Consider the following 72,089-nt stretch of genomic DNA (forward strand, 5'->3'; position numbering starts at 1 on the left):
TTCCACCACTCCGGGGCTAGGTTGCGTTTCTTTTGTCTAACGGGTCTAACTACAGGATCGATATTTAGCTTGTGAGTTATAAGGCCGGGGTCTATACCGGGCATCTCTGTTGCAGACCATGCAAAAATATCTAAATTTTGAAGTAAGAAGTTTACCAATTCGGATCGTAGTGGTTCCTGAACGGAAGCACCGATCTGAAGTGTCCGAACTGGGTCTATGGTTGAGGTCGGAACAATGACCATTTCTTCCGTGGGTGTAGCTCGTTCTTCGCCTTGCTCTGTAGGCCGCTCCAGTTCGAGGTCATTGGCCACCTTGGTCTTTCCCTTTAGGGTGGCAACATAGCACTTGTGGGACTCGAGCTGGTCACCCCGCGCTAGCCCCACACCGAAGTCTGTAGGGAACTTCATTGCCAAATGATAAGTGGAGACCACTGCCCGTAGGACATGGGTGATCGGCCGACCTATTATGGCATTGTATGGGGAGGGAGTCACGACCACTAGGAAGTCATGGTTGAGTTTGACTATGCAGGGCTATGTGCCGACTTCCACAGGTACTGTCACTTTCCCAAGGGGCCTGACTTCTTCTCCGCTGAAGCCCACCAAAGGAGTGTTCCCAGGCCTCAAGTCACTTCCCTACAATTGAAGCTGGTTGAACGCGACTTTGAAGAGAATATTTGCCGAGCTGCCCGAGCCAATGAGTACGCGCCTGACCTCAAAGTCGTTGATCCTCAGCTTTATCACAAGTGCATCGTCGTGAGGGTAGTGGACCCCTCGCGCATCGTCTTCTGTGAAGAAAAAATTGGCTCTTCTATCTTTGGCTGCTTCAGAGGATTCTGTTCTTCCCAAGCAACTTCACGAACCAACGTCCGAGCTTCTGCTGAAGTACAACCCGCGACAATTGAGCCTCCCACTATCACTTGGATGGTGCCCCAAACCGGCCTCTCTTTCGGAGGCTGCCTCTACGATTGTTCGGCCGGCCTACTGTTGGACTCGGGAGCATCCTTACCGTGCTTCCCTTTTCGACTTGCTTTATTATTATTATTATTATTATTATTATTATTTTGTACAAAGTTCCTTAAATATCCGCGATGGATGAGCTCCTCAATCTCGTCGTGGAGGTTTTTACAATTCTCGGTACTGTGGTCATGATCTCTGTGAAAACTGTAATGCAGATTCTTATTTATCTCATTGGGATTCCCCCTCAGACGGGGTGGCCACTTCACATACGGGGCGTCTTTGATCGCCATCAGGATTTCGGCCCGTTTCGCATTCAGTGGGGTGTAATCAGTTCGGTCCGCTACAGGGGCACGGAATGACTGGCCTGGCTTTGCCCCCCGAGCTACATCTTTTTTCTTTCGGCTGTCCCCTTGGCTGGAAGGCTCTCCTTCCCTTTTTCTCTTCTCGGGCGTGCCCTCGCCCTTCTGGTTGATCTCTTCCTCCGTGGCTATAAACCTGTCAGCGAGCTTGAGATACTCGGTTATGGTAGCCGGTTAGTTGACGACCATGTGCCATTTGAACTCTTTATGCGTCACGCCTTTCTTGGCAGCTGCGAGGTGCACGGCGGGGTCCAGGCGTGGTATCTGCATGCACACATCATTGAACCACTTGATATAGCCTCGGATGGACTCTCCCTCTCTCTGCACTATGCTGAGGAGGTTTTCTTCAGTTCGTGGGCACCGCTTGCTAGTAATGAAGTGGGATGTGAAGGCTTGCGCGAATTGCGCCCAACTTCTTATCGATCCAAGCGCCAGGTTCCAGTACCACGTATGGGCTACTCCTCTGAAAGTGGTAGAGAAGGCCACGCACATGCATGACTCACTGGCTCTTGCCAGGTGCATCTATGACTGAAAGGCATCTACATGATCATTTGGGTCAAACGACCCATCATACTTGTCAAGAGAGGGGAGCTTGAAGTCTTTAGGCATTGGGACTGCCAGTAGTTCGGAAGACAGGGGGGACAGAACTGAAAGGAGGGGAGCCTTGACTTCGCCCGAGCTTACCTCTTCTATGCCTTCGAGCTCAGGTAGGTTGTGGTGGCAGATTGGTGAGCTCGGCAGCGACGTCTCTGCTTCTTGGTGGGTTTGGCGTTTGTGTTGCTCACCTCCGTGCTGTTAGGAATGGTGTGTGCAGGAAGTAGCTTAGGCCGTTAGTGATGGCTGCGGACAGAGGGATCCTGCTTGGAGCCTGCAGCTAGGATCTCGAACCGGTTCTCTAGGAATGGGGTATCAGGCTTTGAGAGTTGAGGCGACGTAGACCTGGCGAGATGAGGTCCTCCCAACCTAACTACCCGCGATGAGATCGGAGTGGCCGGTCTTTCTTGTTTGCCGCGGGAGGAGGCCTGGCTCTTAGGAGGGTTCTGGGGGGCCTCCCCTTGGTGAGAAAGGTGCTCCTCCTAGCGGCGAAACCTTGCCCGTGGTGAGACTGGTGCCGAGGAGGAAGTTGCGGCTACTAAAGCTGAGGTCGAGGCAACTGAGGGACTTGCTGCTGATAGTGGTACTGGGAGACGTGGTGCAACACTTGCTGCTGGTAAATCTGGTATTGCTGGAGCTGCTGCACTTGGGCTTGCATGGCTCACATGCACTGCATTAGATCATCGAGTTGGCTCTGGCTGGTCGCCAGAGGAATGACACTTGGTTTAGCAAAGGTCATTTCGATTGAGGAAGGTAGGGGAACACCCACAGGCGCCGTTGCTCGCGGCATGCTCAGGCTGGGAACTCCGTCCACCGAGAGAGGAATGGTGAAATGGCCAATGCAGACCGTGGGAAGCTGGGGCTGCTCCCTAGAGTTATCCATCTCCATGCTTTGTCAAACATTGCTAGAAGAAGCCATGAGTGCTGAGTTTTCAGAGAAGAAAGAATTGTGAAAGTTTAGAGGAAGGCTTTTAGAAGCAATTTCCCATAGACGACGCCAAATGATGGTGCGCGATCCGGTCACTCCTAGCTGGCACTTACGTGGCTCCTGGAAGGTACCAGAGATGGAGAAGAAGAAGAATCCCCGGGGGCTTTCCTGACGGGAACACTTCGATGCTTAAGTTAGTATTCTGTAGGAGAAGCAAGGAGAAGATGAAAGCTAAGAGTGTAGATAGCGCGAGAGTAGAAGATGATACCTCTACCCCTTGATATTAGCTCCTTATAACAGAAATCTGTTGTCTTTGGTCCACCGGCCTTTGATAGGGCAGGTATAACCACCACTGTCAGTCTGTCGCAACCGTTACTGGCTGGGCTGAGGTGGCACATGTGGGGCCGTCACTGCAAGGTACATGCCTGTCAGGTGTAAGGCACCCTCTAAAGGTGGCAGGCATGACGCTGTCTGACGAGGGATATGGCTGCTGCCCCCATATTTGTCAGGTACGGTGGTCGAACAGGAGATCTTCCTGCGATATGTCGAGCTACCCTTCTGCGAGTTACCCTGTGCCAGGATATCTTGTAAGCGACGAGCTGCCTGTGGCAAGCTAAACTGAGCTGTTTAGCCCGAGGTGTCTTCACCTCGGGGTGTCTATAGGTGGATTGGTGTGTTCTTGTCTGGGAGAAGCTTTCTGAGGAGTGCCCATGCGGCCCATTCCCGACTTACTTTGTAGCGAGCTCAGAATACTTCAGGATTACTTTTAACAGAATTGGTCCTTGGGGTGACTTGTTTGCTTGGGAGCTTGGGCAAGCTAGTTCCCTTAGCTCGCGAGCTAAAGTTACCTCGGAGTATCCCTTCAAAGGTAGCTCGGGGAACCCGGAGCTCGCGTTGTGGCGAGCTTCTCCTTTTGTAGGCTACGTTGTAACGAGCTGCTTTATGGGCCCGTCACCCAGTTGCACTAGACTACAATGCTGAGCTGTTGTTCATGCTGAATCATTGTCCGCGTGTCACCGTTCCATAGATCGGGTCAAATCGTCCTACTAGCTAATGATAACATTTTTTTTTCAATTTTCACCCTGTTGCCATTCCTATGATTTATAGTTGAATGAACATGTATAAAAATTACATTGCAACATATTAGAGAAATTTAAATATTTTAATTTGAAAAAAATCTTTTGCTCAAAAAAAAAAAATAAACTGAAAAAATCCTCAAAGAAAATTATTGCTTCCTTGTGGCAAGAGTTTTAGCTAAAATTTTCTTTCCCAATAAATGGTTATAAGAACACTGGAACCCTGGTCCCGAACGATATCACCTTGTAAAAGATTCCAATTGCACATGTGAGATCTACATGCACACACCATGATTATGATTTTGACACAAGTCTACTTAAGCTAGAGTTTGGGTTGGGCTGGCAAGTTCATGCGGTATTATAATGGTTATAGCCTGTAAGACTTACCTTCAAGATATTCCTCTCTTCCCCCACAAGACCCTAGGGGTGTTCACGGGTCGGGTTGGGTTGGTTTGAGTTTTTTATTTCAACCGATTTGACCTAGTCGGCTTATTCATTCACTAAATGGAATCCAATTGATCCTGAAGTAAAACCGACCCAAACATGAAAGGTCGGTTTATCGGTTTAGTCAGCTTTCATATATATTTTAAACTAAAATATCTATTTATATTTAAGTTTATTTCTTTTTAGTTTTTATAAAAAACCAAAATATATATTTAAATCAATTAATTTTTTATGCAAAACTGAATTTTTTTGTCAATATATTTAAATTTATACAAAACTGAATTAAATATTGTACCATTGTATTATATTTGTATTGGTTTTATGATTTTAGTTTTTATCATAAATAACCAATTTTTTTAAAGTTCAAACAAAACACAAATAAAATATATCAACATTTAACATATAGGGTAGGGACTAATTAATAATTACTTAAAAATATAGGATCGGTTATTTTTTCATACAAACCAAAACTGACTAGTGATTTTGAAAAATTGACCAACTCGGGTTGGGTTGGGCCGGTTTGGTCGGTTTAGTTGGTTTGACATTTAATGTGAATACCCCTACAAGACCCAACTTCTGATAAGGAATGGAACTGTATCATTGATAGGCTGGGTTCATGCCATGTCGGAGCTGCAAGACTCAACTTTATGTTTTATTTGAGCATAAAACTTAGGTTTAAACTAGAAATTTTTAGGCTGCACCAGACTACATTATGATCTTAGTTCGGCTCTCACCTCGCGCATTAACGCTTGGATGACGAGGTCTTGTCCTTGTGATAGCCACATTCATGACCTTAATCTTCAGGACCATTACTTCGTCAATGTTTTAAAAACCAATACGAAGCCTAAACCATTTATGCCTCCAAGTCGCAGGTTACTGGTTCGACCAGCCAAGTTGAATGGTTTAGACCATGCCACATTAGCGCAACTATGTATTATATATCTATCTATCTATCTATCTATCTATCCATATATATATATATAGATATTTTAGATATGTTATATGAAATATAAATGTTTCTAAATACAATTTTTAATCTTTTATTTATAAAAAATTGTAATTTAAGGCAAAAAATGGGGCTTTTTCACGAAAGTAGCAGGGCAAGGCACCTACGTCACCTTGGGATGCATAGATCTCGAAAAGTTACCCAAAATCAAAAAAAGAAAATCACCCTAATCCGACATTGAAGTGAAAAGTTATGGCTTCCGAGAGTTTGCATTAATTGAGTATGCAACCCGCGACCTAGTCCCTAGGTTGAATGGGTCAATGGACAAATCAGTCAGGTCAAACGGTTCTTGACCAAGTCAACGGTTTTTGACCATCTGACAGGTCTCGACTGAACCGGACCCAGAATCTTGGTCGGGTGACAGCTCAAATGGTTTGACCAGTCAGGTAAATGGCAAGTTGAAAACATTGATCTTCGTCCATTATTTGACTCTTGGGCAACTCAGGCTATAAAAACTAACCATAGCCAAAAATACACTTAAGTTCTCTCTTTGTTCTCTTGTTGTGACCTCTAACATCTTTTCACTCCTTGCAGGTGGGATCCTCAGTCACTTGACCTCGAAAGTTACCAAACTGCCCTTGGCCGCAGATTTGATAGCGACAACTGGTGCTATTTGTGGGAATGATTTGCTACACAAGTCTTTCCTTTAATACTCTACTTTCCATACTTCCAACAATGGTTGATCATTTGGAAAATGTCTTAGTTATTGCTCGGAACTTGGTCACCCTTGAGCAATTCAACGATCAGACTATTTGGCTAATCAGCTTGACAACTTGCAACACTCAATAGGAGGTCTTCCACAGAGCGGCTGACCCACTGACACACAGGGTCACCACGATGGGAGATCTTCCCACCATTCCATCAGCCAGTAGTTAGGAGGACATGTTAGAGATGAGCCCTCAGAGTCAGAATGTTGCAGTCGTCGAGCAAGTTGGCATTGCTCCAACTCCTCCTAGCGCCCCCAAAGTCGAGGCATTGACTGCCCGACCTCCCATCGTCGTGGTGTCCCAGATGACCCCCAAGAGTGCCTTGCAAATCGAGCCACCTCCAACCGCAATAAGGACAACGGTGAGTTTGCAAGCCACAATAGTCCTCAACAACTTGGTGTTGGCCGATGTCGTGCCTCTCCCCCTAAAGTTTCTGAGCTTCGTGATCATCTGAACGATCACTGCGTGTGTAGAGCTCAAGACCCAACTAATTCAAAATACTCTCGAAGCCATCAAGATCTCTCTCGGGTAAGGGAGGCACCTAATCAAGCTGAGGTCCCACTACCTCATGTCGATCCTCGTCTCATGGATCTTCAGGCACAGATTGGTGTCATCCAGGCTGAGATCAATCAGGTGAAGGAGGGCAAAGGTGATGACTTCATTATCCACCACACCTCAACCAACAAAATGGAGGCCTTTACTGATTCCATCACCTTGGAGTCACTTCCATGAAGCTTTAAGGTACCAACCTTGGAAACTTATGATGACACGACAGATCCAAAGGACCATTTTTAAAGTTTTTGAGATATCATGATCCTCCATGGATACTCTAATAACCTAAGCATTCTAGGCCATGTTTAAGGGTACTTCCCGTAGGTGGTTTTCAAGTCTCACCCCACGGTCCATTAGTTCTAGGGACCAATTTATAGAGCTCTTCCTAGCACACTTCATGAACAGTCGACGGTGTCAAAAAGACTGTGATAGCCCTCATTGCTATTAAGCAAAAACTCAGAGGATCCCTTCGTAATTATATGAAACTCTTTAACCAAGAGGAGCTTGAAGTCAAAGACCTCGACCCATTAGTGTTCATGGTTGCTGCCATCAACGGTCTTCACCCGGGTCCTCTCAGCTAGTCTATCTCTAAGAAACCGCTTCACAACAAGGCTGAGTTTTTGTAGAGAGTGCAAAAGGACATTAACACTGAGTAGATTGAGGCCAGTAAATGTCTGCCTAACTTAGAGGCTATCAATCACCTGTAAACTCAATTTTTTTTTTTTTGATAATTATTAAAATATTAAAAGCTCCTCAGGGAGATTCTACCCATCTGCTAATTGCTAAATAGACGTAAGCTAGCTAGGCTGTTACATCTAAATTCCTGTGAGGTTATGGTGAGCGAGTGAACCTTCTTAACCAATCTACAACATAATTTGCTTCTCTAAGGATATGTCTGTATTCGATATTTCGATCTTCACTTTGTTCCTTTGACAGACTTCATAGCAATCCTCGATGAGAATGCTGATGTTTGATAGAGGGTCCATTATTCTTCCTCATAGGCTATCAATCACCAACTGCGAGTCTCCCTACACTTATAGTTCCTAAACTTTATGGCCTTGATATGGGCTTTGCAAGCTGCATATCATCTCTTATTATAACACCCAATGCATTGTTATCGTCTCCACTCCTTGAGTTTTCTCATCCTTGGCGGCTTCTAATTGATAATGGACAAGTGAGCTGCAAACTTGTTTGGTTCTCTGGCTTGAGGTTTGCTCGTGCGAATGACGTGAAGCAAGAAGAAGCAATCTATAGGATCAACTCAAGAGTAATAGATTTTTACTTAAATATTTATGTCTTACGGTTTTTCCATTTGTGCCACGGTATTAGAATTGTCCAAAAGATTAAATTGATGGGGTCATGGCATGCAAATTGACATGAAAAAAGCCTATCATAGACTTGAATTGAAATTCATTAAGAAAACCCTACAAAAAAGTTTGGGTTCCATGATATTGGATCCAATGGATAATGCAACACCTAACAATGATATCTTACCAAATATTAAGTAATGGATCCCCTACTTAGATTTTCAAACCTACTAGGGGATCGGGAGACCCACTTTCCCCATATGTTTTTGTATTGTGTAGTGAAGCCCTCAAAACTCTTATCAATGGGGAGAAAGAGAGCAAGAAAGATTGTTTGTGGTTTAGAGCCTCAAGAAATGGGCTAAGAATTCCTTGGCTCCAATTTGTTGAGGATTGTCTTATCTTTGCCAAGACAAACCTTAAAAACGCCAACAAAATAAAGGATTTAATGGAGTTATTTGTAAGGGCATTAGGTCAAAAGCCTAATGTTAACAAATCCTCAATCTATTTCTCTAACAATATTCACAACATATTCAAAACAATGGTATCTAATATCCTTAAAATCACAATTGAGGTAAAAAAGGATTATTACTTAGGGGATCCTATCATCATGGGTAGAGCAAATAGAGAAACATTTCAAGAAGATAAAGCTTGAGCGTTAGCAAATGGCTCACTTGGGTTGAATTGGAATTGCTACCCATCATTTGAAGGAAATGGAGGTGATAGTACCTCTGAGAACGGCAACAAAAATCATTTTTGTTTGTAGTGACTCCAAGACCAAAGCACTAACTACACTAGTCTAGGTAAGGCTTGGATGGGAGAGGGAAGGGGTTAAGCACCCCTCTCCTGGGTCCAATAGGTAGGGCCCACATGGGATTCCCAAACAAACACTTAAACAAAGTAATAATAATAGCAACAAACCACAAGAGCCAGCTAATACAAAAGAAAATGATTCCTAAATATTTTTATTTTCTTAATTATATTTCTTTTTGCTTTATTTATCATAATTTTATTATTATTATTATTTGTCCTCTTTTTAATAATGTATTATTTATTTATTTACTTATCTTTCATCATCATTATTATTGTTATTTATTTTTATTACTTTTTAATTTTTATTATTTAATATTTTGTATTCTTTATTTTCTTTTTTTATTTTATCAATTATTTACTTATTTTTGTTATTTTATCATGGAATCCTAACTTTTTGTTATTTTATCAATTATTTGTCCTAGATTATTATTATTATTATTATTATTATTGTTATTATTATTATTATTATTTAATGTAATCATTTATTGTTTATTATATATTTTTTTTGTTTCAAAATTATGCTACTCCCTATAACTGGCATGCCTATCCTTTTCTTTCTATTCTACAAAAATATTGAATCACCTTTGATCTATATCTCTCTCCTCATCAACCCCTTTTTCCCCATTTTTCTTTCATTATTTATTATTTATCATTATTTCTTTTAGGGAAATTCCACTTTAGTACTCTGAACTTTGGGGGTAGTGTCAAGTTAGTACTTGAACTATTAAATGTGTCACTACAGTACCTAAACTTTCAAAAAGTGTCAAGTTGGTCCCTACCGTTAACTGTTGAAAAAACATGAAATATGATATAGGGAAACAATAATTGAAAGCAAAGAAATAACTAGACAAGAATGTGTTTCAGATCTAAAGGTAGAAGACAATGACTTCATTAATTTTGAATCTCAAACACCTCAACCGGTTCAGTCTCAAGATAGTGAACAATGTCTTCTTTTGAAGGGTAGTTTTGACATTTTCAATAGATAACTAATGATCAGTTAACGTCAGGGACCAACTTGACACTTTTTGAAAGTTTAGGTACTACAATGACACATTTGGAAGTTCGAGTACTAACTTGACACTACCCCAAAAGTTTAGAGTACTAAAGTGGAATTTTCCCTTTCTTTTATTGATTTCAATTGTCTATATGTATCATATTCATGATAGAATTACCTCAGGTGATCAAGAATCTCGCATGGACGATCACAGTTCTTTGTCTCCCAACAATCAGATAACCTAGTATTTCTTATTTCGGTCTTAAAAGATTAGACCAATCGATTATTTAACCTGATTCACAAAGCCAACACAAACACAATAACTAAGAAATAGAGTAAATGGGATGCTAATATAAGTATTAATCATGATGAATATTACGACTAACAAATCAATCCAACGACTAGGAGAAGAGGAACAATATACAAAGGATTCAAAGGGGATTTCAGTCGGACTTTTGCTTGTGCTTGATTAATAGAACAAAGGGGATTTCAGTTGGTTCCGATCATGATTTACCTATCTTCGAACAACCACAAAACTTGGGGATGGACCTGGAGCTTGATAGGATGGAAATGATGCTTTAGGTAAGGATCAATCTCGGATGCAAGAAGCAGATAACACAACTGAGTCTTCTTTTCCGTGACGATTCTAAAGGCAATGAACAACTGATTGGAAGGTGGTGCTTCTTTGCTACTATGTCAAGAGGGAGACGATGAACAATATATTTTGGGTCCTTTTCGGGTAATCAAAGAGAATGATAGTCTCCTTCCCCTTCAAAAACACGATAACTTTTTTTTTGAAAAATATCACATAAGGACACTAACACTATTCATCTCCTTCCCCTTCTAGAAGTACCAAACAGCGGGTCAAACCTCCTCCACCTCTAGTCTCAGATCTTGCCACCAAGTTCTAAATAAGCTAAATGAATGTAAAGGTTCACTCTACCAGTAGATAATTTCTGCAAATCGATCAAACTTTTGCTCCAAGACATACACCTTATGTTGTCAACAAAAGTGTAAGCTATACAACAGTAGTTGTTTAAACACTACCCTTTACACTACTTCCCATGATCATCGACAAACCAAGAATCCATCTGCTCTCTTTTTCACTATTGCTACTATTTCTCTCACATTGTAATTGAGTCCTCTCATACCCACTGAACCAAGTTCCCATACTCTACTCCTCTATAGACTTGGGTGTGAATCCATTCAAACAAGTACAAATTGGTGAATCTACTATATTACAACTTCCGAACATCACACTTTTGCACTTACTTGTCTGGGTAGACCAATGAATAAACCAATCATTTTTGGTTTTATTCCAATGATATTCTACCATTGAGAATTTGCATCTAAATTGAATCCATCAAGGTATATTAGTGTATATCCGACACCCCTATAAAGACAAACCACTCCCTCCCTCTCTTTCTCTCTCTCAATTCTTGTCGCCACACCACCACCACCACACCACCCTCCTCTCTTTCTCTTTGTGCCACTTAGATCTTCCATTTGCAGGTCTTTGTCGTATAATCTACGGGTTTAAGGAGGGGACTATATTACAGTGCCCTTATTTGATATTTTTTTTCATAAAAGTTATCCTGCTTTAGTTATTATATTAAAAGTATTATTTTTATTGATATTAGGGGTGAAAAGTTGCCCTTATCTGCTAGGACCCCTTAAGATTTTGGGTCAAAGATCAGAGGGTGGAGATAGGTCTAAGGGTCTATGGAGGTCTTGTGTGTATAGGGTAAGTAAAATTGACTGAAAAGGAATATTTTTAATTGAATGGGCAAACAGGGGTATTTTTAGCTGAAATTTGGAAGGGTAGTGGTTTTAGGCACTTTGGACTAGTTGGTAGGGCCAGATTGGCTTAATTGAGGCCAAATCAGATAGATCTGGATGAAGGGGGTGCGATTTGGCTAATTTAAATCTTTGAAATGAAATCTTTGTGTAAAGGAAGGGTAAACAAGGATGGTTTTGGGTGAAATTTGGTAGGAAGGGATTTTCAAGCATTCTGCCTTGATTGGTAGTGTTAGATTGGCCCTAATGGGCCCAAATCAGGCATATTTGGAAGGAACTTGATTTAGTCAATCCAAAGCCTCAAAATTGAATCTTTATGCGATGGAGGGGCAAACAAATGTATTTTGGGCTGAAATTTTGTGGGTAAGTTTTTTACAGTGTCTAGGATTCAATCATATGGTCTGATTAGTTGAAAGGAATTAGGATCAAGGAGATCTGGATTGTGGGTGCTTTAGGTAACAAGGGAACTTGAAAGGGAATCTTGGTTTAATGGAAAGGTAAACGGAGGAATCCTGGGTTGAAATTTCATGGATGGGTGTTTTAGTATGTTTAAGGTTTGATGGCGGTGTCTAATCTAAGGGTTGAGGTGTAAATGGGGGTTAATCACATCCATCGAATTGGGGCCAGGTAGGTTTAATGGTAGATCTGAGGGCTTTTGGGCTAAATTTTGGGTTCTTTAGGTTTCTTGGTGTTCTAAAGGGATCAAAAAGGTCTAATTGGGTGTGGGGTGAATTAGGGTTCAAGCAGTGGACCAAGCAATAATCAAGTATTGACATAGAGGAAAAAATTGAGAGAAATTTGGAAAAAATGTTATCATTGGTTAGTAGGGTAAAACTTCTCAAGTCAACCATTAGCATGGTACCCCCAATCTTTTATGAGAGCCTTTTACTTTCCAAAGGAAACTTTAAACTCCATAAATAAAAAACAATGAAAATTTATATGGAAAATAATGAAAAAAAAATCCACCTACCTAGTTAAATGGAACAACCTATGTAAAACTAGACAAAGTAGAGGATGAAGAGTAAAAAATTTAAATTGGATGATTGTGGCTTGCATTGCAAATCTAGGGTGGAAAATCCTAATTCAACTAAACAACCTATGGGTCCAAGTCATTAAATGTAAATACTTGAAAGGTAAGAGTTTGTGAGATATAACACCCAAGGCCATGTTTGGGAGTGCTTATGTTAAAAATAAGTGCTTATTCGAATAAGCAGTTATTTACATTTAGCACCCAGCTTTTTTAAGTGCTTATTTTAAGAAATATGCACTTATTTTATATTGGACGTTTGGTGGTCTTTTTTTCTAATAAGCATTTGTGATTCTTTTTTCCTTCATTTTCTTTCAAATTTTCAAAATATCCAATCCAAAGTGAATAAATAAAAGTACTTTGATAGAATTGCTTTCATAAAAGTACTTTGATAAAAGTACTTTCGTAAAAGTGCTTTTATAAAAGAAAATTCATAAAAGTGCTTTTACATAAAGTACTTTCATAAAAGTGCTTTTATAAAAAGTACTTTCATAAAAGTGCTTTTATAAAAAGTACTTTCATAAAAGTACTTTGATAAAAGCACTTCCATAAAAGTACCTTTTAAAAGTACTTTCATAAAAGTTCTCTTATAAAAATACTTTTGTATAAGTGCTTTCATGTAAAAGTACTTTCGTAAAAGTGTTATCATAAAAGTGTTTCCATAAAAGTAATTTTATAAAAGTTCTTTTGTAAAAGTAACAACATTGTTGCTAAAAGTAACAATATTGAAAGGGTATAATAGGTATTCTAAAAATTTACTGGCGACAATTTTGGGAGAAAATTTTCGAATAAGTGCTTATTATATGAGCACTTAAAAAAAGGTGGAAATTTGGGCTTAAGAATAAGCCCTTATTTTTAAAATATGCACTTATTTCGGGCTTATTTCCCAAACACCAATAAGTGCATAATGGTGTGGCCCCAGCCCATATAAGTACTTATTTTTAAGCACTCCCAAACATGGCATAAGAGCAACCACTCATGGAATTGGAGAGGTATCCTAAAATAGAGAGAACTATAAAAAGGATTAGGATGGAAAGTGGATGATGGAAAGCCTATCAAGTTATGGAGTGATAATTGGATTAGGTCCTTCCCTTTGTCTCACATTGCAAACCTAGAGGACTATACCTGAGATCAAAGGGTAAGTGATTTCATAGACAAAGAAAAATAACTATTGGGCCAAGGAAAAAAAATGGATAAATATGTACCAAATGACCTATAGAACAAAATTAAAGCCATTCTCACTTTTTTAGAAACAAAGGGTGATGAGATGATATGGAGACAAGATCCAAAAGGTTGTTTCTCTATAAGATCTACCTATAAGATAAACTCTAAAGACTAGCTCTAATTTTCTATATCCAGAACTTTGGAAACTTTGAAGTTCCCCAAAAGTTAAATGCTTCATGTATTTATTGCTAACCAAAGAACTATTAATGAGAGAGAAACTTAAGATATAGGGTGTGAGAATGGAAAAACTTCGTCATCTTTGACTTTGATGATTTTATTCCTATTCTTTCTGACGAAGGTAGATGTTTGAAAAATCTTATTAATTTTATCTCCCAATTTTAACCAATTTATTCTCGATTTTTGGGCCCAATATATTTTTTCTAATAAGAAGAATTTTGTTTAGTTGTTTTTGGAGGGTAATTTCTTTATGGAGGAGGTCTCTTTTATTTGGATTTTGTGCAAAAGGATTTTGAGTTTCTTTTAAGGCTTCCAAATTTTGTTTTTTCTTTTTAAGTTCCATTAGGTTACATGCTTCAATCATTTCATTAAAGGCCTTTGTTTGGCTTGGCGTTACTCTCCTTCCTCTCAATTTTTCTCATCGTGATCTTATTGCATTAACGTCTCCAAAGACAATCCATAGGGCCTAATCAACTTGGCAATATCTTTTAAACATTGCCAAATAGGTCCTTTTTCACTTTTTATGATTATGTACCCTTTTTTTCGTAGAGGAAGAAAAGAAATTTTGTTGTTTTACACTTCTGGTATTGGTGTTATTTGTAATAGCTAGGGATGACAATGGGGTGGGTTTGGGGAGGGTTTTGTAAATTCTAGGCCCTACCTGCCCCCCTAAACTTTCCAATCTGTACCCACCCAAAACTCATAACAGGTTAGATTTTGAGAATCCAAACCCTATCCACACATGAAAATGCAAAGCCCTCCCAACCCTACCCTCCCCACATTCAAGGGTAGGGCGGGTTGGATTTAGAACTCATATCTAATTTTCTATTATTTCTTGTCATATATAAGTAATAAATAAGTAAAACAATACAAATAAACAACAAAATCTCCAATTATTTGATTAAGACATGTAGAAAACACATAAAATATCAATTATATTTCACATAAAATTGAGAATATTATTAAATTCAAACTTGGTACATAAAGTTTATATGCTTTCCAACAGTATGCGGGTCAGGGAGGGTCGGGTTTAGCCTAATATCATACCCTACCCATACCTATATGCGTTGTAGAATTCTAAAACCCGTCCCCGCCCCAAAACCTGCCCTTCAAGCAAAAAACCCACTCCATCGGGAAAGTTGGGATGGGTACCCACTGGGTAGGGTAGAAATTGACATCCATAGTAATAACTTACAAGAAGCAAAGTCTAGTAGATGGATGGATGTATTTGCCTTTGTATTACGCAAATGAAAATGCGACACTTGACACAAAGTAAGGCACTTTGAGCTGAATTATAGGTCCTTGAAAAATAGACAGGCTTGGTTGTTATATTTCTTCTTGGTGTCTTCTAATTTATGGGCTAGGCCAAGCTTCAGCCCTATAGGAAGCATGGTCTAGGTGGCAAGTCATGTGTCAAAATATATACAATTTCACAATTAAGATTCCATGACCATGTGCAAAATAGCCTATGACACATCTTCTATTGTTTACACATGTGCAACAAATATATGATTGAAAACATTTAGGTCCTGTTCGACTTTCGATAAGTTACTTACCCTGGTAAATGCAATTACCTAGGCAAGTTTTTCTTGAAAAACACTTATTCGGGTAAGTGCATTTACCCACGTTCTTTTAATTCCCAGGTTAATAAGGCAATGGTCATTTTAGCCATAAAATCCATTATTAAAAGGGACATTCTTGTCTCATTCAAGTGTTGGACAACTTTCCCCTTATGTGGAAAAGTTATTTACCCACCTAGGAGATGAGTATCACTTACCTGGGTAAGTGGTACCTAGGAAAATAAACTTTCCCTGATCCCCACATAAATCTGAAAAACAAACATGAGATTCTTGGTCAGTGGTAACCAAAATCCCATTAACCAACTTTCCCTCCTCTCAAAATCCAAAAAAAGAAAGCCCCCTTATAGTAAACCAAGACCAAGGGATGCTCATCAATATGTAAGGTAAAAAAATTCCTAGTAAATGAAGATAAGGATGCAACTTGGGGAGCCAACCAAAACCAAGCCCATTCTAATATTCAGCCCAAGCTTTTTACAAGGGTTGAACTTACATTTTTGATCTTTGGGCCAAGCCTACATGTCTAGCCTCACTATATCCCACCTTTTTTAATTGTAAAATTCTTTCCTAATCTATCCATGAAGGAAAAAAAAAAAACTCTATCCTACTATGTAGGTTGTATAGGCAACCTGCGCTATTGCTGCCAATTGGATATTGATGTTCCATTAAAATAGGACACTCTAGGTTGTCCACCTATTCACTCCAGCAGTTTACATCATCCATACACCCATCCTTGTATTGGACTTCTCTAGAGTTTTTCTTTAAAAAGAAAGAAAAAGACTATATTAATGATCATAAAAGGGAGGGGCATAAAATTTGACTCTCAAAACTATACAAGTAGCAATCAGCCCTACAAGCAAGCAAAAACCAAGAAGAAAACAAAATAAAAAATAATGGGAATGATAACTTTTGTTTATTCTTGATGATCTTCCAATTGCTTCTAACTAAGATGTCTTATGGATCTCCTCACGCGAATGACTCGCTTAAAACATAGTAGTGGTATGATCAGTCGAAACAGCAACCTCATGTACTAAGGTGTTTGTCTCTAGCACCTCATCTTCTAAATCCAAAGCCACTTGAACCTTATTAGAGTCTCAGATTTCCTCTTTAACCCTAAAGTTTTCAGATGTAACCTAATCAAGAGGAGCAGTCACAAGACCAGACAGAGGGCAATCCAAAACCTATGTCATCTATGTATTATTTTCATCTTCAAGGTTAACACTAGGATTTTCAGAAGAAACCTCAGGGGTTGAGACTGCATTCTGACTTCTATCATTCAACACAAGCACTTCTTTTGAAATGGGAACATATTGCTTTGCTACCTTCTTTCCTCTATCAACAATATACTTCTCTTTATTACCTTCATCCAAACCCTTTTTATCTCCAAAACGTCTATTATCTTTATTGTGTTTACAAGTTTTCGCTAAATGGCTGACCTTATAGCAATTGTCATAATATTCTTAGAGGTTTTCATACATGATCTCTTGTTAGAATCCATCACAGCCAGTACTAATTCATAGCCTGCTTGGACGATGGTTGAGAAAATCAAGTTCCACACAAACACAAGTCGCTCTAGTTTTGATTAAAGTTATAGTTACCCAATCAATCTTGAGAACTGGTCTGATTGCCAAAGCCATCAAACGAAGCAACCTTTTAACAAAGAAATTAATTAGTAAAAATGGAAAAATGATCTAGACAAGAACATAAAGGGTTCCCAATCATTTTGAATTTAGACATCCATTTGAATAAACGGAAAAAGAAAGGATTTAATTTTAAAAGCCTCTCTCATCCATACCTTCAAAAAACCATCATCCTCAACAAATTGAATCAAGATGTGTTCAAAGTTAGGAGCAATTGCCCACACTTGGTTCTACAAACAGAAAGTTTTACAAATGAACTCCTTGATCTCTAGTAGAGGTGGGTGACCATGCATACACTTACCAACCAATGCCCAATGAACTAGGTCATAAGATTTTTCAAGCACTTCTTTAGGTAAGAAGTGCTTGGGGCAATGACATCACTAACACCCCCTAGAAGTTGAAGGTGGGGGTGCCAACTTTCAACTTGCCACGAATCCATGCAAAACGTGGACTGGGAAGGGATTTTGGATATATATGATTGTAGACATAAAACGAATAGCAAAACTATTGTGTTGGACCTGATGCCGAACAAAATGCATGTCAACTTCAATGTGCTTAGAGTGGGAGTGAAAAACTGACAAGGAGCGAAGCCAAAGGAGTTCAGAGGCGACAAGAACAATAGTTTGGTATTCAGCCTCCATGCTAAATCTTGAAACAATAGGATGTGAGGACCAAGAAATAATATTAGGGCCCATGAAAACACAAAAACTGCCATGAGACTTTCTATCATCGGGTAAACCTACCCTAACATGGTGAGAGAAAAATCTCTAGAACTATTAATGGTAAGGCCAAATGTAAGAGTGTGATTGAGATAACGCAATTGCTTAACTTGGGCCCAATGGGCTGAAGTTGGATAGTGCATGGATTGGAATCGTTTAGTAACAACAAAGGATAAGTTAGGCCTGGTGAGTAAGATATACTGTATCTATATTCACATGGGTCTGAAAGAGGTGTGCCTGTAGATTTAGAGAGATGAACACCGGACTATAAGGGAGTGGTGACTGGCTTCAAACCACCCATGTGTCTTTACAACAAGAGATTTCAGATATATTTTTTTGTAATAAGAACATGCCTATTTTAGTGAGTAGAACTTCCACACCAAAAAAAAATAATGCATGGGGCCTAGGTCTTTAACAGCTAATTGAGAACCCAACATGTAAATGGGGTCAAAGACATCCTTGGAATTAGAGCCCATGACAACAATGTCATCTACATAAATGAGAACAAAAAGAGAGGAAGGCCCATCATGTTTTAAAAAGAGAGAATTGTCAGATTGAGAGACAATAAATCCACAAGAGAACAAGAAGTTGGTAAGCTTATGATACCACGCTTGTAGGCACACATGATGAGGATGGTGGGGGTTCTTGAATCCTGGTGGCTAGGACATATACATAGGTCCCTGTGAAGGAACGCATTTTGAACATCCAATTATTGGTGTGACCAACCTATAGAAATAGAAAGACCCAAAATGACACGTATAGTACTGGGCTTAATAATGGGGCTAAAAGTCTATGTAATCAATGCCAACCCATTGAGTAAAACCTCTATCAATGAATCATGCCTTGTAACGTTCAATTGTTCCATCAGGATGGTACTTTAGCTTGAAGACCCACTTACAACTGATGGGCTCAACATTAGGAGGCTTAGGAACAAGGGTCCATGTCCCATTTTTTACCAAGGCATTAAACTCAAAGTCCATGGTGAATAGCAGATGAAGACAGAGCATGCTAAGTAACAATCCTCATTAAAACCCACATACGGGAAATATATGTGGCCCATGGCAACATCAAGACATTTGTATCCCTTGTAACCATATGGGTAATCAAGAAAAAAATAGCTTTGGGACTAAGAAACTTAAGTTTATGTTTGTTGTAGGGCTAAATTAAGGGAAAACATTGACACCCAAAGGTGCATAGAAAATTGTAGTTGGGCTTCTTGGCAAACAATTTTTCAAATGAGCTCACATAACCAAGTAGTAGTACAAAGGGAAGGCGGTTGACTAGATGCATTGCTGTATGGAAAGCACCATACTAGTAATGAAGAGAAATAGAGGAACAAGCATGCAAGGTTAATCTTGTCTCCACAGTGTGTCGATGGCATGAAACCCGATGTAAGATGCCATGGCTAGCGAGAATACCATTAAATTTGACAAATTCGATGAAGAACTTTGATTTTACATTCAAGTAAATTCTTAACCATAGATTTGAACTAAAAAAATACTACAAGTGCATCAAATGTGTGAAACAATAGATATATCCATCAACAGAGTTAACTAAGAGGGACCCCACAAATCTGAATAAATAATGTTTAATGAAGCATTAACAACTGAATCACTAGGAAGAAATGGAAGGCCATGTCTCTTGCCATGCCGACATGTTGTATAGAAGGCGGGTTTATGATGAGAAGAGAAAGGTAATTGATAATTTGCTAACACATGTTGCGAGACCTTTATTAAAGGGTGTCCAAGGCGACCATGCCAATGATCAATGATCGTGCATTCACCTACGCAAGAAAACTTCAAACTAGGAAATGATAAATCAAGTTGATGGAGCTCGCACCTACTCACTCTAGCAGAGTCTTCCTCAAGGAGTGATCTTTTACATAACACACATGAGGATGGAATTCGAAGAAAACATTATTATCAACAGTGGATTGATGAACATGCAAAATATTACAAAGTAGTTATGGACGATCGGTAGATGAAGTAGTAAGACCTAGTGTGAAGAATGCTCAAACCTGTGCCATTGCCCACCACCATTTGATCTAGCCTTTTGTATTCAGAATGAAGCCCTAAATTCTGTAGGTTGGCTATAAGGTGGTTGGTAGCTCTGGAGTTTGGTTACCAGCTAGAATCTCCAGGTTGGGACAAGGATGTAGTAGTAGGAGTCTATGGTTTTGCAAGAAACTGAATGTTGTTGAACCTACTATAACACTTGATAGCAGAATGGTAGAATCAACCACAGATTTGACACTTAACTAGATATATATTAGAATTCGTAGACTATGGCTATGGTCATTGAGTATCAGTGATTAGAGTTTTCACTTTATTCTTGTCAGTTTATGGATATGAAGGAGGAGGGTGAGGTCCTTTTCTATCCTTCATTGCAATATTAACCGTCATAACACCATTATCTGGCCCATTAATAGAAGATGAGAATACAGGTGTCAATGGATCAGGTTTGGATTGAAACCAATCTAAATTAAAAATAATTTGAATAGATTGGATAGTGTAGACATTAAATTAGACCGGTCCAAAATGGTCTAAAGTATTTATCAAATTGAATTGGACCTGATCCATTGGTCCATTCCAATTGACATCCCAACTACTAACTTTCTTCTGAAACAAATGCTGGCACAATAGAGATAATGAACTCTTGTCATGGGGCTAGTCATTGGAGTCCTATGCGGCACTTGAATGCGACGAGTAAGCTTAAGCAACAAGCAACAACATAAGAAAATACAACAAATATAGCACACAAATTAGACAAAAGGCAACTTATATTGCATTAATAGATGGCAAGCATAAACATACAGTTCAGTATTAAGGGGATCTCATGCTTAACCTTTACATGCTCTTGATTCACTCGACTACCTACCTCCCCTTAAAGAATACGTTAAACATTTGGAGGAATGACATAAAGATACATTGAAAAGTCATATTAGATAATTACAAGAATGCCATTGACAATCCCCCATACAAAAATACATCCATAACTCACCCATGATACACTTGGACATTGGAATGGTGGCTATAAGCACGATGGATAACACTTGATGGCGCGGCAAAGAAAACACTTGTGACACTCTGGCATGACGCTGCATATGCAGCATAAGGGTCAAAATGCTTTTTTTTTTTTATTAATTGGCTCTCTGAAAGCGATCCATCTGAGCGTTGCTTGCAGTTCAATGACATCTGAAATACAATTTTCTCATCACCTCCCACTGTGGCAATGGTAGTCGGGACGCTTCTTGATAACACACTTGAAGCCAGGAACACAGCTTAGGAGTGAGGACAGAGGACTACCTTGGTGGATGCTCTTCCAGAAAAGAAAAGGAGATATCAGAAATGAAGAATTCTAGTCTCCCTCTCAGAATACATGAGCTCGTTCCAACCAGATTCCTGTAGAAATCTTCGAGTGTTTGTACAATTTTACTTTCGGAGGAGTTGAAATCTTATGTTCTAACAATATGAGAAGTTAATTTATTACAAATAGGAACTAAAGAATTAGGCAAATTACTAATGTCAATATGAATAAAACCAGCAGCCGCTTGGTTTCTTTCTTAGTTTGGTTTTCGGTCGAGTGCTGCCAATTTAACTCTCGGCTCGTGCAGCTTGTCAATGCTGCTGAGGCAAAACCTTTTGTTTTGTTTTCTAACCTCCAAAGTTGTTACGTCACAACGCACATACTAGCAGTCAATGTGTCTGTCAAGGCAAACGCCTTACCAAATCGTGGCAAATAGATTCTCTTTTTTCTCCACGTTTCAAAGTTGTTGGGGCCACCTGTTACAAGTATAGGTTATTCTTATTTTACATAAAATTGAGAGAAAAACTTCCATCCAACCTTCACAAAGAAAGATAGATCATAGAAACACAAAAATCACAGTAGAAGCAACAGAGCCTTGGCTCCTACACCTTCCTCTTCATCTTTAGAGTATGTCAACAACAGTGCAATCTCCATCCACCTCAGGTATGCTCCATGGTCTTAGCACTCTCTCTGTCTCTGTCTCTGAGTCTTGGCACTGGTCTGTAGCAGGTGTTATCAAAGACACTTTCCTATGGAGGAGGAAGAAGTTGAGCTTATCAGTCCTGGCTACTGCAACAGCGATATGGGTACTGCTAGAAGTGTATCAATTCAACTTCCTTACTGTCGCCTCGTGGCTGGGCATATCGATTGTCGCCTCAATGTTTCTTTGGGGAAACCTTCTCAGAATTCTCCGCAAGTAAGCTACACGTTAGTCCTCTATGCTCAACATCATCCTTTTCCTTTGTTTTTTCTCTCTTCAATGCTTGTTTTGGCCTCCTGGTTTTCAGAAAAGAGCCAGACATGTTCGGTTTGGAAGTTTCAGAGCAGTGGGCAACGGAAGCAGCAAACACCTTTCGAGGATGGATGGAAGAAGGGGTACAATGGGTATTTCGGGTAGGTGCGGAGAGACAATGGTATGTATCTGCAGCAGTGGTTTCTGGTTTGTGGGTTCTCTCTTTGCTGGGTAGTTTGGCCGATTTCCTTACTCTCCTCTATATTGGTATGTCGACAGACTACAACTACAAAACAGAACCTCTCTCTCTCTCTCTCTCTCTCTCTCTCTCTCCTGCTAAATTTTTTGTTTCTGGGTTTACAGGTATTGTTGCAGGGATGACAGCTCCAGTCATTTATGTGAGGTACGAGTATAAGATAAAAGAGTGTGGGGAGAAGGCGATGGTGCAGGGGAGAAAATTATATGACATGGTTGATGACAAGGTATTCAGAAAAATGAAGCACAACGTTTTCCAAAGTAGAGAAAAGAAGGTTGAGTAGTTTGTTGGGAAGAATATAGACTGTCTCCACACACGATTCTCGGTAAAGCCAAGTAGAGATAGATAATCAGTTTGCATTGCTTCTATTCTTTTCTTTCTCCCTACCTTTCATGGATGTATGGATCATGAATGGACCACCTATAGTAAAGAGAATTCTATTTCAGCTTGCATTGCTTCTAATCTTTGATGAATTCTATTTCATTCCTATCTTATTGGACTTTCCTCTGCAAAAGGATCATTTAATTCATTTTTAAGTTAAATTCTCTCTACCTACTGATTATGCTTATTAAAGGGAGTCACCTTTTTGCAAATCTTATTAATAGAAAATGTTTTTTAATAAGACCTGAATCTTTATACTTAATATAAAACTAATGTATATGTATTAGAAAAGTTGGTTTGAATGGTCTCCAAGCTCTGCTCTTCAAATGCAAGGGCATGTGCCTTTTTAACTTTTGAAAACTTTAAGTTAAATTATAATTGTTTTTCATGAAGGTGAAATAAGAGGGAAAGCCAAGTTTATTCTCAGAACTAATTTATTGCATCACATCTGTTTGTGCGACCTGGATTAAAATGAAAGCAGATGGAACTGGGAGAGCCAAATTTATTTTACAGTACATCATCTGTACATGTGGAAATACAGCATCCTCACTCTGTTAGCCAGTCTAAACTATAACATGTTTGTGGCACCTGAACCCTAAGATCTGGCAATGCTTCCAGTTCCATTTCTTTCCACAGCACAGCAACCTCTTCATCACAGATGACACGGCGCAGAGACCTCAATGACCCAGTGGACCCTGGTAGACTTCTGATCTGCATACAGTCCCTCATGTCAATCTTCTCCAACCCAACCAACCTACCAATCCTATCAGGGAGGCTCCTCAGGCCTACACACTGAGAGATGTCAAGATAGCTCAAAGACCCCAGTTCACATATCCCTGGAGGAAGCCTCTTCAATCCTGGGCAAGCATAGATCCTCAGAATCTCTAGAGATTTCAGAGCCCCCAGTTCAATTGGCAGTTCTTGCAAACTGTGACAGTTAGTTATACTCAAACTCTTCAGTGAGCAGACCCTGCATATGCTTGATGGCAATTCAATTAGATCAACACAATGATCCATGGTGAACTCAGACAGCCGAGGGAATAACATTGGAAAGTCTGTTCCATTTAGGCCTTCGTTAACCTTGCAGAGGACCAGGGTGGTTTTGCATAAGTTTTGCAGAGGGAAGGTTGTATTGTCTAGTCGAGGGAGAATGATCTTTTCTAACCAGAGGCTACGTAAATTTCTCAGAGAGGAAAATATACGAGTGTTGTGAAGGACTGCATTCTCGACGCCATTGTTTATTACTATTAAAGCTCGGAGCTCTGGCATTCTCTCAATGAATGGTGGCAGAAAGTATTCGTTTGAGGAGAAGTTCAGGATAAGAACTTCGGCCTTGGGGAAGTCCATATGGAGCCAATCCATCTCTCCCATTTGACCTATATTGTTAAACCATATTTTGATCAAACAAGGCATAAACTATGGAAGTTGAGAAATTGATCGTAGATTCTAAATATACAAAAGCTGAAAGCTGTTGGCATAAATTTCATTTGGGTATCTTAAGAAGGGAAGAAACAATACCTGTATGGATTGAGACAATCTGGGCTTCAAATGGTTTATCTCTATTCCTCTTCCATTCTTTTGGAAGCCCTTCTTCTCTTCTTGGCATTAGTAGCCGCTTTCGCTCATTTAAGCTATCATAATTGCTCAAGTGAAGAGCCAAGTCTCTCAACACATCATGCTGGGTAACAGATATCTCAAAGTAACTGCTATATATGTCTCCAGCACTGATCCAGAGTAACAGACAACACAGTTTAATTTACCACAGAACAGAAATCTCTATAAATCCTGTGTCTTGATTTTATTGAAAATAAGAGAGAAACAGGAACTCCAATATACGTACCGCCCATCTTTGACCAGAGTTATAAGATATTTTTCTGAAAGCTCAATAAGAATGGCAAAAATTTCTGCTTCATCAATGTCACGGATCTCCTCCCACATGTTGATAAGAACATTGACAGGAATTTTCTTATCCTCAGGGAAGGAACCCAAGTCCAGGAAGCACTCCCTACCTTTATCAGACAGGCTTTCTGTGCTAATTTCCATTCGTTTAAGCAGATCAATCTCGTGGGAATCACATATTGGTTCACTTCGCGATAGCCTGTTATTGGCACTTTTCCAAAATATTTCAGGCTGATCCCTTAATGAAGCTCCAATCACTTTAAGAGCCAGCGGAAGCCCTTTACACTCTCTCACCACCTGTTAAATCCAGAGTCAGACATCCATAATCAGAGTTCCCAGATACCCAACTTAAAAACAGATCAACAAAATCCTCACTGTTTTGAAAATGGGATCAAATACTTGAAACAAATTATGACTACTTCTCAATCCTACCTGTTCCACCAGTTTTTCGTTAGCATCCAAAGGAAAGCTCTTTTGTCCAAAAGCAGAGTAACAGAACAAAGACATGGCCTCTGTTTCTCTAAGCAATTCTAGTTCATAACTGCAATCAATCACTGTTGCTGGGAACTTAGATCTCGAAACAACAAGGGTTTTGTATCCAGGAATTCGAAAAATTAGATGTTTGAGCGTTGAGAGAGACCACACATCATCCAGAACCACAAGGGTTCTTTCAGTAAGCATCCAGTTATATTGAACGTTCAGTTGTGGAACTGGAACGTCTGGAGCACCAAAACCAGACCTATGATTTCCCGTTATTTTTTTCCAAAGCTGTAGCTTTAACTCCTCCAAATTTGGAGAGTTCGTGACTGTTATGAAGAACATTCTATTGTTGAAGTAACCTGAAAAAGGCAACCCAGAGAGACGAATAATGAAACAAATATTCTGAAGCACTAACTTGAGTTATTAACATCAAAGAAGAAAACATTCAAGTTTCAAGTTTCAACAATGGCATTTATAGAATTAATTACAGAAGAGAGAACGAAACTTCTCACAGAAAGAGTGAAGTATTACAAAATCCAGGGAACAGATTCTTCAAAGCTATCGTGAAAAGCAAAACTGAAGAACTAGGACTTACTTCGAACTTGTTCGTCTCTGTAAATCTCTCGGGCCAAAGTGGTCTTGCCGCTTCCCCCAATACCACATATCCCAACCACCCTCAAATCATCTCTCCCGATAAGCATCTCCTTGACCTTCTTCTTCCCTAAAACCATCCCAACTCCCCAATTTATGGAGCAGTCCACGTCCATCTCGTTCTCTTCAACTTTGCTCACCGCATTCTCCGACCACCCGTCGCCACTCACCCCTAGCTTCATCGCGGCCAGTCGACCTTCAAGCCGATCGAACCTCTCAGCGGACTCGAACCTCACATGGTGGACGTCAGCCAATATATGGGCCTGCATGGAACCGTTGATGAAGACGGCGACCATTTTCTCGAGCTTCTCCATCTTCTTCGCCAGCTTCAAGTTCTTGTAAACGTTCCACCGGCTGCAAGCCAAGACTTTCTTGGAGAGATCCAATCCCTGGCGCAGAATTTCGGAGAATCGGTCTAGCTGAGACTGTCGTATCTGTGTCAATTCCACGCCGGAGTATTTGATCTCCTGAATTATGGGGAGCAATTCCTCTAAGGTTCTCCTTAGCTGCTCTGCATTGGGTTTACAAAGGGTATATCGCTTGCATGTCCCTAGGAGCTGTTTTATGAGCTCTACAGCGATTTCTCCGGCGAAGAAGTCGTTCACCGCCATAGACAGCGACCGAGTTACAGAACTATACAGTGTCTACCTATCCAGTTTTTGCAAAACGAAAAGGGTTTTATTGACACAGCAGCAGGAGCCCTGGTCTATCATACTTCTGTGCATGGACATTTGATGTAAAAGCCAAAAAGCGGAACCAAAACTGAGAGGGAGAATGACCAATCAGCCCGATCAGAATTTTATAGTCCGAAAGTACACACGGGTAGGATGTAATTTTTAGGTGAGAGAGGCTAATAGTAGGGTTTGGAATTCAGAATTCTCCGAAACTGAGATGCGTCATCCATTAATCTTCGTCGCTGATTGATGGGTTAATTATAAAGTGTCTAATCGTGAAAGTTTGTCGTGTTAGTTGACCGTTGAAACGTGAGAGACTTGTTAACATCCGTTACTCTTTTACCCTTTATTTTCTTTTAAATTTTCAAAATAAATAAAAAAACTCTCTTGACACTGGGGGTAGGCATGGGTCGAGAACCCGGATACTAATTCTGTAGGGGTTAATTACAAGTTTTTGGAATTGGAATTTACCTATGAAGGTTGGTTCTAACGTGATTTTGGTCGATTTTGAATTTGGTAATTCCGAGGTCAATTGGAAGGTGTTTTTTCTTTATTCTCCCTCTTAAAAGAATAAAAAGAAAATAAAGCATGCCCTTTAAAATTTTGATTTTCAATAATGAATAATATATAGTTTAAAATTTTTTACTATTTTTATTGATTAAATTGAATAATCTAATATATAGATTATTATAATATAATTGGTCATTATAATTAAATTTTGTAATATTATCTTTTACATTATTTATCATATACATCTAAATATTAAAATGAAAACAAATGATCATAGCATTAGGTAACATGGTTAAGTGAAGCCATGAGTGTTTGGGTTTAAATCTTCACATTCTTAAAAATATTTTGGGGTTTATTTTAAGACAATTTCGATTTCAAAGCTAATTCCACCAAGGCCAGTTCTTTGGGTTAGTTTGGCTAGGATAATTCCTTTGACTCTAGGAAGCTAAGACCAACCTAGGTGGAGGTCAGTTCTTGGAATTTGAAACCAAACCCTACCCTGTAATAGATTGAGTAGGATTGGTTCAAGGCCAGTTTGAGGTTGATTCTATCCAGTTTTGAGTAGAACCCACCTATATGCTCATCCCTACTACCCGACGTGCCTGCCACTATCACACTTTGCATTGATGGAGGATATCGCATGCTTTATTAATTTACACTATGCATGCACCCATGCACAAAGAGGAAAGCCCAACCTTTCCGACTTAGTTTGGAAGGAGTACAAATACAAATATGTAGAGTGCAAAATCTTACATTATGTATGTATTTACATTGTACATATTTGTATTTGTACTCCTTCCAAACTGAACTTAGGAACAAACTACTAAGGCCGAGTTTGGTTGCAATGCAAATGCAAATATTTGTATTTGTATTTGTGCACTACATATTTACCCATTTTTCGGTTCATGAACGCAAATGCAGTTCACAATTTAAACCGTTTTTGCATTCATCTTGTTTGTTTAAAATGGGTGCAAAAGTGTGGGCCCATCATTAAATGCTCCAACTATCTTATGCTCCAATGCATTAACTTTGTTAAAAAAGTTCAAATATGTACACTACATATTTACCCATTTTTCAATTCATGAATGCAAATGCATCACAATTTAAACTGTTTTTGCATTCATCTTGTTTGTTTAAAATGCGTGCAAAAGTGTGGACCCGTCATTAAATGCTCCAACTATCTTACGCTCCAATGCATTAACTTTGGTCAAAAAGTTAATTATCAAAAGAATACAAAATTATATCCAAAAAATAAGTAAGTAATGCTCTCTTTTTAGAATACAAAACTGTCACAAAATACATTTTTACTCTAATAATCAATACTTTTTACGTTTCAAACAAACACTCACAAATGCAAACCATATTACATAAGTACCCCGGTCCAACGCTTGGATTGCAAACAAATAGAGCCTAAGAAAATAAGGATCTGAATGCAAAAAGTATTGATTATTAGAGTAAAAACTTTGACAATATAAAGACCCCCCTTGTATTATGGGGTCTTTAAATTGACATTAGAGAAAATTTTCATCGACTGTTTAAAGTTTTTTATATGTCCAAACTACCCTTTTTTTATTGGCTTCTCGATTAAACCTCAAAACTAACCTCAAGCACTCTCACACAGTCCCAAAACCGACCATCGCTAAGGGCAAGACATTTTCCGCCATTTTGACTGATGCTTGGGAGTTGGGAGAAGATAGACAGTACGAGAGTGCTCTTTAGTTGGGACAAGCACTCTCATCAGATAGACCTTTACCATCTCATGTGTTGGTTTCGAGAACTCCTCCAAATCCAATGGATCTGGCATTCAACGATAACCAGCCAGAGAAAGAGAGAGCTTTCTTCGGTAAAGGTCCAAGCTCGGTTTTTCAGGCGCTGTCAGAGTGGAGCAAAAGTCGAAAGTAAACCAACTGAGACCAACTATGGTGTGCAGTTCAGTCAGCATTTTTGGTTCTCGGATTGCCAGCATGACAAAAGACATGCCCAGAGAACAGTCTTCGGCCGTCCCATTCCGGCAAAGACCTGTGCGACCATATGGTGTTCTCTGGGAATGAACTGAGAGGCCCTGATATGGATGGATTGGTGGTGGGCCATCACCTCTTTCTTCTGGTTACGTTATCCATTTCATTCAGTGCCACCAAGAAACTGAGAAGCCTAGATCGCCATTACTGGTAAAACAAATAGCACAAACAAATCAGAGCCCTAGCTCTTAAATTCCTAATAATGCACCAACCCAACAATGGGAAATGGGACGAACTTGGAAAACGACTGGGGAGCCTCTCTCTCTCTCTCTCTCTCTCTTATTGTTCAGATGAGTAGTGGATGCACGTTAATTAACCTGCGCATAGGTCTTCTGGTTCATCATCATGATGGAAGAACAAGAACATTTACATTTGCATTTGCACCAGCAAGAACAGTAGCTTCAACGCACTATAAAAGCTTGACCTACCCATCTCTACACACCCTTAATTACACCTCTACTCCTTGAATATGCATCTGTCACCAAACAATACACCATAAATACTTTTGAAACTGCACACACTCTTTCTTTCTCTGCTCACTGCTGAACTCTTCTCTGTGGGTTTCTTTTATTTATTTCTTAACTTCTTTATGAAATCTCTATTTGATACTTCTTTATGAAATATAAAAATTAAGTTTAGTGGGGTATTTTGATAATTTAACCTTTTCATCATCTGACTTAACGGAAAGGAACTTTGTCACTGACTCCATATTATTTTATATCTTTTCAGTTAATTCTATTAGTTTTTTGTTTGTTCTTTTGTTGCGTGTGCATAGACATGGTTTTCGAAACACGCCCTAATCTCTTAAAAGGCCAAAGGATTTTAAAAATTTTAAATGAATTCAAATGTGATGTTTTACTATAGAAAATATATTCAAGTCCAATTGGATCAGTCCCCAAGATATGCTTAAGTTTTGTTAATTAAAAAATTGTTATGTATAAGATTTTAAAAATTGATGTAAAAACAAACGCGGCCAAAATCATTTTGACCTCTAATTTCTTGGCCAATCACCTGTTCAATCGTGATCCATTTGGCTGGTTATAGACCGAAAAGTGAAAACCCATCGAAAGATGATGAGCTTCTAGTCATATCAAGACTGAAACGCCTCTGTTACAGACTTTCAGTAACCCAGTAAATATTCTGGCAATTGGGTTGGGTGGGTCGAGTTCGGGTTGGGTCAAGTTATTTTGGGTTGATTTTGGGTTGAGTTGTCAAATGTTAGACCCTAACCATAAATATTTTGGTTAGAGTTGACCTATGGGTCAATTTGGGTTATTCCAAACAATAATTGAAATTTAAAAAAAATAAAGAAAAATTACATGAAAAAGTCAAAATTAAAAGAATTAACCTTAAAATTCTAAATATAAAATAAAAAATTTAAACATTTAACAATTTAAAGAATAGTAAAGACTAAATAGAAAAAATTAAAGAGTGGAAACTTCTAATAATGCATAAATAATCCCAATTAAATATGTAACCCTAACCCTATTTTTTTGGGTTGGGTTGGATCCGGTTCGCGGATTGCGTCAAGGTGTGACAGTAAGTATGGAAATAAGAATATCCTAACATCTGGACAAAAATTGGGAGATGAGAGAGCCAAAGAAATACCTCTTTTCAAGTGTAACGAGTCTGTGCTGCGATCAAATCTCGGCTCCCAATGGAATATTCGATGGATTATGACTTCAATCAAATCATGCATTCAAATCAAATTGGGACGACAAGGGTCCAAATCCTAAACGACAAGAATGGTGTTTTTATTGTCTGGTTAACTTTCGAAATGACTATAATGCTCTTATTGACCACACCACTACACTTTACCTATGTTATACACCAAATCAAGGTTCAAATTTTCGTTATATGTCGGTCATACAGTACGTGAAATGTAAGGAATATCGGGGTATGAAGTAAGGATAATCAGGCCTTTAACCGGCCCCCTGTACATATTAAAAAAAAAAAAACTAAAAAAAATATATGAAAGAGTGTTGATACAAAGTCTGATACATCCAATTTTGCACCAAATAGATAGGGGTGTTCACGGTTTAGTTTAATTGAACCAAGGCCCTTTTACCAAATCGATGTTGGAAAATCAAAAATCGAACGGAAATCAATCGATTAATTGCTTAATCAGTTTGGCTTTTCGATGTTTTTAATTTATATATATTATATATAAATATATAATTATATAATATATGTAATACATTATACTATAAATAATATATTATATATTATAAAGATAAAGAATTAATCAAACTGAATGATTTTGAATGATGTTTAGGTTTGGTTTTTGATAAACACTCCGACCAAATATGAAGATACCAACTGCGGCTTGAGGGTGGGGTGTGGTGGGAATAAGTGACCATGTGTATGAAAACGACCGGGTGTTGTTTTGTGTTTACTGAAGAAAGAAAGATATGGAAGTCAATAAGGAGTCAATGGGTCATAGACTTGGTATATTATTAAGGGATAAATGAACTGTAATCCAAGTCAGAAATTTGAATTGCAGACCCTTACCCGTAAATTTGGCATCAATCTACCGACAGATTCAGTCCACCCTACAAATCTTATTGGGAGAGCTGGAGAAGGTGAAGTTGAAAATTCAAAATAAAAATTAACGCCGTTGCCGGGGATCGAACCCGGGTCACCCGCGTGACAGGCGGGAATACTCACCACTATACTACAACGACTTCATGTATAAAGCTGTCATGTTTTAACCATTTTAATGATTATACAATTGCAAGTAACATCACAGGGTTTTTTATGAAAAGCTATGTAAGCTTATTGATATGGGCTTCTCGTCGATGTCAAATAGTAGGGTTGAGAATCAAACTGATCTGGAGCTAGACCGGCTCAAGCTCAAGCCACAATCGAAACTTCAGTCTCTCCTAGTCCTTCTTGGAATCAAGATTTAAAATATCAATACTCTACCGGTGTATCAGAAAATATTGGTAGTTTTTATTTTATTTTTATTTTTAAATCAAATTTAGAAGGGCCTGTTTAAGGTTTGCCCACCCTTCGAATCATTCAAAACCCTGATACACCCTTTGTACATATTGATATTTTAAACCTTGTTTGAAACTCAACACAAGGTTCTGGGGCTGGGTATTAGGCTGCAAGTTGGGTTGAGTTAGGTCGGGTTGAGGCCAACCCTAAGTTCTAAATCCCAACCCTAACCCTAACCCAACCTGCCAACCCAACCCAACACAACCCGAAGTCAATTTCGGGTTGGGTTGGGTTCGGGTTGGGCCCAACCCAACATTCTTCCCATCCCTTAAGATCTCATAGAATTTTTCGATTTTAGATCTTAACTCAACTTTCACTATATATATTAATCCTATGTTTCATTAGTATTTGTTTGTTGACGTTTTTTTTTTTCTTTGTTCTTTTAGTACAGAATTCAGAAAAACAAGTGTTAGAAATGGCTATAGTTTATTATGAGTTATGACTTATGATAGATCTTGGGCGACAAACAACATAGATGAGATGAAGAATAAAATTTTCAAAAAACATAAAATAATGTTATTAAGGTTTTAGTCTTTCTGATTAGGATTAAGAATAAAATTTTCAAAAAACATAAAATAATGTTATTAAGGTTTTAGTCTTTCTGATTAGGATTAAGTGAAGTGATTATCTTAAAAGGAATACATGATACTATGTGGTGGGGCTATACAAATTTCATGCATCTAAACAAATCAATGTATATCATATATTATATATAACATATATTTATATATTACATATACTATAGAGTCAGATTCGGGTTGGCCAAGGGATCAACCCTTTAACCCAACCCAAAGTAAAGTCGGGTTCATGAATTTCAACCCTAACCCTAACCCGAATATCAACCCAACCCGACCCAACCCAACTTTTTTGAGTTGGGTTTGGGCCAACCCGGTCCAAGTTGCAATCTTAGTGGGTATGTAAGATGGGTCACAATCGAGGTTCCACCCAGCCTGGACTCGGGATAATACTGTCACTCTATATTTTGGATAGTGACATTTAGCTCCAAAAACTTTCTTTTGGCTTTATTTGGAAGGAGTATAGAATACAAAACCTTGTAATTTATATTATTCTGTACATATTTGTATTTGTACTCATTCCAAACTGAACTTTATTAACGAAAGGCCCACGTTAACTACCTCAATCGTTTGACTTTAGAAAATATTCTCATATAATTATCATTATATACGTTTTTAAAGATTTCTAAAACCGCTAATTAACCCCTTATAATGTAGAAAAAGGAAGAAAACACAATAAAAATATAGACAAAACAAAGAATTTATGTTGGGTATTTTAATAAATTTTATTTTTATCATTAAACTCGTTAATGGAGTGGGGGAGAAGTATTTGAAATTTAGAAGTTAAAAGATAGGATAGGTATTGATTTAAAAAATCTCCACAGGATTAACGAAGCAAATTTACCTATGTTGGGATGGAAAATTTTAAATGATAAAGAGAATTTATGGGTCAAAATTATTAAACAAAAGTACGTGGCCAACAAGAATTTCAAGAATGTTAGAGTTAAAAAGGGCATCTCGTGGATTTGGTGTGGAATTCTGTTGGCTAGGAAACCATCAACATGGGTGCTAGATGGATGGCAGAAGATGGAAACTGGAAGTCAATTAATTTTTGGTTTGATAAATGGGCCGAGGATTTTCTCCTTGCCGATGAAGTGAACCGGGACAGAATTACTCACTCAAATCAGGTTGTTGGCGATCTTATTGACCAAGAGAGGAAAGTTTGATATAAAAATAAAATCTGTAGCACAGCTCCTAGACATATTTGGCATGGTTTTCAAAACCGGATTGGATCGGACAGTTGGACCAAAAAATTGGAAATGGTCAGGTGATCGGTTCTGTTTTATCTCAGAACTGTTATTTCCCCCAAAACCGTTAATTTGGTCAGCAAACCGCTGACTTGAGTAGTTGAACTGTTTGACTGTTTAAACCATTCACCGGTTTGACTATTTTTTTATTTTTTGTCAGAATAGGCTATTCATTTGGTTCAAACGATCAAACCGTTCAACCCGGAAATCAAACCCATGACCAGTTCGTTGTACAAATCGATTTTAAAAACCTTGATATTTAGTATAAAATTAAATTGGTATTTATACCCTTTAAGGATTAAAAGGACAAATTGATTTGGAGGCTCAGTGCAATTTAAATGGAGAATTTACTATGAAATCTACTTACAATGCAAAGCCAAATTCAATGAATGATTGGTGGGGTAGAATTTATGGTAAGAATGTTATGGGGTGTGAGAAGAGAAAGGAAAAAAAAAGAATCTTACATATTATGGTTTCTCTTCGAGAGTAGGAACCTAAAAGTCTAATGATATTGATATCGTGCCCCCATAATCCTGGACCGGGCAAAGAATGCTTATATAGAAAATGTTGAAATCATGAAAAACTATAATATGGAAGGAAAGTGTAAAGCCAAGAACCCATTATACGGAAATGCTAAGGATGATGCTATTAAAGAAACCTTTGATGCATCTTGGGTCAATGGAAGTAGGGGGGTGTTCTTTTTTAGAATTTTGAGGGGGGAAAGTTGGTCAATGGGACTTTGGTTTTCATTGACTAAAAATCTCATGTTCATTTTTTCAGATTAATATGGGGATCATGGAAAGCTTATTTTTCCATGTAATGTTTTAAAAATAACCCAAAAACGGAACCGTTTTGACCATCGGTTTTCGAGTTAACGGTCTGACCATCCGGTTCGAATGGATAGCCCGTTCGACAGCAAAATTAAAAAAAAATTAAAACCATTCAACTGATCGACAGTTCAATTGCCCGGATCAACGGTTTGTTGACTTTTTCAACAGTTTTTTACTAGATGTTGGGTTTGGGTAAAAGGAAACTGGTTGCCTAGACGGTTTTGGGTCGAACGGTCTGACCCTTTGGGTCAACAGTGGTTCAAAAATGTTGTTCCGGTAAGTGATACCCATTTCCTAGGTGGGTAAATAACTTTCCCACTTGGGGGGAGAGTTTTCAACACTTGAATAAGACAAAAATGCCCTCTTAATAATGAATTTTTATGGTTAAAATTGTCATTTCCTTTTTTACTTGAAAAATAAAAGAACATGGATAAATATACTTACCTGGGTAAGTGTTTTCAGGAAAAACTAACCTAGGTAACCCAGGAAAAACTTACCCAAGTAATTACATTTACCTAGATAAATAATTTACAGAAAAGCAAATGAGGGGCCTAAGTGTTATGTGGCCACTATTGCAAGAAACCAATATAGAAAAGTTATCAATGTTAAAGCTTTTCTTCTAGTTGAACTTCTATCAACATGACTGAAGCGTTGGCTTCTTAGGAAGCCCATAACTTGGCAATAAAATTTAGGGGGCATCTTATCATCATTGAGGGTCATTCAGAGATCTTCATTTCGTGCCTTCGAAAGGACATGGACCTCCTTGGAGATTAAATAACATTATCAAGGACTATTAGATACTCATGAAGTTTAGTAATAATTTAAATCTTAATATTCAGGACCTTTCTTGGCCCTTGCTTATGGGACGTGCTAACAACGTTACACTCCCACCCCCGGTCTTGTGTAGCCCCTTCCACTTTATAAAGAAAAAAAAAAAAAAAAAAAACAAACACTAGGGAAGTATTGGTGGTTAGGCATTGGTAATTTGGCATCTTAAAAGAAATATTTCAAAAGTGGTAAAACAAAAAAAAAAGTTTTTTATAGTCAAAGAAAAGGAACCATTAAAAACATCAAGGATACATCTGATGATCCCTTCTACAGTGAGCCATATCATATAAAAAATTTAAGGGGATATTCATAAGTAATTTTCGAATGATTAAACGTCCGGGTCAAGAGTTTATTGGCTAAAATCGATGGTTTTTGAAGAAAATCCGGTTTTGGAGAAAACCAAAACTAATCACTTGATCGGTTTCCAGTTTTTCTGGTCCGTCCATCCAGTTCGATCCAGTTTTGAAAACCATGGCCCAATATTCAGCTTCTATTGAAGAATTTGTCATGCAAGATTATCCTTCTGCAAAGAATGGTTGTCAGATATGAGTGGCCATTAACATTCCTATAGATGTTATGTGTGCTCTTGTGCCAAGAACCATCTACTTTCACAAAAGGTCTCTCTTCATTATAGAACCATCTGACCCGATTGTGATATTTCCGTGTTTGGATATGATTACTTGAAGTAGCTATCTGCTCTTCTGATAACATTCATTGGATCTGGTTTTTTTCTTCCTCTCTAATTTACTTGTGAATTTGAAGCTTCACAAACAGGTCTACTGACTTAACAGAGAGCTCACTATTGAGAGTGCTTTTCCATAGAATTTTATCATCTTCCACCCCCAGTGAGATGTTAACAATAGCTCTCACTAATGACTCATCGAAAAGAAGTTACAACCTCTCCATATCCCAAATACCATCCTCTATGATAAGATCTTTAACTTTTATGTTTATATTCTGACCATTTCCTTCCCTAGGTTTTGGTTTGTGATGTAGGCTCTTATAGCGAGGGCCAATGACACGCCAGTGGACCAATGGGAGTGACGTGCAAAGCAGAGGTCAGCATGTGACACGGGACCAATGGTGTGAGCACACGCGGTGACCTCGGATGTCCGTGTCCTCAAGGACAGACTGCATCCTGGCCATCTGCTACCACCTACCTCCAAGCTGTCTTAAATATAAATAGGGGGTGACCCTCCAAAGGTAAGCAGCTGGACTCTTCACAATTAAGAACTTCATTGTCTCCCTTGTGGCCTCGTCTAAGCATCCCCACCTCAGGCATTGTCCACCTATCATCACACCCTCACTAACTTGATCATCGGAGTCCTCGCCTCGGGTTAGCACCCAAGGCCTCTGACATCTTCTCTCTCTTCACGGGTTTGACCTATAGGCCCTCGGCCACATCGGAACTCAAACTCATCAATCAGCTCTTGGCTTGGAAGCAAATTTTCTTTGTTGCCCTCAGCCCATCCAAGGCGGCAACAATTGGCACCGTCTATGGGAACACCGCTGAGACTTCCTTCAATTAAACTTACACTTTAAAAATTGTCTTAAAATCGACTTCTAAGCTTTAGTTGAGATGGCAAGAAGCACAAGGAATGCTCAGAACTTGGTCACAATGGATCAATTCCAAGCGGTCCTCGACCGGCTCTACAACCTCGCGCAGAGGTTGGGCGAGGTAAGGCATCTGGTAGGAGCCCGCCCTCAGGGTAGCCGCTCCACTAAGAGCTTGGAGCATCATGGCGGACGAGTGTCTCCAAACCCATTAGCCATCAGCCCAGTCGGACCCAACAGAGCCGACCCCTCAAAATCCAATAGTAGCTGACGTGCCAGTTAGCCACCAAGGACCTCTTGACCCCCTAGCCGACGAGGGGACAAATCAACATAGTCTCATGATCATCGCCGAGACCAAGGACATCGCTGCTGACAAGAAAGCCTTCGAGATGAAGGTGGGTGGTCGGGCCACCATAGCCCCCTTCAAGGGCTGAGGGTCGATGCTGCCCCTCTTGATCGGTGAGCCAAGAGGAACAGAAATGTACCTGCATCGGAATACTTAGAGAATAAGGACAACCCGTTCTGTGTCCGAGAGAACCAGGATGAGGCCCAGGCCCCCATCGACCAGAAGATCGTCGATTTGAAGGCATAGCTCAACACTATCAAAGATGAACTCCACCAAGTTAAGGAGAGTTGAGGGGACACCTCAGCAAGCCAGAACCTTTCGCCTGGGAAAATGGATGCCTTCATCGTTGACATCACCTCGGAACACCTCCTACCACATTTCAAAGCTTTGATACTCGAGATGTTCGACCCGGATGACCACGTGGAAATCGTCAAGGCACTCATGCTCCTCTACGGGTACTCCGATGCCTTGACGTGCCAGGCCTTCTAGGTGACTTTCAAGGGGGCAGCCCGCCAATGATTTTTTGGGCTCCTCCCTCGAACCATTAACTTGTGGGAGCAGTTTTTCGGTCTCTTACTCGCCCCTTTCACTAGTAGCCAGCAATGCCAGAAGAGCGTTGTTTTTCTCATGACCATTCGGCAAAAGTGCGGCAAGAGCCTGTGGTCCTACATTGACCGCTTAAAGAAGGAGGAGCTCGAGGTCTGGGACCTAGATCCCATGGTTTCCATGCATGCGTTATGCAGCCATTAACCTCCTCCTCCCGAGCTCGACCCTCAAATGCTCTGTTGCCAAGACCTTGCCCAAATCCAAGGCGGGGTTCTTAAAGAAAGCACAGAAATACATCGCTGCCGAGGAGGCCTTGGCTGGTGACCGCTAGGAGGGAGAGGCCGACCACCACCATGAATGCATAGAGAAGAAGAGGAGAAATGGAGAAGGTCACAATGACAACAACAACAATAGCAAGGACAACAAGAAGCCACTAGCCTCAGCCCTATCTTATAACAAATACACACCACTCAATTCCACCCAAACACAAATCCTCATGCAAGTAGGGAAGGAGGAGTATGTGAAGTGGCCTGAGAAGATGAAGAAGAACCCAAGAGGTTAACCCGAAGAAGTAATGCAAGTACCACCACAGCACTAGCCACGACACTGAGGATTGCTACGATTTGAAGAATGAGATTGAGTCCCTTATCCACCATAACGACCAAAAGTATTACGTGGGTGGCTAGGTCTACACCTCGTCCTCACAACAACCACAACAATATCAGTTAGAAGGCATCACTGACATCACCATTGGGGGCATGGCCTCGGGTCACGCCTTGGCCTTGACCCGAAAGGCCTACACCAGGAAACTAAACATCCAGGGACTGGCTCCCAAGAAGCTGAAGCAAAGGGAAGCCCTCACCTTTATGGACGAGGACTTGAGGGGGATCTTAGTCCTCAATGACGATGGACTGGTAGTATCAGTCGTCGTCACAAACTTCATGGTGAGGAGGATATTGGTCAACAACAGCTCCTCAACCGACATCCTCCTCTACAATGCCTTCGAGAAGATGAATCTGGCGCTCGAGCACCTCCATCTCGCTGATGTGCCACTCATCAGCTTCTCTAGGAATGTTGTCAAGTCCAACAAGTGAGAGGATGAATGAGTTCCTAGCCATGAAGATTTGCTCCCCTTGCAACACCATCATTGGGCGGCCGATCCTCCATGCACTCAAGGACGCCATCTCCTCTTACCACCTTGCTCTCAAGTTCTCCACCGAACACGACGTCGAAGTTGTCCGAGAGGATCAGTAAACCGCCCTCCAGTGCTATGTGGCAGCACTAAATGGCAAGAATAAAGAAGTTTTACCATTGGAAGGCCTTGACCTCAGGGAGGAACGAACAAGTCGAGGCCAACCGGCAGAGGACCTCCTCTTGGTGCTGTTGGATGAGGATGAGGCCAAGCTCGAGAAAAGGGTCCTCATCGGGTCCAACCTTCCCTCAGACAGCCTTTCCGAACTGGTAAGTTTCCTAAATATTATTGCCAATGTCTTTGCTTGGTTTGCCGCTAACATGCTCGGAATCGACCCTTCGGTCATTACTCACAGGCTGAGTGTGTACTTGAGCCCTATGCCAGTTCGGCAGAAGAAAAAAAGCTTTGCACCAGAACGATGGAAGGCCATAGGAGAGGAAGTTGACAAGTTACTCGACGCCAGCTTCATCCGAGAGGTACATTACCCTAACTAGTTGTCCAATGTGGTTATGGTAAAGAAAGCTAATAGGAAGTGGTGGATTTGTATTGACTTCACAGACCTCAACCGAGCCTACCCCAAAGACAGTTTTCCTTTGCCAAGAATAGACCACCTTGTCGACACCACTGCAAGGTACGAGCTGCTCAGCTTCATGGATGCCTTCTACGGGTATATCCAGATCAAAGTGCACCTCGAGGATGAGGAGAAGACCTCGTTCATCACCGAGCATGACACATTGTTACAAGGTCATGCCCTTCGGCCTCAAGAACATTGAGGCCAACTACCAACGTCTAGTGAACAAAGTCTTCTAGCACCAAATGGGAAGAAACGTTAAGGCCTATGTGGATGACATGATTGTGAAGAGCTTGAAAGCCGACTAGCACACCTCGAACCTAGCCGAGACCTTCAACACCTTGCAGAGGTACAACATGAAGCTCAACCCCAGCAAGTGTGCCTTTGGAGTCACCTTAAGCAAATTTTTAGGCTTCATTGTCATGCAACGGGGTATATAAGCCAATCCAGAAAAGATTCGAGCTATCCTTGACATGGCACCACCTTAATTAGTAAAGGAGACTCAAAGGCTTATCGGCCGAGTGAACGCCCTTAGCTGTTTCATGTCAAAGTCAACTAATCGTTGCCTACCCTTTTTCCAAGCCATCAAGAAATTAAAGGACTTCTAGTGGACAGAAGAGTGCCAACGTGCCTTTGAAGAACTGAAGTCCTACCTTGCCTCGCTCCCCTACTCACTCAGCTACTTCCAGGAAACATGTTGTACTTATTCCTCTCGACCGGGGATGAGGCAATTAGTTTAGTGTTGATAAGAGAAAATGATGTATAGATGCCTATCTACTATGTCAGCAAAGTTCTCTACGATGTTGAGACTTGCTACCCCAAAATTGGTAAATTGGCCTTTGCCCTAGTGATCCCACCGTATCACCAACTACTCCCAAACTAAACCTAGGAACGAACTACTAAGGACATAAGGCTCTCAATCAATGCAATTGAATTTAAGACTATACTTGGTTGCAATGCAAATAAATTTGCGCTGATACAAAACTATGACAGTAAAAATGATTTGAGTGTAAACTCTGACCTATGTTTTTTAATTTCTTTTTAAATTTTTAATTCATTCTCTCTCATCTAGTTCTCTATAACCGTTGACATGTTAGCATAATTAGTTTTAGTTTGATTCATTACTCTATATTGGTTCCACCCACTCTTTCATTGTTTCATAAATTTAAGTTCAGATCAGCACTCTCTCCTCTTCACCTTAATTCATATTTTTCTTTATTACTTTATATCTTTTCAGTTAATTCTACGAGTTTTTTCTTTGTTCCTTTTGTTGCGTATAAATACACATGGTTTTCAAAACACGCCCTAATCTCATAAAAGGCCAAAGTAGGATTTTAAAAATTTTAAATAAATTCACACGTGGTGTTTTACCATAGAGAATATATTCAAGTCCAATTGGGTCAGTCCCAAGATAGTTAAGTCTTTTATCCATGTTAATTAAAAAATTATTATGTAAAAAATTTTAAAAATTAACCAAAAACAAACGCGGCCAAAATCATTTTAACCTCTAATTTGTCGGCCAATCACCTGTTAAATCGTGATTCATTTTGGCTCGTTATAGAACCAAAAGTGAAAATCCATCGAAAGGTGATGAGGTAGGTGCCAGTTCGGATTTGATGGCTAATTTATAGGCGAGTATAAAAGCATAAAGTGTGGGTTTTGTACCTTTTTGAATATTTATAATTCTACAGTGGGAATCAGAAATCTGGGTTGAGTCTGTCCATACTTCTCCGAATTAATCCCATGACTTCAATCAAATCTCGGCTCCCAGATTCTTGGCGTCATAGTATTTGCTTATGTCCATTTAGTCACATACATGCCATCAATAATTTACTTGCGAGGATCTATCATCATCCATCAGCCGATCACATATCTTTTAAAATTAATGGTCATTAAATACAATCAAAATCTTTGAATTTGACCATGGTGTTTGTGAGACTGAAATGCATGCACCATTTGTCTGGTTGACCTTAGAAATGACTATATTGCCCTCATTGACAACTTTAACCAGCCCCTATTACATATTTATATATTATAAATATAAAGACCCATCAATTCAATTAATCAAAGTGAATGATTTTGAATGATATTTTGGTTTGGTTTGGTTTTTGATAAACACCCTTGATGTGGGGTGACTCAACCCAGCCCATTTGAGGCTGGGTGGCCCAACCCAGGAGAACCAGACGTGGGAACGAGATTCATTACAACAGAGGTTACTCTACTCCTCTCGTACGAAGCCAATCACAGAGAGCCCACGCATCCCCGCAGAGCTCTTTGACTGCCTTTGTACGACTCCCATCTTAGGTGTTTATCTCCACTTACCATCAGGCAACTCAAGTATAAATAGGGGTGCCCCCCTCTAGGTAAGGGGGGTCAAATACAATCTGCATCTGGACTTGGAACTGATCTCGAAAGCTATATTCCAACTTCCCTCTACGTACCCCGTACTAATTTGACCGTCAGAGACTCTACCTCGGGTTTTCACCCGGGGCCTCTGACGCATTCTGCCTTGTAGCACCTCAGCCACCTGCCCTCGGCTTCTACAGTACTCGGAGCCCTCTCTACCACGACCTGCATACCTCAGCCTCGGCAACAAGCTACCCTGAACCCTCAAAGCCTTCGGCTAGCCTTCGGAGTCTAGGGGCAAAATTACTTTGTTGTCCTTGGCCATCCCAAGCATCAACAATTGGTGCCGTTTATGGTAAACGTCGCTAGGACATTCTCTAGAAGAACTTTAACAAACTAACAAGTCCCCAAGCTCCAACCAACCAATATGGTACGAAGAACAAGAAATACACAAAATCTTGTCACCAATGAACAGTTCTAGGTCGTGTTCGACCGCTTGGAGTACTTGACTCAGCGAGTCAAGCAAAACTACCCCCAAGCAAGAGGCCACCCCACTGGGGAGTCAACACAGACGGGCCGGCATGGGTCCACCAGCCAATCGGTCCCCAGCCTTGGCCACGCGCAGCGGACGGAGCCCTTAGAGTCTGATAGCAGCCGCCCAGCTGACACGCTCTCCCGAACCACCAGACCTCCCAACTGAAGGGAGGACAACTCCAGACCTCCCTACCGAAGGGAGGAGGAGCTAGAACGATCGGAGGATAGCCATCAGCCCTTCGAGTAGCATCACTGACGCCGAAGGGCCAATTCGAGGGACGAAGGCGGACATCACGATCACCCCAGCGTCCATTCCAGGGCCGAGGGCCGGCGTCGAGCCTCTTCCCCTCACGTCTCGAACCTCTAGGACATCCTGAATGACCGTCACGCTAAGCGCGAAGTACGCGGTCTCAACCCCAAGCACTCCGGAGTCCACACTGAGCACCACCATGTTCATGAAGACTGGGATGGTGCGTAGGCCATGCCCGAACACATGTTCTCCAAACTTCGAGTCGAGCTCGGTGCTTTCAAAGCCAAGCTCTGACAAGTTAAGGAAGGCTGAACTAACACCTCAGCAAGACAAAGCAACTGCCCAGGGAGAATGAATGCCTTCTCCCCCGATATCGTCGCCGAGCCTCTGCCCCCGAACTTCAAGGCTCCCACCTTGGAGATGTACAACGGGAATACAGACCCAAACGACCACCTAGAGAGCTTCAAGGCACTTATGATCCTGTACTGGTACTCCGATGCCTTGACGTGCCGAACTTTCCAAGCGACCTTCAAGGAAACCGCTCAGCAGTGGTTTTCTAGCCTCCCTCCTCGATCCATCACCTCATGGGAGCAGTTTTCCAGCATGTTCCTTGCTCGCTTCATTAGTAGCCAGTGCACCCAGAAAAGCATTGTCTCACTAATGACTATCAAGCAGAAGCAAGGAGAGAGCCTGCGATCATACATCGACCGCTTCAAGAAAGAAGAACTTGAGATCCGTGACCTCGACCCCTGGTCTCTATGCATGCTGCCATCAGCGGGCTCCTCCCCAGTTCGGCCCTCAAGTGTTCCATTGCCAGAAGATGAAGCTGAAGTTCCTAGAAAGGGCCCAGGAATACATTGCCGTTGAAGAGGTTTCGGCTATGGACGCCCATGAGAGAGGCATAGAGCACTGGGACAGAGCCCCCGAGAAGAAGAGGAAGAACGGGGACCAAGGCCGCAACAACAACAATAACAGCAAGAAGCCATCGACTTCTACCTTGGCTTACAACTAGTACATGCCACTCAACACCACATGCACATAGATTCTGATGTAGATCGGGCAGGAGATATTTCTGAAGTAGCCTGAAAAGTTGAAGAAGAACCCCCACAGGGAGAACCCTAAAAAATACTACAAGTTCCACTAAGGTACTGGCCACGACACCGAGGACTGTTATGATATCAAAAACGAGAAAGAGTCCCTCATTCGTCGAGGCCACCTCAAGCAGTATGTTGGAGGCGAGACCGGCGCCTCGTCCTCTCAGCAGCAGCACCACCACCACCAACAAGCAGCGGGCGTCATCGACGTCATAGTGGAAGGCATAGCCTCGGGTGGAGCGTCAGCCTCGGCTCGCAAAGCCTATGCCCGACAACTTAACGTCCACGAGCCAGCCCCCAAAAAGCAGAAGGAAGAACCCCTCTCCTTCACGAACGAGGCCCTGAAAGGGGTAGTAGTCCCCCATGACGACGCATTGGTGGTCTTGACCATCATTACAAACTTCGTAGTCAAAAGGATCCTTGTTGATAGTGGCTCCTCAGCTGACATCCTTTTCTACAAAGCTTTTCAAAAGATGAAGATAGCCCTGGAGCACCTTCTGTCAGTAGATGCCCCACTAGTCAGCTTCCCCGGCAGTATCGTCAAATTAGAGGGCAAGATCTCACTACCAGTTACAGTATGAGTGGAGCCCTAGTAGGTGACAAGGATGACAAAATTCCTGGTCATGAAGATCGGCTCACCCTACAACGCCATCATGGGGAGACCAACTCTTCATGCACTCTGGGCAGCCATCTCACCCTACCACCTCACCTTGAAGTTCCCCACCGAGCACGGCGTTGGAGTTGTTCATTGGGACCAGCACGCCGGCCATTAGTGCTATGTGGAAGCATTGAAGGGCAACAACAAAGAAGCTCTGCCACTACAAGGGCTCGATGTCAAGGAGGAGCCAGCGATCCGAGGCCAGCTGGGCGAGGACCTCGTCTTGGTCCCCCTAGACAAGGACGGGCCCAACAAAACAGTTTGCATCGGGTCCAACCTTCCCCCCGAGAGCCTATCCAAACTGGTAAGTTTCCTCAGACTTAATGCCAACATCTTTTCTTGCTCCGCCACTAACATGCCTGGGATTGACCCTTTGGTCATTACACATACGCTGAGCGTGGACCCAAGCTCTAGGTTAGTTCAAAAGAAGAGGAACTTTGCACCGGAGCGTTGGAAGGCCATAGAGGAGGAAGTTGAAAAGTTACTCGATGTCGTCTTCATCCGAGAGGTACACTACCCTAACTGGTTGTCAAATGTGGTTATGGTAAAGAAAGCTAATGGGAAATGGCAGATCTATATTGATTTCACAGACCTTAACCGAGCCCACCCCAATGACAGTTTTCCTTTGCTAAGGATAGACACGTCGTTGACGCCACTATAGGGTACTAACTACTTAGCTTCATGGCTGCATTCTTCAGATACAATTAGATAAAGATGCACCCGGGTGATGAAGAGGAGACCTCATTCATCACCGAACATGGCACATACTGCTACCATGTGATGCCCTTCGGCCTCAAGAATGCTGAGACCACCTACTAATGCCTTGTCAACAAGGTGTTCAAAGAGCAAATAGGGAGGAACGTCAAATCCTATGTGGATGTCATGGTAGTGAAGAGCCTGAAATGAGACCCACATCTCGGATCTAGCCGAGACCTTCGACAACTTGCCGAAGTATAACATAAAACTCAACCCCAGCAAGTGTGCCTTTGGCGTCACATCAAGCAAGTTCGTAGGTTTCGTCATCACTTAGAGAGGCATTGAGGCCAATCCTGAGAAGATACAAGCCATACTAGACATGGCACCCTTGCAGACGATGAAGGAGTCCCAAAAACTCACCGACCGAATAGCAGCCCTCAATCGCTTCATGTTAAAGTAAGTCGACTGCTGCCTACCCTTCTTCCATGCCATCAAGAAGCTGAAAGGGTTTCAATGGATGAAGGAGTGCCAACATGCCTTTGACGAGCTCAAGGCGTGCCTCACTCGGCCGATCAAAGGGGAAACCTCTCGACCGGGGATGAAGCAGTTAGTTCAGTCCTCATCAAGGATGATGGCATGCAGAACCTAGTATACTATGCTAGCAAGGTTCTCTGCGACACTGAGATCAGGTACCCCAAGATAGAAAAGTTGGCTTTTGCCCTCGTGATTTCAACAAGGAAACTCCAACCGTATTTCCAGGCCCACACTATAGTGGTCCTGGCGAACCAGCCCCTCAAGGCTGTCCTTGCCAAGCCCAAGACCTCGGGGTGCCTGATGAAATGGGCCACCGAGTTATCTGAGTTTGACATCTAGCACCAGCCGAGGCCTGCGATCAAAGAACATGCCCCTAGAAGATTTTACAGTAGAATGCACCTTCAGCTGAGCCCTTTGTCAGCCCCTAGAAAATGATGAGGGGGATAATGTGGGCAACAAGGCTCAACCTCGATGGAAGCTCTTTGTCAACAGTTCCTCCAATGCTAAAGGAAGCGGAGCGGGCCTTATCCTCCTCACCCCAGATGATGTTTCCCTAGAGTGCGCATTAAGGTTTGACTTCCCAGCATCAAATAACGAAGTCAAGTACGAGGCCCTCCTCGCTAGTCTGCAACTCGTTAAGGACCTCGTCTCCTCACACGTCAAAGCCTTTAGCGACTCTCAACTGGTGGTGAATTACGTGAACAGCGAATACGAGGCCAGGGAACAAAGTATATTCAAGTACCTCGCCAAAGTCCAAGATTTAGTCTACCACTTCCAATGCTTTGCCCTACAACGGGTCCTGTGAGCCAAGAATGCATGAGCTGACGCCCTTTCCAAGTTAGCAAGTACCTCGAGTAGATCCCCCGGCCGAACTGTGCATGTCGAGAAGCTACTTCGGCCCTCCATTGAAAAAGTCCAAGTACTCCCCATAGAGGCCAAACCTTCATGGATGGATCCCATCGTCAACTTCCTATCAACTGGATAGTTGCCCGAAGACAGAAATGAGACAAAATGACTCAGATGACAAGCAGCCCACTATACCCTGTTGGAGGGAAAGTTGTACCAAACATCCTTCACCTTGCCTTATCTCTGATGCCTTCATTCGGAGGAGGGTAACTATGTGCTACAAGAAATTCATGAAGGCATCTGCGGTAACCATCTCGGCGGGAGAGCCCTAGCCCAAAAAGCCCTAAGGCAGGGCTACTTATGGCCTACCCTCCGCAAGGACGTAGCTAGATTGGTGCATAAGTGTGATCCATGCCAGAGGCACGCCAACTTATGCCACAGGCTGATCACCATTCTCTCAGCCCTCAATAGCCCATGGCCCTTTGCTAAATGGGGCATGGACCTCCTTTGCCCCTTTCCTCCAGCCACGGGGGGCAGGATGTATCTCGTTGTTGCAGTAGACTACTTCACCAAATGGGTGGAAGTCGAACCCTTGGCCGCCATCATGGCGTGAGCCATCCAAAATTTCTTTTGGAAAAGCATCATTTACCACTTTGGCCTATCCTAGATACTGGTCACTGACAATGGGAAGCAATTTGATGACGCCAAGTTTCGGGAGTGGTGTGCCTCCCTCGACATTAGGCAATAGTACACCTTGATAGGCTATCCTCAAACTAACGGCCTAGCTGAGGTCACCAACGGGACAATACTGGGTGGACTGAAGACCATATTGGACTGAGCTAAAGGCCTATGGGCTGAAGAACAAAACAGTGTACTCTGGGCTTACTGAACTACACCTCGGACAGCCACGGGAGAAACTCCCTTCGGCTTAACCTACGGTACAAAAGCACTAATCCCAGTAGAGATTATCTAGCCGACACTCCGAGTTGAGGCATACAATGAAGCTGGTAATGATGAAGACCTCAGAGAAAACTTAGACCTACTGGAAGAATCCTGAGAGCAAGCACAAATAAGGGTAGCCGCTTACCATTAGAGAGTGGCCCGCTACTACAACTCTAGGGTAAAAGAAAGACACTATCAAGAGGGAGACCTTGTCCTCAGAAAAGTCATGGTCCCCAAACCTGGAGTAGGGAAGTTGGGCCCCAACTGGGAAGGCCCCTATAGAATCAAGCAAGTCGTCAGCTCCAACACTTTTCGCCTAGAACACCTAGATGGAAGGCCTATACCTCGGACATGGAATTCAGAGAACCTCTGGATGTACTACAAATGATTGTAGCATCTTTTTAAAACTGTGAAATGAAAGAAGAAAAGTTCCTCTTCGGCTCAACTCTCAGCGCATGTACCTACTAAGTTCTTATAACTCTTCGGCCTCACGACTGGTAGGGGCGCACGGCCTTCTCCGAAGGCTACACCCCCTCGCTAGACTGATGCCAAGACTTAACGAATAAGTAGTGAACACCTTAATTATGACTTAATGCGTCAGAATACACCAGGACGGCCAGGGGCCCCATGTGCCTCAGCACCCCACCTCGGTGGCGGATAACCTCCTAAACTTTCACACTTAGCGCTACCAGTAAAGGAAGCGAGCCTCTTCGGAGCGGGAGCCAAGCGAACTTCGGCTCTGCCTAGGCCCCATAGAGCCAGACGAGCCTCAGCTCTGTCTCGTCCACCCCCCACCCCAATAGGGTAGGCTACCTTGGCCTCGCCGAAGTTAATGCATAGGGATACGGGAGCCAGGTGGGTCTCGGCTCTGCCTAGGCCCCGCAGAACCAGATGGACCTCTTCTTTATCTCGGTCACCCCTCAACACTTAGAAGAATGGGAGGCAGGTGAGCCTCAGCTCAGTCTCAACCCCCACTCTCACGTTGACAGGTCATCTTTCTATTTACCCAAGTATAGGTAAAGGGGAGAGAGCCAGGCAAGCCCCACACTCTACTTCGGCCTCCCTCCATCACAAGCCACTTTGGCATTGCCTAAGTGAACACTTAAAAGGGCGTCAGACCAGGCAAACCCCGGCCTAACTATGGAGGTTTCGCCTAGGCCACCCCTTCGCCACACTCCTGATGCACAAAGTAAACTGAAGAGAACTACGGTTGTCTCATGCTGTGTTTTTTTCTTTTGGAGGTGCAAGGACCCTTCATTAGCAAAAGCATAAGTGCAAAAAGTACAAGGAAAAACAACAAAGCAAAGCACAAGTGCAACAATTGAAGCAAAAATAAAAAAAAATAAAATAATGCCACTGATTTTCATTATGCACAAAAATTCCTTTGGCTTTACAAATTTGTTTCATGGCCCCTTAGGCCAAATACATGTACATTGTCAAAAAAAAGAGAGAGAGAGAAAGAGAAAAGAAAACAAGCCTGGCCTAAGCCTCGCCACCAGCTGGAAGAGGGAGTGCAGAATCAACAACCTCTTCAAGAGAATCGGGGATCATCTTCAAAGATTAGACATCAAAATCTGGAAGCACCACCGCAAGTGCCTTCTTGGTGTCCTCAATCCCTTCCAAGTAAGCCCCGGAAGCGAGATCATCCAACTCATCAGCTCGTTTCCCTACCTCCTGGGCCCTCTTCTCAACCCCGGCTACCTTCTATTCAGCCTCAACAACCTTCTTAGCAGCCTCCTTGGCCCTCTTTTCTACCTTGTTCACCCCTTGTTCGCCTCGGTGATGTCTACGTCATCTAGCTGGAGACGCCGTTTGGCCTCAGAAATGAGGCTCTCTACACGAGCCCTCTCCATCTGCTCTTGAGAAAGGAGATTCTACGTCTTCTTCAGCTTCTCCTCGGCCTCCATGCGAAGCTTTTGTTCGTCGCCAAAGTATCGTTGGAACTCGTGGCGCTTCTCCACGGTAGTGGTGGTAGCTTGTTGAAACTTTCCTTTCTCAGCCTCCAGCTTGTCCATGTTGGCTAGGGTCAATTTTAACCATTTCCCTAGCCCAACAAAGTGAAGACAGACCTACAACTAGAAAACAGTTAGCACCTAGTAGATAAACAAAGTAAAGAAGGAAAGGAAAGGGGAGCAAGCTATTACCTTGGCCAGGCTCTGCAGCCCCTCCTCGTACAATCTATTCGGGGCCATCCCTAGCATCTGGATGCGGACCTATGCTAGGAGAGCCCCACTTACCAATGCCGGGCCAACTCCCGCATTGCAGATAGAGTCCCCCTTGCGGATCTCCCACTTAGGGCCGCATTGCAGATAGAGTCCCCCTTGCGGATCTCCCACTTAGGGCGGAAGACTTGGTCAGATCGCTGGGCGAGCTCCTCCAACAGCATGGAAGCAGAAAACCACCCCATTTTCTCCTTGTAGGGCCCCCTCGGGGCATCCCCGGTAGAACCCCTAGTGTGGGCCACCTTCTATTGCGGTTGACCCCCCACGGCCCCCTCGGCCGACCTCTTCATCCCTGCCTTGACCCCGTTGGCAGGTCCTCTCGGCACCTCGGCCGGATGCTGCGGTGCTTGCTCCTCGCACCCCGGTTGGCCCTCATCGACGGGCCCCTTCCCCTTTGTGAGGATCTATGGAGTGGCCCTCTTCGAGGGAGTTGTTGAAGAAGTTCCTTTAGTAGAAACCTGTGCTCTCGTCCCGTTGGCAGGGACCTAGCGGGAAGACCCTCCTTCGCAGGGGCCGATGCCTTCTCCTTTTGGGCCGGCACGCCCTCGGTGGGCCTTTGAGGTGTCTATCCGCCAGCCTTTGCTCGCTCCTTTTGTATCACGCAGGCACGGTCCAGTATGGCCTTCCAATCATCCATTCGCACTTCTACAAGCAAAATAACAGTTAGTACCATTACACAAAGACGAAGGTGAGGAAAACGTGGAAAGAAGTTGCGTGGCCTATCATACTGAGGGGGGTAGGGCTAAGTCCCGCAAAAACCAATGGGATTTCCTCCTCCACCAAGGGTTGGGCTTAGACTCTCCCTAGGTTGAGCAGCCGTAGGAGATCATCACTTTTCTCACTTGTAAGCAAGGGGACACTTTTCTCCGTAGACAAGTTGGTCTCTCCCCACCCCGACTTGAAGGACCAACCCTCGGGACAAGACAAAAAGAAATATTTACTCTTCCAGTTGTGTACGAAAGAGGGGTTATCTACGGGCTTGGACTTGCGGGGTTGGAAGTAGAAGACACTAGCTTTGGAAGAGTGCTTCCTCAGCACAAAGATCACTTGGAAGAGCTTCGGCGTCAGCTCCACCCCCTGGAGTCGAGCCGCCACCAACATCGCCACAATGGTTCCTATCGCATTGGGTGCCAATTGGCTAAGGGCAATCCCATACACCCTTAGCAGGTTAGAGATCAACAAATGAAGGGGAACTGTAGACCAAATTGGAGGAAGTGCTGATAAATGCAAATCTCCCCTCCTTGGGAATCCATGACCGGTCACCCGCTTCGAATGCCCTCACCCCATAGGACGAGGGGATGAAGTATTGCCTCGTCAAGGCCTTGACTTGATCCCACTCCAAAGAACCTTCGAACTCATGGCGAGAAGGATCAGCCTCAACCACTACCACGGCAACACCCTCAACCCTCGTCCCAGGGACGAGGTCTGGGTCTTGCTCCCCCTCGGCCTGAGGGGACCCCTCAGCCTCCCTCGGCGTCACAGATGCGGCACTTTCACAAGGAGGGTCATCGCCTCGACGGATGCCTTCGGCTCCCCCGGAGGTTACGCTCTCCCAGAGCACCTCCACCTCGCACTGAAGGGGAAAAGGAAACAGAAGGGCTTAAAAGGGGAAAAGGGGAGAAGGGGTTCGAATGGAGGTCTCCCCCGATACATTTGGAAGTTCATAGCACTCAGGTCCAGAATCTGAGAAAGACATTGTTGGAGATTACCTAAAAAGGGGAGTAAACACTTGGAGGTGAAAGCACTTGGAGGCAAAATGACAAGAAGGCTGTTGTCGAAGCACCTATTTAAAGAGGAACGAACGGCCCAGATTATCCTTGATATCCCTATCATGGTGCACCGTGTAACACTCACCCTCGAAAGGCGAAACGATGCGCTAGCGACGGTACAGATTGTCCTTGATCCAACAGACACAAAATGCCTCTGCACCTGCAATCCAGCTACGTCGCACCCCCAAACACCCGTCCTTGAAAGGTGAAATTACGCCCGTCCTCAGAAGGTGAAACAACGTGTTTGCCCACTGTGAACCATCGGCTTATGCGACCTGACTGTGCAAATGCGCACACCAGTCCGACCAGAAAGCCATCCCGCACACGGACCCTTGGGCCTCATAGTCACTCGGCTTAAACAACCTTCATCTTCGCAGACCCTCGGCTTAAATAGCCTTTTGCCTCGCAAGCCCTCGGCTTAAACGGCCTTTGTCTTCATAGGTCCTTGGCCCAAATGGCGGCACCAGAGCATCTACATTGAGTGCGCCCCCTAGGTCACTTGTACGAAGCAGTAATACTGTAGACCACTCGCAGCCTCGACCTAACTTACGAAGACGATCCAGGTAGTGACACGAAAGAGGACGCCACTGTAGGGTACACCTTGGCTACCGGGCCCACTGGCGGTCACCATTACTACTCCCATCAGTCGAAGCCGAATTTTTCTCCTCTGCCTCGGAAGTGGGTGGCAAGTGATGTGGGGTGACCCAATCCAGCACATTTGAGGTTAGGAGGCCCAACCCACGAGCACCAAACCTGGGAAAGAGATCTGCTCGTACGGAGCCAATCGTGGAGCGCCCACGCGTCCCCGCATAGCTTTCTAACTGCCCTCATATGACTCCCATCTCAGGCGTTCATCTCCACCTACCTCCAGGTAGCTCAAGTATAAATAGGGATGCCCCCCCTCCAAGTAAGGGGGATCGAATACAATCTGTATTTGGACTTGGAACTGATCTTGAAAGGTTTATTCCAATTTCCCTCTTTGTACCCCATATTAATTTGACCGTTGGAAACTCTACCTTGGATTCTCACCTAGGGCCTCTAATGCATTCTGCCTTGTAGCACCTTGGCCACCTGCCCTCGGCTTCAACAATACTCAAAACCCTCTCCGCCTTGGCCTGTATACCTCAGCCTCGGCAACAAGCTCCCCCAAACACTCGAAGCCTTCGGCCAGCCTTCAAAGTCTAGATGCGAAATTAGTTTGTTCTCGTCGGCCGTTTCGAGCATCAACAACCCCGATCAAATTTGGAGATAGCAATTGATGGTGGGTGTGGAGGGAACAGGTGGCCATGTGTATGAAAACGACCGGTTGTTGTTTTGTTTTTATGGAAGAAAGAAAGATACGGAAGTCAATAAGGAGTCAATGGGTCGGGTCATACACTTGGAATAATATTAATATAAGAGTAACAGTAAATTAAAAAACAAAAATAGTCAGGTTTTTTTTTCTTGATAATAAAAAATTAAAAATAGTCAGGGTTGGCGTGCTCTGTTACCATACTCCATTATTGGGAGAGACGGAGAAGGTGAAGTTGAAAATTGAAAATAAAAATCAATATTTTGGATAGTGACATTTAGCTCCATAAACATTTTTTTTTTTTTTTGTAACAAAGTCGTAGCTGAATTACTTGACCTTAGTCGGTCATATTGTGTTGGGTAATTTTATAAAAGATTTTCATGCAACTATCAGTATATGCGTGTTTAAACATTTCTCTAAAACTACCAACTACCATTTATTATGTAGAAAAAGAAAAAAAATACAACAAAATATAGAAAAACAAACAATTTAAGATTGGCATTTTAATAAATTTTATTTTTATCATTAACTCGTTAATGGGGTGGGGCGAAGTATTTGACATTTAGCCTGCATTTGGAAACGATGCAAATTGAGTGTAAATCCCGGTTCAGGGTAAATTTGCTCTCTGATTCACTTTTGCCTGTATTTGACAACATTATATTTATGCATCAACAAATGACAATCAATGCATTTTTATATTGATAATTAGATGTAAAAGTATATCAATAAAAAAGTAGTAAATTTGCATTCAAATGGGCTTTTGATAAAAAAAAAGCATATGCTTTATTGGAATTCATGTTTGCATCCATTACAGCTAAAAGTCTATTTGGTAAGAAGGTAAATTTGTCAGTGCAAAACTAACCCAATTTTTCAATTTATATGAACCCTTTTACACTCTACATATTTGCATTCACACTTATTTGCATTGTTTCCAAACACAGCCTAAAAGTTAAAAGATAGGATAGGTTTTGTATTAAAAAATATCCGAAGGGTTAACGAAGCAGAGACCAGATCTGCTCCTCACACAAGGCGCCTCACACCGACCTCACATGCACATCTTACCATACTTATAAGCTATTATTCACGGGAGATATTCCCAATGAACGGTGGATGTGCCTGTAAGGCGCCCCTGTGTGAAGAACAGATCCCGTTCCAACGAAGCAAGCTTAGCTTATGCTAGGATGAGAATTTTTAAATGATGAAGATAACTTGTGGGTCAAAATCATTAAACAAAAATACATGACCAACATGAATTTCTAGAATATTAGAAAGGGCATCTCGTGGGTTTGGTGTGGGATTCTGTTGGCTAGGGAAACTATGTGCTAGATGGATGGCAGGTGATGAAAACCGAAAACTCAATTAAGTTTTGGTATGATAAATGGGCCGAGGATTTTCTCCTTGCTGATGAAGTGAACCAGGACAGAATTCCCGACTCAAATTAGGTTGTATTGACCAAGAGATGAAAGTTTGATGTGAAAATAAAATCTGTAGCATAGCTCCTAGTCATATTTGGCATTAAATTAAATTGATAGAGGATAAAAGGGACAAATTGATTTGGAGGCTCAATGCAATTTAAATGGAGAATTTACTATAAATCTACTTATAATGGAAGGCCAAATTCAATGAGTGATTGGTGGGGTAGAATTTATGACTTTTTGGGAAGCCCATAGCCTGGCAATAAACTTTGGAGGGCACCCTATCATCATTGAGGGTGATTCAAAGATCGTCATTTCGTGCCTTGGAAGGATATGTACCTTCTTGGAGATTGAAGAACATTATCAAGGAAGTGTTGCTCGTTCAGGGTGATTAGGCATTGGTAATCTGGCATCTTAAAAGAAATATTTTAAGAAACAAATCAGTGGTAAAACAAAAAAAAAATAAAAATAAAAAGAAAAAGAAAAAGAAAAAAGGTTGTTAGATATGAGAGGCCATTAACATTCCTATAGCTGCTCTGTGTGTGCTCTTGTGCGAAGAACCATCTACTTTCACAAAAGGTCTCTCTTCATTAAAGAACCATTTGACTCGATTGTGATATTTCTATGTTTGGATATGATAACATGAAGTAGCTATCTGCTCTTCTAATAACATCCATTGGATCTATTTTTTTCCTCCTAAACAATACCTCATTTCTTTCATCCCATATACTTCTTAAGATGGCTAGCAATCTTTTTTTATACATTTTTCTCATTTGTCCTGATATAGGATTATGGGTATCCCACCAATGTAATAGGACTCTATGTAGTCTATCTTAATCCATCTCAAACTCTATCCTAACATAACAAATTCTATCTTTACTGAGAAGTCCTAATCACCCTTATCATAACAGCTCATACATCAAATCTTATCTCAATTCTCTAACACACCCTCTCAAACACATGGGGATCAGAAATCTTCATGTGTTTGATCACAAATGGCTGCAATATGATAATAGTTGTGAGGATGTAACATGTAGATGATGAAATGACGATCTTGATTGGCGATCTTAATGGTGTCCTGTTTTGAAGATGATGACAAGCCTGCTGGGATGATGATGATGACATGATGACCGGTTGGCATGATGAGAACCTATTACCCCCTTTTTTTGTGTTTTTTTGTTTTTTGTGGGAGCTTCCAACAAAAGAGAAGACCTCAATGGGCCAATCCAAATGCCTCGATGGGCTGGCTTCTTAAGCCAATACGAAATGAGCCACAACTGGCCAATCTGAAAAAGGCCAACAATGGCCAATAAAGACTTCAATGGGGACCTCAATGGTCAACTCAAATGCCTCGATGGGCTGGCTTCTTAAGCCAATACAAAGTGGGCCACAACGGACTAATCTGAAAAGGGGCCAACAACGGTCAATAATGACGTTAATGGGTCAATGAAATGCCTCAATGAACTTCTTTTTTTCTTTTTTTTTGTTTTTTTTTTGCAAGAAAACTTGAGAAACTTATTAAAACTAAAGAGAGTAAAGTACCCCTAAAAAGGAATACGAGATAGATAGAAGAAGGATTCTGTTTTGGTGTCTAGGCTCTAGACTTGTAATCATACCCAAATAATTAGCATTCTTAATTGCCAACCCTCAATCTCATAGTAGCATCACCGATGTCAATAACTCTGGCGAGGTCGCCGAAAAAAACAGTTCCAACAATCGCCTAAAATTTCAGTATTCCAACAAAGGATTCTCTATGAACGCCCTGACTTTTGAGTCCTTGACCTTGTTCAAGGCCTGAGGTTTCACCCTAGCCATAACCTTCTTGTATATCTTCATGACACTGTCGCACTCACTGCATGGTATCTCTAGTGTCACCATCTCTAGCACGCACATATCCAACAAGTATATGTCCACCAACTTAGTGTATTCCTCATACAACTCCAGTGCCATAAACTCTAGTGTCCCCAGCACTGAGTGGGCCGCATGGCTCTTCCCCACTATTGTTTCCAATCCCAGATCTCCAATCTTCACCTGTCTGATGTTCCCGTTGATGAAGACATTGCTGCAATTTAGATCTCTATGGATAACCCAAGGTTCGTGAGTGTGGAGATACTCTAGACCCTTGAGAATTTGCTTTGGCCACTTCTTTAGGGCTTTCATCAACACATGACAATGCTTCTTTCGATATTCTCTCAGATTACCTGACGTATAGACCTTTGTAATAAAGTTTAACATGTTCTACTCTTCGTCCATCCCCACATTGTACAACATAATGATGTTCTTCAAAGTCGTGAGAAATGAACCACCGAAAAGAAAGACGATCTATAACCGAAGCATCCTTGATGAAATTCCTCAGTTGGACCTAGTTCCATGCCACTTTGATTCCTTCCTCCTGATTGAATGTGCGATAGACTTTTTTTCACCATGCCAGCACAAAGCAGATCGCTATACCGACGTATCGTCCCATGGGATCCACCTCTACAAATGGCTCCGCATCCTTGTCGGACGGATCAGGAGTCACACAAGGCATCGTCTAATGTCAAGATGAGCCAACGATCACCAACACCGGTAGAGAAACTCCTAGTTTCTAGGCTATTAAGTTAGGGAAGGCTAGAAAGAAACTAAAGTATATAAAACTAAGAAAACATGATCAGCCCAGCAAGTGAAAAGAAAAAAGTGATTAGATGGGAAGTTTAATACTAAAGTGAGATAGCAGACCTGATGTGTGGCTAGGATTCCAGCCACCCGCCGGAAACACAGGAAGCATGGTGGGAGACCTCTAGGTTCAGACCTTTGGCTCTGATACCAAGATAGAATTCAAGGAAGGCTAAAAAATAATGCATTAATGAGTGTTATAATTACATCATATTTATAGACTAAAACAGAGATTAATCCTATTCAAACTCAAACTCTTAGACTTTATGTAGTCTATTTTAATCCATCTCAAACTCTATCCTAATATAACAAATTCTATCTTAGTGAGAACTCCTAATCACCCTTATCATAACAGCCCATATATCAAATCTTATCTCAATTCTCTAACATGCTCCAATTTATTTGTGACTTTGAAGCTTCACAAACAGGTCTGTTGAACTATTTGTATACTGACTTAATAGAGAGCTCACTGTTCAATGTGTTTTTCCATTGAATTTTATCATCTTTTTCTATACCCCTAATGAGATGTTAACAATAGCTTTCACTAATGACTCCTCTAAAAGAAGTTCCAACCTCTCCATATCCCAAATGCAATCCTCTGTGATAAGATCTTTAACTTTTATGTTTGTATTCTGACCATTTCCTTCCCAAGTTTTGGTTCGTTACCTGAGATCAATGGTACCCAAGGATCATGGATTGCATTGATCTGAGCTCTAGATTATACCTTCCAAATAGTTTTTTATTTTAATCACTGATTTCCACTAGTTTGAACCTGATTGTTTAGATGTACATTGGAAAAAAATTATTTTTCAAATATTTTTTCTTGATCAGATTTGCCCAAAGTTGGTCTTTACTATTCAATAATCTCCAAACTTGCTTTGAGAACAATGCTTTGTTCATGGCCTCAGAGACTCTCAAATCTATGATAATCTAGAACATTCCAAACAGTTGTAACAAATTCAAGAATTCTAGAAGTCTTCCAGCTGGCAACACATAGGCACATGTCTAATTTAATTTCTCACTATATCTATATATATCGAACATTCCTAAATGAAAGATACTTTTCTCTTCCACTTTCAGTTATTCTTTTTGTTTACATGGTATCAGAGCTTAGGCTCTACATCCTTGTTCCTTCTTTCTCCAAAAAAGGTATTGATCATGGTGATGCAATCGAATTCGTGTCTTCTAACTGTTGGAACTAGGTGGAGATAGATCCAAGATCGCTATTCTATATTCATCCTTCAGACAATCTTGGTTCGAGCCTTGTTTCATTTCCTCTCACTAGAGAAAATTTCCCGATGTGGCAAAGGGCCATGAAAAATGCTTTAATGGTGAAGAACAAGTATGTCTTCGTCCATGGTTCTCTTCCACGACCAGCAAAGTCAACACCAAAAGAAAGAAACCGGATTAAATGTAATGCAATGGTGATTTCTTGGTTGATTAACTCTATGACCAAGGAACTACATGAAAGCGTGGGATTTATTGAAATGGCATTAGAAATCTGGTGCAAACTGGAAGAACATTATTCGCGAAGTAACATCCCACACTTGCATAAACTAAAACGAGATCTAGCCATGCTCTAGTAAGATAATCTCTTTGTAACTGGATATTTTACAAAGTTGAAGACCCTGTGGGATGAACTTGGATTTCTCATGATCATCCACAATTGCAATTGTGGCAGAGCCATAAAGCTTCTCCTTGCTGAAAGAGAAAAAGATAAGCTTCATCAGTACTTGATGGGTCTCAACGACTCTTAAAATTCCATAAGATTTAGCATTCTTGGTTCTGAACCACTCCCAAGTCTGAATAGAGAATTTGCTCTAGTAACCCAAGAAGAACATCATTTACTTAATGCTTCTCTTCGTGGGCCAATTGCACCAGAAGAAGTTGCACTGGCTGTGACATCAAAACCAACCACTATGCGATCAACAGATAGAAGTAAATATTTTTGTGACCACTGCAAAAAAGTAAGGACACACCAGAGATCTCTGCTATGAGTTGGTCGGCTACCCCAGTAACAAAGATAAAACAAATTGTGGGAATCAATCTAGATTTGGACGATCTGATCGATCCACTGCGTGTGCAAATGTCGAATCATCAACCATCACAAGCCCCTCACCAATTGCTGGTCTGAATTCTCTTCAGTACGCCCAGCTTCTTGCTCTGCTTAGCAAAGAATCAGACACATCCCCTGCTGTAGCCAATGTATCTGGTAAGCCGTCTGACTCACACCTTAATTGGATTATGATAGTGGAGCATCTGATCATATGATCTCCACTCAGAATGCTTATAGTAGCTTCTCTTCATTGAAAACCACTAAGCCAATTTACTTGCCAAATGGAACCGTCACTTATGCAACTCAGCAAGGGACTATGGTTCTTGGTCGTAAACTTCATATTCACAATGTGTTATATACACCTTCCTTTCATTGCAACCTTATTTCAGTTAAAAGACTAATAGAACAGCTCCAATGCACTATTATTTTCTTTCCTTCCTTCTGTGTAATTCAGGACCCAATTTCATGGAAAGTGATTAGGACAGGTTGGCTTGAAGGAGGTCTCTACCATCTGAATTCTTCTGCTACTACATGCACTGCTACATCTACCATCAGTTCTGAAACATGGCATAGGCGGCTTGGCCATGCGTCAAATAAGAGTTTAACACTCATTCCTAGTGTACCAACTACTACTAGCTCCTATTATGATGCTTGTCACCAGGCGAAGCAAACCAGAATTCCCTTTCTCATTAGCACTACTCGTGCTCACTTTCCCTTTCAACTAATACATTGTGGCATCTGGGGAGGTTATTGTACACCTTCACATACAGGAGCTCACTATTTTCTTACAATTGTTGATGATCATACAAGATGTACATGGGTGTATTTGCTAAAATTCAAATTTGAAGCAATTTCTTCTTTGTTATCATTCTTTGCCATGGTTTCTCATCAATATGGTTGCAATATTCAACAAATACGATCTGAAAATGGTTCTGAATTTATTTGTGGACCACTCCAAGAATACTTCAACACTCAGGGGGATCATCCATCAACGATATTGTGTTGATACCCCCTAGCAAAATGGCATGGTTGAGCAAAAACATCGCCATTTGTTAGAAGTTGCTCGAGCACTCAGATTTCAAGCCTTTCTTCTAGTTTCATTCTGGGGTGGATGTCTCCTCTTTATATCATCAACAGGCTCCCCACAGTATTTCTCCATGGGAAAACCCCTCTCGAGGTACTATCCAAGACTCCACCATCATACAGTCATATGAGAGTATTTGGATGTTTGTGTTATGCCCAAATTCAGCCTCAGCCAAGTGACAAATTTGCAATTTGAACTGTCAAATGCATATTTGTTGGGTACCCCCATGGACAAAAAGGTTATAGGGTATTTGATCTAGCCGCCAAGGCTGTGTTTACTTCAAGGGATGTCATCTTCTATGAAGATCAATTCCCATATCAAAATATTTCTAACATCAGTCTAGCCCCGGTTGTACCTATTCCAGCACTGGATATCACTACTGAACCCACAAATAATGCATCCATTGTAGTTGAAACCATTCCCCAAACATTCTCTCACAATTCAGCCCCTATAAATCCACCCCCACCTCGACCACACCACATTAGACAACAACCATATGCTCTCTGAGATTATGAATGCCAATTGCCACCTTCTTTGGCCAACCCGACCTCTACAACCTTACCCATGGAACCCACTTCTTAAAATCAAGATGCCCTTGATCCCAAATGGCAACAAGCCATGAATGAAGAATTTGAAGCCTTAGAACAGAACAACACATGGTCTTTACTGCCACTCCCTGCTGGCAAAAGGGCCATAGATTCCAAATGGGTATACAAGAGCAAACTTAAAGCTGATGGAACCATAGAATGCTACAAGGCTAGACTAATAGCCAAAGGATATAACCAAGTCAAAGGGAAGGACTATCATGATACCTTCGCTCCAGTAGCAAAACTAGTCACAATGCATTGTTTACTTTCTGTTGTTGTTGCTAAAGGTTGGGAACTACACCAACTTGATGTACATAATGCATTCCTTCATGGAGATCTCCATGAGGAGGTTTACATGCAAATACCTCAAGGCTTTGCAAAAGATGGTGATTCACAAGTATGTCGACTACACAAATCACTATATGGCCTCAAATAGGCCTATCAAATGTGGTTCGAAAAGTTTAGTTAGTCACTCATTTTAGGTGTGTACACCTCACTCAAACCCTCTAAGAGCACTCAAACACCAAGATTAACATCATAGAAACACTTACAAGCAGCCTATAGTTAACCCCCCATGCTGCGATGAACATACATTTCACCGTCACCATCATGATGAACCCACAACATGTTAAGCAAAATCGCAATAAACCCGCGGCCCACCAAGTCCTGCCAATGCCCAAAACTAAACAAGTCTCAGAATGACTCGCCTAAAAACCCAAGCACATTCAAGTGTGCGGTGAAGCCACACTCACGGTGATGTGCGGGAAACTCACCACTTGCGAACCCATTCCGGGTAGCGGGTCGGGGAGGACAATGAGCCGAGCCCATGGTGAGGCTCGCATGTTCCCAAACACACGCAAGCCCATGACAACGAAGCACCTTGCGAACCACGTATGCCCAAACACACGCAAGCCCATGACAATGAAGCACCTTGAGAATATCTTCATGAGACACGTGGCAATATCCCAGTAGCGTATCCAATAATTTCCAATGAGCCAAATATTCCCTCCCTCGATATGGAGCAAATATCCTCGTCTCCTACCTTTTAGGATCTCGGGACTTTCTCCATAAATAGAAGGTCCTCCTCGTGTTAGACATCACGAAATCTAGGACATTTTTCTACCAATACTCCCAAGTTTCCATGACCCCCCCCCTCATTTCTTAATCCCTTACCAAAAGGCTTTGGTCTTCCTTGAAGGCACTTCTTCGTCTTTCAAAGAGACCACTCCTCGACCTAGCCTTACACCTCTTTCCTACAATAGAATCTTTGGTTGAATCTTTGATCACAAAGGATGGCCTAAAGAATGATCAACCTCACTACCATCCCCGAGGAACAGAGCAACATTCAAGAAAACACCTACCTAGGAGTTGAGAATCAACCTGAGGTGGAAACACCCATCTAGGCCAATATTGAGATCTTGTCAAACAAGGTCTATGGGTTCAAGGCTTCCCTTCTGCTTTTCAAAGAGCGTTTCAAGAAAATCGAATAGGGCATGGAGGAGACAAGGAGTGCCCTCCAGATCCTTCTTAACCATTCGGCCCAGGCTAAGCAAACACCCACCGCCACTATCCCCGGTGTCCCAAATTCCAATCCCAGCCGCCATACTTCTAGTACCATACCCACCTTCCCTAGCATCCTGGAGCAACACCCCAGGACCAACCCGACCCCAGCTCAGGCAAGCTCTGTACCTGCCCACCAATTTTGCGCTTTCCCCGGTGCCGACCCGGTATTAGAAGTTCCCCTCAGCAGAGACGAATTGAAGGAGTACATCCAAGGGCTGGTGGTTGAAAGTCGTAGTCAGGCCTAGGACTTGGCAGTCTTGCAGAAGCCCTATTCCAACCGTATCTTGTACAAACCCTATCCTGTCGTGTACACCTGTCCCCAATAATGGCCACAGTATGACGGGCAGAGGGGTAGCCTACAGAAAAATATCAAGTTTAAAGATTCCCTCGGTCCTTTCACTCTTGATGGGGACCTTAAAGTATGAGAGTTCTCGAAGTCGTTGACTAGCCCAGCGTACACATTGTTTGTGAGTCTCACCCCCAGAAGTATTGACTCGTGTGGTGAGTTGGCCAAGAGGTTCCTATCGAAGTGGTTCACTCTAGAAAGGAAGCTGACGATGGATGACCTACGGAATGTAGAACAATGTCCAAGGGAGACCTTCTTGCTTATGTCATAAGATTCCATAAGCTCACTCATTCCATCTTCGACGAGCATGCTACTGAAAAGAGCTTTGTTGAACACTGCATCCAGGGTATGTGCCCTGCATACCAAATTGGCATCGAAAACATCAAAGCAGAAACCTTTATCCAGCTCTGGAAATGCGTGGAGAGGATGGCACAAACTGTCAAAAGCACAACCCATACAACAAGGAAGAGGCGTATGTGGTTGACAGGAAGCCTAGAAACAATGGGGGAACAAGACAAGGGCCATACTAGAGAGGCAACAACCAAGGAAGAAGAGATGCACCAACACCTCCCCCCTTTCCCTGCACCAGGCAGGAGGTAATTATGATTATGAACAGGTTGGTTGAAGACAAAGTTATTAATTTGCCACTGCCACCTCCAGGAGTAGACCTAGAGAAGGACAACTGTAGCGGCAGGTGGTGTAACTATCACCAGGCACCACATCATGAGTTGATGGATTGCTTCACCCTCAAGAGGATATTTGCATAGAAAGTGAAGCTAGATCAGTTCATAATAAAGGAACCAACTCGTGTAGAAATTGATCCCTTATTGGCGTACGCCCAGGGAGGTAGCGTCAATGTAGTCGGGGCAACTGGACAATACCAAGCCGATGCCCTGATAGAAAGGCTAGAGCAAAGCGAAGAACTGTGCCAGTTTTTCACCAAGTAGGGAGCCAACACAACAACACAAAAATTGGCTATCAAGGCACTAGCGGATACCCCTGCAGTTGTCTACCTGTGATCGTAGCAGTGTGGAGTTCACAACAGATGACATGCTAGCTACTAATCCCCTTCACAACTAGCCCTTGTACATCATGGAAAAGATAGAAGGGTATGACATGCTTAGATCAATGGTCGACCCCGAAAGTTTTGTAAACCTTATCCCGGTAGTTCGAGGGAAGACTTCTTACCATGCACTTCTGGGGCGACTACTGATACATGACCTGGCTCTTATTCCTTCAACATACCACCTATGCATCAAGGCCAGTTACCGAGGGAGGTCAATAAGGACCCCGGCCACTAGGGCCCCATTTGACAAATCTGAGACACACCTCCAAGATGGTATCTATTTCATGGAGTTGGTAGAGGACGGAGAGATGAAGATAACTAAAGTGGAGGGAGACAAAGTTGCCACATCCGCCCAGGAATGAACCTGTAGGAACATTAGAACGACGGAAGAGGAGCAGATGCATGCAGGTGACAAGGGACGACGGGAAGGAGTATTACACCATCATCGAGGACCACGAGAGTGACGGACCTCCCGTGACTAAAAAGGCCATCCCCGAGATATGATCTTTATAAATTGCTTAATGTAACTTGATTGCAGTATGTACCTAGAGTGAAATCTATCTCTCAAAAAGGTTTTTCTTCATTTCTATTATTTCCCAAAAAGACATATATTTATTAAAGAAATCATTACATTTTCTAACCAAAGAGTCTAAGTAATGTTTCAACCAGCATTATTTCACCACATCGCAAACCGATATTGCTACGATCATGCCATCAAGCGATGGCTCAACCGTTGAATTGGGCATAGAGGTACAACATTCAGACCATATACCTATGAAAACATAAAATACCAAAAATTCAAGACAAATAACAATTGAATAACCTTAGTAATCAAAAGAAGGTGCACTAGAATATTGCGATGAAGTTAGGACACCCCCAAAATTGAAGAACCCTTGGAAGAAATCAACTTAGCAGCCGACGGATCTGACAAAAGACCCTTGTATATATCTGCCAAATTAGCAACCAATGATAAGGAAAAACTCATCACACTTCTAAAAGGTAAAGGAACACCTTATCATAAAAATCTTAGAGCCTGGAGCCCACCTAACTTGTGCCCTCCCCGCAGAGTTTTAGGATGTATTCGCTTGGTCATACAACCAAATGCTAGGACTCAATCTAGAACTTGTCCGCCATTCTCTTTGTATAGATCCAAAATTTTGGCTAGTGAAGCAGCCACAAAGGATTTTAAGCAAGAGATAACACTGAAGATTAAGGAGGAAGTAGAGCGGCTTCTGAAAGTAGGCTTCATCAAACCCATAGCACACCCCTAGTGGTTATCCAATGTGGTTCCAATGAAGAAGAAGAATGGAAAGTTAAGGTTAGTGTTTCCCACCCAACTCTTTAGCAATAACACAACACCCAGGTACTGACCTCACTTTATCGTAGATGTTGCGTGGACTTTAGGGACCTGAACAAGGCCTGTCCGAAGGACGAATTACCTCTTCCTAATATGGAGGTGTTAATAGATTCGACAGCGGGACATGGACTTTTCTCTTTCCTGGATGCTTACAATGGGTATAACCAAATCTTCATGGACCCCATTGACGCACCCCACACGGCCTTCAAAACGCCCATAGAAAATTTCTATTATAAAATAATGCCCTTTGGGTTGAAGAATGCTAGAGCCACATATCAAAGAGCCATGACTAGTGTTTTCCACAACATGATCCACAAAGAAATAGAATGCTACGTGGATGACATAGTCATCAAAGCCAAGAAGAAAGAGGAGCACTCCGAAGTCTTAACAAAGATCTTTACCCGATGCAGGTAATTCAAATTGAGGCTGAATCCATTAAAATGTTCATTTGGAGCACAATCAGGCAAATTCTTAGGCTATAGAGTAGATTAGACTGGGATTTATCCAGATGAAGGCAAGGTTAGTGCCATCTTAGATCTACCATCACTAGTAAACCAGTTCCAGTTAAAGACATCCCTCGAAAAAGTTTCTTATCTAAGGAGATTTGTTCCCAGCCTCTCATACGCAGCCCTGCCATTGATGAAATTAGTCAAGAAAGTTGTTGAGTTCAAATAGACCCAAGAGCATCAGGACACCTTCGAGCGGCTGAAGTAAGCATTGGCTAAGGCGCCTACAATGTCATCGCCCAAAGACAGGTGAGAATTTAGGATGTACACTGCAATAGGGATGGAAGCCATAGGGTGCCTATTGGCACAAGAAGATGAGGGTAAGATAGGAAGCCCCATTTATTACGCTAGTAGGACCCTCAAGGCGGCAAAGAAGAACAATTCTCACATGGTGCAAAAGTGTCAGGCCTTGGTCTTTGCTACACAAAAATTTAGACACTATATCCTAGGGCAAAAGGTGTGGCTCATCGCACAGAGTGACCCGATCAAATTCTTCATGGATAGACCTCCCCTTTCCGGCAAACTCGTAAAGTGGATGGTGCAACTCAACGAATATGAGATAGAGTGTACACAACATAAAGCCGTCAAGTGTCAGGCAGTCGCTAACCTATTGGATACCTTTCCATCAACTTCTGACTTCCCTATATCAGAGGAAGTCCCCAGAGACATACCCATGGTCGCCCTGGAAGAAAATAGAGAGTGGATCTTACCCTTCGATGGGAGCAGCATGAGCACTTCGGCCGGCGTTGGAGTGACCTTGACCTCCCCAGACGGACAGACTGCTACGTATTCATTTAAGCTACAATTCCCTTGTTCCCACAACATAGCGGCGTATGAAGCACTAGTCCTTGGTCCGATTTAAGCGATTGAAGTTGGCGCAAAGAAGATAAAGGTGATTGGTGATGCAAAGCTAGTAATTGTGCAGCTTGACGGGAGCATGATGGTAAAGGAGCTCACCATCCTACCCTATTGGACCTTGATCCAAAAACTAGTTTGCGACTTGGACGTAGGCTTCAAACATCATAATAAAGCCAAGAACAGGTTCGCTGATGCACTAGCTACCTTAGGGTCCAAGATACAAGACAGCCCCGAGCCAATAGAGATTACTATCCAGACGGTCAACAGGCAATCAACTTTCACCCTAAAAGACCGGGTGGAAGATGAGGGGAAAATAGCGTCTGACGATTGGAGATATAAAATGATACAAAAACTGAAAGGTCAAGCCATAGGGACACAAGACATTAAGTTGATCACAAAATTCTAGCTGGTGCATGGGGTGCTATATCATCGAGAGTTAGACGGCATAAGGACAAGGTGCTTGGGCAGGCAGAAAGTGGAAGCGGTGTTGGATAAAGTCCACAAAGCCACTTGTAGAGATATCACAAGTACCTTGTTCCGTAAGCTACAACGGTTGGGATATTATTGGCCTACGATGAAGTGGGACTCCACTAAGATACAATGAGAGTGTGATACATGTGTCCCGTAGACAGACAACAAGGAATGCTCGGTGATCCGCGATGAGGACTGGAGGAAGATGTACATAGAATACCTGCGGGAGCACACACTCACCATCGACATCGACATCCAGTTGTGGAGGAAGCTACTGTCCAAAATCAAGAGGTTCTACCCCCAAGACGGGGTGTTGTATAGGTAATCTCACATAGGAAAACCTTTGCGATGCTTAGTCGACGAGGAAATTGACGATATATTAGAGACAACCCATAGCTCTGAACCTGCAGCCCATCAAGGCCAACTTGCCCTGCACAACCACATCCTACACCTTGGTATTTATTGGCCAACTATGATGGAAGACACGTAGTGGCATGTGCGCCGATGCCACAAGTGGCAGAACCATGGAGAAAGGATCCGCAAGCCTTCCAATGACCTACACCCAGTTATCACGCCCTGACCCTTTCACACTTGGGGGGTAGACCTCATAGGAAAGATACACCCAACCTCTAAGGGGTACTGCTTCATCATTGTCTTGACAGGTTACTTCACTAAGTGGGTAGAAGTCATTCCCTTATGACAAATTTGTGCCGCCAACATAGCGAGCTTCCTAAGACAAAACATATCCAACAAATTCGGGGTACCAATGCGAATTTTGACTGATAACGGTCTGTCCATAAAAAATCAAGAGGTCCATGACCTTCTAGGGCAATAAGGGGCAAGATTAGGGACATCTACAACATCTTACCCCTAGGGAAACGGTCAGGCAGAGGTCACAAACGAGACACTGTTAAGAATGCTGAGCAAGACGGTGGTTGATAATCAGAAGGATTGGGCAGAAAAACTATCGGAGACACTGTGGGCTTATCACACATCAATCAGGAAAAGTATATAGGTGATGCCTTACTCCCTAGTCTACGGCCAAGAAGCAGTACAACTGGCAAAAATCAGAGCTATGTCTGCTAGGATAGCCTTCATAATGGATAAGAAGATTAGATCGGAAGACCTGGATAACCTACTCGCAGATAAACTCGAGGTAGTGGATGAAGTTAGAGATAGAGCTGCGAAAAAACAAAACAAATACAAACAGGCCCTAGCCACCAATTTCAACATGCACTTAAGGCCCAAACACTTCAGAGAAGGGGATAAAGTATTGAAGATGGCCCTCAACGTCAGGCAAGGCAAATCTACAAGAAAGTTCACACCAACGTGGGAGGAGCCCTACTTGATAAAGGAAGCTCACAATTCGGGTTATTATGTACTCAAAACTGTAGCCATAGGTGACAATGATGAAACCATAAATGGTTACTGGTTGAAGCCTTACTTTGATTAGTCATGTTTCTTTGTAATCATACAAATATGCAATTTTTTATGAATAAATCCATGATGAATTTCTTTAAAATTTTCTTATCACGTGTGATATAGTCTTCTATTTTGACATTGATGTGGATGCCCTCTTTCTTAGTTAAGGATATATACACTTGCCTCGATTTTACATCTGCTAATATATACCTTGCTTCTCATGCTCTCAAAGCCCCGGAGACCCTAGGAAATCTGGCACCCTGGGCACACATACAAAGCCCTGGACACCCCAGGCATCTTAGTAAGCCCCAACATCCCAGGCATCCAAACAAAGTCATGTGCGCCTTGGGCATCTTAGTAAGCCCTAACACCCTAGGCACCCATACAAAGCCCTAGACACCTTAGGCAATCTGGCACCCCGAGCACACATACAAAGCCTCAGACACCCCATGCATCCAAACAAAGCCCTGTATGCCTCGGGCATCTTAGTAAACCCCAACACCCCAGGCACCCATACAAAGCCTTTGACACCCCAGGCAATCTAGCACCCCGGGAACACATACAAAGCCTTGAACACCCCAGGCATCTCAGTAAACCCCAGCACCCCAGGCACCCATACAAAGCCCCGGATACCCTAGGTAATCTGACACCTAGGGCAAACATACAAAGCCCTAGACACCGCAGGCATCTCAGTAAGCCCCGACACCCTAGGCATCTCAGTAAGCCCCGGCACCCCAGGCACCCATACAAAGCCCAAGACACCCCAAGCCATTTGGCACCTCGGGTACACATATAAAGCCCTGGACACCCTAGGGTAAGCCCCGACACCCCAAACATAGATAAAGCCCTAGCAACTCTAGGCACAAATAAAAGTCCTGTCAACCCCAAACACAAATGAAGCCCTAGCAGCCCTAGGCACGGATAGAAGCCTTGACAACCACAGGCACAGATGAAGCCTTGGCAATCTCAGGCGCGGTCACGGCCTGGGAACCCCGGGCACGAACACTAATCCCATAGGCATAACTCTGTATATAACCATTGGGGATCTTCGCCAACGGCAAAACACTTTCATTACCCATTGTGATACACCAAGCACCTGTTGCATATCGTAAAGAGCCTCACCGCTTTAAAGCATGGTGACGCGTAAAACTACTTTAGTATTCCTCAACATTCAACAAGTGGTTCCCACACAAACACAATCCCCCTCTTTGCCTAATCAAACAGCTACATAAAGAGTAGTCATCCAATTCCCCGCAATCGGCATTGCTCAACCCCGCTAAAACAACTTGCAATAAAGCAACGCTACACTGCCTTCAGTTACAATAAAATGTCCCTCCAATTGGCATTTGATCACGATAACATGGCATCATAATTTGCATTCAATCACAAAAAGTGCCACTATTATTCATTTCCAATTACGACAAGACCCAACCCATGATTACCTACTCGTATCACGATTGAGCCCAGCATTGGAGCTATAAAAGATATTGGCACGACCCTCAAATGTGGAGGGGGTTCGTTCGTACAGACATTGGAAAATTCGCTAGCCTACTATGTCTCTATCACATAATAAGCAAAAGCTCTAGAGTCGTGTATCATGTGGCCGCATATCCGAACTACGGATATCCTACAAATGCACTACTAGCCTCACCACAATCATAAAGGCCAGACGCATACAACAAGAATGGGGACCGAAAAAACTGAGAGCTAATTATATTCTTACTGTTCATGTTAAGAGCAAAATCAATCAAATCGCGCAACATATAACAAAGTATTATACAATATTCAGGGTATCCCCAGCACTGTCACGAGCAGATACAACACAAGGTGATCACTTGGCCCACTCCTCCCGGATTGCGACTATTGTCTTTATCACATGACTAGTTTCATCAAATTGCTTCAAACTCTCCAATTCTGCCTTGGTATTTGAGCTAGTTCCTCCTTGTAAGATAACTCCTTCGGAGGGAAGACTAATTTTGGCACTGCCTCCTCGTTCCTTGAACGACATTCCTAGTCCACCGAGACTTTAGGTGCCACAACCTCATTGCGATCAGACTGTGGAGGGGCGTCCTCGGTAGAATTGCTAACCGCAGTGGAGGACCGAGACCCTAGAGATTCTTCCTCCGGCATCCCCAGATGCATCCACATCAACGGCGAGTTCCTCACGCTTTGTCGCTGCCTCCAGCTCCATTCTCGGCTTACTGGCTTTGTGCACCTCCTAGAAATCGGAGTGCATCGTGCTGTCACCACCTTTAGTGCCCCCAGCCACTGTGGGTTCGGTCGTGGGGAGCTGCATTGCCCTCAACTCCTCAACTAGATGCCCAAAGAAGGGAGTGTCTGGCACCCCGACCAGAAACTCAAGAGAAGAAATCCTGCGATAAAGTCATACCCACCCAAACAATCAGAACACCGAGAGCAATCATGAGCCAAATAAAAAACAAACAAACAAATAATGAAATTTACCAACTGGATCTACCTTGTCCTCATCAGACTGAGCTTCATCGCGATCAACCCGCTTCAGAATGAAAGACTATTTTATAGTTAGTCTTTGCAATACACAACAGACATAGCAAGCTACAATTACAAAATAAGCCTAAATACTCACCAAGCCAGTGCCGACCGAGGGTGCTACCGGAGCTTCCATCGGCTGTTCCAGAGGAGTCGCCATCACGCTTGCGATGGCCTGATCGACTTCATTCTCGACAGGTTGCGACAGAAACAAAAGACAAAGAGAATTAGCACAGTCTCGCTCTAGCCCGAAGCCTCACTCCGGGCGAGGGGGGGCCTTCCTTTTCATCCGCCCACTCGAAAACCGAACTATGGCACCCCCGGGCGATGATGACACAACCACTAACTCTGCCGGCTTCACCATTGGAGCAGCCCCCTCCATAGGGGTTGTCACCGGAACCCCCTAATCATCCGCAAGTACATGTAATGAGGAAACAGCTGGAGGTTGTGGCACCGAACTGAACTATGGAGGATGAGGCACCCTCGCAGACCTTATCATTTTTGCTACAGGGGGACGACTACTATCGCCCTCTTCCAATACCAGAGGCCCCTTACTATGTTGTCCCCGAGCCTCTGCGACGACTGCGGCATGAGAGGGGTTGGACTAGCACCCCGATTGGCAGCGTGACCCTCAGGAGGGGCCAAGGAATGACGGAGTTCAAATGTCTTCTTGATTACCTCTTGGAAGCCCGCGAACGAAGCACAAAGATAAGACAATTGCAGTGCTCCGCACCTCGGTACTTTGAACAAGCCTGCAACAGGCAAACATGTGCACCCCGGAAAAGTGCGGTTGTGCCACCAAGTTCAGAAAATGTCCTCCCCCAATGACCACAGAAGCTGGCCACCCAAATCATCAAAGCCAAACTAACGCATTACCCGATCGGGGCGGTAGACGACCAGGTGTGCCTCACCATTGCAATCGAGATAAGCCACCACGCGAGCCCACGCGACTAATCGCACTATACCCACAGTAGGACTATTGACATCCAAGGCACACTGTTGGTCTGCGTCGACAGGAACAGGTGTGCTAGCACAAAACGAGAGAGCATTACGAATCGGGTGAGCGTAGGGCCTCCACTCAAACCCATCCAGCAACGCCAACCTCACACTAATTTCGGCCATCTTGAAGTTCTTATGACGAGCGGCTTGCAACCATCTTTTCCCCCTACGCACCTCAAAAACCTTGTCCTCGAATTCGCCCCCATGCAAGGTCGCCACAGGGACCGGAAACGGGCAAGCAAGCGTGGGGTAACCGCGAGGTTGAAACGCTCACACAGATACATCCACTGAAATGGAGCGTAGA

At 42.3% G+C, this 72,089-nt stretch overlaps 2 protein-coding genes, 1 long non-coding RNA gene, 1 other non-coding gene and 1 pseudogene across 7 annotated transcripts in view; 1 reads left to right on the forward strand and 4 right to left on the reverse strand.

Moving 5' to 3' along the window:
• The first annotated feature begins 21,715 nt into the window (after positions 1-21,715).
• Positions 21,716-22,870, forward strand: RTNLB13 (Reticulan like protein B13). Of its 4 annotated transcripts, none has more exons than XM_088950399.1 (4): positions 21,716-21,863; positions 21,927-22,116; positions 22,208-22,419; positions 22,516-22,870. In XM_088950399.1, the coding sequence occupies exons 1-4, from the start codon at positions 21,830-21,832 to the stop codon at positions 22,689-22,691; spliced, it is 612 nt and encodes a 203-aa protein (XP_088806525.1). In that variant the 5' UTR covers positions 21,716-21,829; the 3' UTR covers positions 22,692-22,870. The 4 variants fall into 4 exon arrangements, with proteins under 4 accessions (XP_088806525.1, XP_088806526.1, XP_088806527.1 ...); XM_088950400.1 differs by having other exon boundaries at positions 21,930-22,116; XM_088950401.1 differs by having other exon boundaries at positions 21,722-21,863; positions 21,930-22,127.
• A 385-nt stretch (positions 22,871-23,255) lies between these two features.
• LOC148849233 (putative disease resistance protein At4g33300) lies at positions 23,256-26,645 on the reverse strand. Its single transcript, XM_088950398.1, has 5 exons — positions 25,764-26,645; positions 25,121-25,527; positions 24,630-24,985; positions 24,308-24,513; positions 23,256-24,165 (listed from the first exon to the last, which is right to left on the reverse strand). Exons 1-5 carry the CDS (start codon positions 26,428-26,430, stop codon positions 23,336-23,338), a joined length of 2,466 nt encoding a protein of 821 aa, XP_088806524.1. The 5' UTR covers positions 26,431-26,645; the 3' UTR covers positions 23,256-23,335.
• A 4,988-nt stretch (positions 26,646-31,633) lies between these two features.
• Positions 31,634-31,705, reverse strand: TRNAD-GUC (transfer RNA aspartic acid (anticodon GUC)). The gene has a single exon. It is a non-coding gene; the product is annotated as a tRNA-Asp (tRNA).
• Positions 31,706-56,035: 24,330 nt separating this feature from the next.
• On the reverse strand, positions 56,036-56,837 carry LOC148849235 (putative serine/threonine-protein kinase WNK11 pseudogene; annotated as a pseudogene).
• A 13,128-nt stretch (positions 56,838-69,965) lies between these two features.
• LOC148849236 (uncharacterized) overlaps positions 69,966-72,089 on the reverse strand; it is a 3,206-nt gene continuing 1,082 nt past the window's right edge. Inside the window, exons 1-3 of the long non-coding RNA XR_016101164.1 lie at positions 70,884-72,089; positions 70,755-70,808; positions 69,966-70,650 (exon numbers count right to left, since the gene is read on the reverse strand). The exon at positions 70,884-72,089 is cut by the window's right edge and continues 1,082 nt beyond it. This is a non-coding gene — a long non-coding RNA (uncharacterized LOC148849236). The remainder of the gene's footprint in view (positions 70,651-70,754; positions 70,809-70,883) is intronic.

This window comes from Nelumbo lutea, chromosome 6 (genome assembly GCF_056320005.1).
Source record: "Nelumbo lutea isolate HS-2025 chromosome 6, American lotus-T2T, whole genome shotgun sequence".
In the NCBI taxonomy this organism is placed as follows: domain Eukaryota; kingdom Viridiplantae; phylum Streptophyta; class Magnoliopsida; order Proteales; family Nelumbonaceae; genus Nelumbo; species Nelumbo lutea.

What these genes read in the sequence shown, in the direction of transcription:
- RTNLB13 (XM_088950399.1), top strand. Translation starts at nt 21,830, where the DNA reads ATGTCAACAACAGTGCAATCTCCATCCACCTCAG. An exon ending in GCAATCTCCATCCACCTCAG is followed by an intron (nt 21,864 to 21,926) that starts GTATGCTCCATG and finishes ACTGGTCTGTAG; the next exon opens with CAGGTGTTATCAAAGACACT. An exon ending in CCTTACTCTCCTCTATATTG is followed by an intron (nt 22,420 to 22,515) that starts GTATGTCGACAG and finishes CTGGGTTTACAG; the next exon opens with GTATTGTTGCAGGGATGACA.
- LOC148849233 (XM_088950398.1), bottom strand. Translation starts at nt 26,430, where the DNA reads ATGGCGGTGAACGACTTCTTCGCCGGAGAAATCGCTGTAGAGCTCATA. An exon ending in ACTCTGGTCAAAGATGGGCG is followed by an intron (nt 24,514 to 24,629) that starts GTACGTATATTG and finishes ACTCTGGATCAG; the next exon opens with TGCTGGAGACATATATAGCA. An exon ending in GATTGTCTCAATCCATACAG is followed by an intron (nt 24,166 to 24,307) that starts GTATTGTTTCTT and finishes TTAACAATATAG; the next exon opens with GTCAAATGGGAGAGATGGAT.